The 72,089-nt window shown below is 35.4% G+C and overlaps 3 protein-coding genes across 3 annotated transcripts in view; 1 reads left to right on the forward strand and 2 right to left on the reverse strand.

The window, feature by feature from the left end:
- The window catches only part of IFIH1 (interferon induced with helicase C domain 1), a 52,011-nt gene extending 51,941 nt beyond the window's left edge, over positions 1–70 (reverse strand). The window contains exon 1 of the mRNA XM_008054080.2: positions 1–70. This exon is cut by the window's left edge and continues 785 nt beyond it. The gene's annotated coding sequence lies outside the window, so the exon portion shown is untranslated.
- Positions 71–12,767: 12,697 nt separating this feature from the next.
- GCA (grancalcin) lies at positions 12,768–35,158 on the forward strand. The gene is made up of 8 exons (XM_008054083.2): positions 12,768–12,870; positions 18,872–19,000; positions 26,681–26,750; positions 31,082–31,125; positions 31,413–31,560; positions 33,813–33,926; positions 34,267–34,325; positions 34,950–35,158. Exons 1-8 carry the CDS (start codon positions 12,844–12,846, stop codon positions 34,974–34,976), a joined length of 618 nt encoding a protein of 205 aa, XP_008052274.1. The 5' UTR covers positions 12,768–12,843; the 3' UTR covers positions 34,977–35,158.
- Positions 35,159–46,801: 11,643 nt separating this feature from the next.
- The window catches only part of KCNH7 (potassium voltage-gated channel subfamily H member 7), a 138,676-nt gene continuing 113,388 nt past the window's right edge, over positions 46,802–72,089 (reverse strand). The window contains exons 9-13 of the mRNA XM_008054082.1: positions 71,415–71,514; positions 61,298–61,549; positions 56,192–56,360; positions 49,207–49,396; positions 46,802–47,574 (exon numbers count right to left, since the gene is read on the reverse strand). Of these exons, the coding sequence (XP_008052273.1) occupies positions 47,308–47,574; positions 49,207–49,396; positions 56,192–56,360; positions 61,298–61,549; positions 71,415–71,514 (978 nt within the window). The 3' untranslated portion in view covers positions 46,802–47,307. The remainder of the gene's footprint in view (positions 47,575–49,206; positions 49,397–56,191; positions 56,361–61,297; positions 61,550–71,414; positions 71,515–72,089) is intronic.

Consider the following 72,089-nt stretch of genomic DNA (forward strand, 5'->3'; position numbering starts at 1 on the left):
GGTCGGAGCTCTGAGTCCAGCTTTCTGCCAGGCACTTCTTACTGTTTGCTTGACTGGTTTCTGTTTCGATTCTCTGCTCAGGACTTTCCAAACGTAATCTGTCGGGCGGAGCGTGTGTTTGGTCGGGGAGGAGCCATCCTTGGGTGAGTGCAGGCAAGGACAGGACTTTGGTCAGGGGCACCGTGGGAAACAGAAAAGGAGAGTGAATTCTCTGTGCAGGGAGTAAGACCAACGCTCTAGCAAAACTCCTACCGAGGATCGTCTTCCCAGCGGGATTCTGCCTTAACATTCAGATCCCTTGTCAGCTAAAATGCACAGGGCATAAAAGCATGTGATTTGGGACTTTCCATGGAGAAGTGAAGAAAAACTGCCACAGTCGCCCCCCACCCCAACCACCAGCGAAGTGAGCAGGAAGGAGTTGTGCTGGGCTGGTAAATGCAGACAGGTCTGACCCAGTCAGGATGGTGCGACTACAAGAGACGGGTGGAGAGGTAAAGCTAAGAAAACATCTTTCCCGAATTGTGGGGAACCCAATAGGGAGTCACCTCTGCGCTCTTCCTAATATAAATCTGGCCTCCTGTGGGTTCCCAAGAACTAATTTATTTTTCTGAGTATGAAAAAGTGAGAGTGATAAACAGTTAACTTCATTGCCGCATGCTTAGATTGTATTCATAAATCTTTGACCAGGACCTGGTAACAGAGGCAGAGGGACTTTAACCACCAACTCAGCTCAGGAGGAAGCCAAGACTGAACATTTCCTAGCTCCCCGCATGTAAGTTCCCTATATTCTTTAATATACTTTCCTTTAATAAAACAAAACAAAACAAAAAAGTCCCCAACAACTTATTTTTGATATAGCTGCCATTCTTTTCTTGGATTCAATACAGCAAGTTTTGGCTGAAGCATCTAGGAACTTAATTAGCAACTAATGTACCAACTTGTAGTAAACATCAACATTTGTCTATGTCATGAGAGGAAAAAAAACACATTCACACTGAAAAATGGCAGCTTAACTTCAGTACAGAAGCCACATAAATGTGAGTCCATAAGGTTGCTACTCACTAAGAAGGCAATCTGCAGTCATGGGTGACTGTGGGTGGTAGTATATATGAATTATAATCAGAACCACATGGTCTAGAGTTATAGAAAGGAAGGAGGGATCATATAGGCTATCAAAAAGACATGTAGCTAGGCCTTTTTCTACCCCAAAGGATTGTAAATAGGGACATATTTATATAGTAACCAGAACAATACAACAAGTAGACCCTTGATGATTTGTCTCTAGAGAGTTTTTAGTTGACTCTACTAGCTGGCCCAATGTCAAGTACCCAGTGAACTCTGTTGAAGTATGAAACCATGGTCTTGCAGATACAACTGACTCATACAGTTTTGTTGTTGTTGTTTTGGATAAATGTTTCTTTTTAGAATCTTACTTTTATTTATTTATTTAATTTTGTGAGTTGACTTTGTACTCAGAAGAGAATCAAATGAGATATTTCTATAAATGTATGAATTATTAGTTCTAGGTATCAGGTCTAAGAAGATATGTTTTAGGGCTATTGCAAAAACATCCCCACTTCTCAGCTGCCCATGGATTTTATTCAATATTTTAAAGAACAAACCAAAAAACATTGCATTTCCTGTCACCTATCCTTCTGTCCTTTTGTTCCATACACTGGAGAATGAGAAGGGATTCCTGATGAAATATTCCTCAGGAATGTGTGTTAGGTGATTCAAATGTTTCACTGTTCCCATGTTTGCAAATGACTATGAAAATGCCACATGTATTGATTATTTGGGGGTGGGGTTACACATAAATGTCAAGTATGTGAATTAGCAGATATAAAATCCATGAATAATGAATATTAACTGTCCTATCATTTGAATGGTTTGAATATGTCCTTTCAAAAATTTGTGTTGAAACTTCATTCCCAGTGCAGCTGTGTGAATAGGTGAGGCCTTTAGGAGACATTAGGCCATGAGGACTCTGTTCTTGTGGGTGGGAATAGGATCTTCTTAAAAGGGCTTGAAGGAGTGAGTTCAGTCCATTTTGCTCTCTGTCCTATCCACCATGTGAGGACACATTATCTTTTTTATGAGTTGAGGTCTGCACACTGGCGTGCAGTGGCCCGATCATGGCTCACCACAGCTTTGACCTCCTGTGCTCAGGTGATCTTTCCACCTCAGCCTCTGAGTAGCTGGGACTACAGGCATGCTCCACCGCACCTGGCTAATTTTTTGATTTTTTTGTAGTGATGAGGTCTTGCTATGTTGCCTAGGCTGGTTGTGAACTTCTGGGCTCAAGCAATCTTCCCAAAGTGCTGGGATTACAGGTGTGATCCATCGTGCCCAGCTTAGGGCATAGCATTTAAGGAGTCCTCTTGGAAGTAGAGACTGACACCCTCACCAGACACTGCCTTGATTTTAGATTTTCTATCCTTCAGAACTATGAGAAAATAAATTTCTGGTTTTTTAATAAGTTACCTACCTATCCTCAGGAATTTTGTGGTAGCACAACAGATTGAGATTAACTAAGTATGTATGGTTTCCTGGCCTAATCAGGAGAATTTGGAAACTGCTTTGTAGACGTCTTCCTGAATCATTCATCATAATTCAGTTTGGCCAAGGTTATGATATAAATGAACACATATTTCCAGCAATTTACTAAGGGACATGTTGCAGTTTGGAACATTCATCTGCCACATCCATTGAACTGGGTATTGTCACATATTTGCTTAGCACAAATAAAGCCTATTGCATATTATGTAAAATACATAACTTCATGGCAGTAGCACCCTGGACACTTCAAAACATAAATCCTCAGCTAATATTTGAGAAAAATTGGATCACATATTAATTCGACTGAAAAGGCCACCTAATGTCTGCAAACTGAAGAGAAAGTAGCAAGTGCTGGAAATCTGAAACAGTTACTTTTGAAGAATTTATGCTCACCTCATGCCTAACTATTACATAGGTCCTTGGAAGTTCCCCAACCTACTGGTTCAGCAAAGAGAATGAGGGACTGAGGGAATAACTCCTATATCATTAAAAAACCTGACTTACTTATAGTAAGAAGCTGGAGTTTCTTATACTTACTTTTATCAACCATGAAGAGGGAAGTTAGGGAGATTATCAAGCAATTAAACTTCCACACAAAAAATAATTCACAGCCACTTTTATTACAAGTTTATCAGGCCCTAGGTGGCTAACATTTAAACTAAGGAGACAACGTGACTTGATGTATCACTAGGAGGATGATGAAAAGAGTCTCTATGGGCTCCTTCTTACTCCAGAGAGGTTAGATTTATTTGGGTTTTATATTTTATATTTATGTATTTTTGGAAAGAAGTTTGAAAGTCTCTGTGCTAGGGGATCAAAACATGACGTATAAAGAATTCTAACAAAAATAGAAATACTGTGTCAGTGTTTTCTTAGACTGCCTCACATTTATATAGACTCAGCAAACAGCAATATGAGTTCAGACTAGGCAGTTGCCTTTACCACCGATTTCTCACAGAATCAAGTATTAGAAAAGTGGCCAGACTCTGGAAACTGTATACAATTTTGTTGAGGGAGGGAAAGGGACTTCAATCATATTATGCTGCTACTATTATAAATGAAAGAATGAATGAGTAAATTCAGTAAGTGAATGAAAAAATGACACACCTATCTATTGAGGTCACAAATTTTATCACATTTTATAATGTAAAATATACCACATTATGAAATATACATATTTTTGGTTATTTTTAATATATTTTTTCTTATCTAAATTCCTAATTAATAGTGTGCATGTTGTCTTTGACTGTCTAGTGAGTATTTGTGTGGAGGGCATAGAGATTTAGCAGTTCTGGGTAAGCTTGCATAGTTTTTCCAATTCTTAGAACTCATGCAAAATTTTGGAACTCATTTAGCACACATGATTTCATTTCATTCATTCTTTCTCCTTCAAACGCAGTAAAAACCCAAAGACAGACATATTTATACTATTTGAGAGAGTTTTCTCTTTTTAATTACAGAGTAGTCTAAATTATTTTATTGCTCCAAATGATCTATTTAAAACACTTCAAGATTAAAGATTTGTTACTTTAATATATAGGCAAAAGTAAATAAAACTGGAGGCATGGACTGTGAGTGATATCTGATAGATATTCCAGAAATGCTTTACTCATTTCAGGAACATACTGCTCATGTGCTCATAAATGTTATGCATGCTTCTACTTAGAGATTAAGAATAATATGAACATTTAATATGTGTGGAACACCTACAATGAACTATAGGGAAGACCTGAAACTCTTCTCAAAAAAAAGAAATTCTTGAGACTGACAAGTTCTTTGATGGGGCCAACTATTGCCTAAGGCTTATTTCACTCCCTGGAACCTGATCGACATGGTGTCTTCTCTGAGGAGCTGGCAGTCACACTACAGCCCAGGCCAAATCCTAGACATTACTGTATTTGTGCTATTTGCAGAAAGGTAGTGAGTGGGAAAGCCTTCCTTGCTTCTTTCCTGAGGCTTCTCTGTACTGTACTCACAGATGATGCTTTCTCTGCCGCCACCTTGTGGAGTTTTAACTATTAATTCTTAACTGCATTGGAATGGATTAAGCTGATAGCAATTAAACAAAATTGTAACTATGTACAATCATAGATTTTTTTTGAAAGTAATAGAAAAGGGAGGTAATCTGTATTTCCCAATGGGGAGATAAAGCCATGGCTATTATAATTAGTTTAAACTTAAAATATATATTTATAAAGGCACAAAAGGTAACATTCTACTTTGTTGCCTGTATGCTAATGCTCTGCCTAAACTTGGGAGGAAAAAAGTTGTTTTAAATTAAGTTGCTTTGTTCACATCTATAATCTCAGCACTTTGGGAGTTCGAGGCAGGAGGATTTCTTGAGGCCAGGAGTTTGAGATCAGCTGGGCAATACTGTAAAATGCTGTCTCTAAAAATGAATGAATAAATAAAACTGTTCAGGGTCTAAGACAATTCTGCTACAGAATCAAAGGATACGAGTATAAATACCTTTAGGTAAGGGACAGGGCGACATGTATTGAGGTTGTTGATAAGGATCATTTTCATGACTAAAACGAAAACCTTCCACTTCTATTTACCTTCCTTTTATGATCACGTGGCATCTTGAGCTTCCCTCTAGCCACAGCACTTAGCTCACTGTGATGTAATTGCATTTTGATTTATCTGCTATTCCTAGTAACCTGGGAGTTCTACAAGGACAGGCAATATGTCTTGATTCTTTTTTAATCCTTTTATGTCTCCAGTGGTAGTATAAAGCCTGGCACACAGTAAGTACTTAATGAATATTTAATAAACGAATGGATATTGAATGCCTACTGTGTGCTAGGAGCTGTAAGGAAAATAAAGATTAATATGTTTTTCTAGAGCTTTTTATAGGTAAACACATTTAATCCTCACAGTTCTATAAGTTTATGAGGTGGGCCTGTTGTTTTCTCTTATTCAGAATACATTTATTCTGTTTTTGGTAAAACTGCTCCCAGATTTTCTTCTGGGAAAATCACCCTGTACCCCATCCTTAAAAGATCTTTGAATGGGATTGACCTCTTTCCCAGGTAAAGGGCTAGATTCTAATTAGTTTGAACTAATAAACACACCCCAACCCCTAGCTATTGTGATTAAGTGAGGAATAGACATGTAACCCAGTTAGAGACATAAAAATGGGAAATATCCTGTCATTTGTAACAGTTGGCTATCACTTGGTCAAAGGTTGTGAGGAGTCCTCCCTCTATGTCCTAAAAATGGAGGCAGAAGAGACAGCTGGAGAGATATGAGTCCTTGGAGAAACTGTCATAGGCTAGATGAAACCTTGGAATTTCATTCATTTACTCACTCATTCATTCAGACACTGGTGACTATCATTTTCTGAACATGAAAAATAATCAAGCCATGTTTTATTTCAAAAATATTGTACAACTGTTTTGATCTGTGTCCACATTGACAATGCAACTTCCTCTTAAAATGTAACTGGTACTACTTATTCCACAAGATTGTTGTGTAAATCACATATGATACTGTGCAAAATAGCTGTGAAAACATCATGTGCTATATAAATAAATAGGTTGTCATTTTTTTCATTTTTATTACCAGGCCTTAGTCCCACCAAGAGTTTCACATAGATGAGGAGTGGGAGGCAGTCTTATTTCACACATACACAAAACACATTAATGTGTAAATGAGATGATCTGAGCTTTTAGCCAGTTAGTAATATATTTAAGAATTGGGCCACTTTTATGCTTTTGATGAAGCTATTTTTAATTTTATTATAATATGACTACTCTAAATTAATTCACGTTATACATAAGCACGTTTCTGACTTAGGAATAACCACCAGCATAAAAGTATTCAATTGACACATTTAATTTATATCTTTCTAGAAAGTCAATTTCATGATTACATCATCCCATATTATCTAAATAGAGTCTAAATAATATTCACAAGCATGAAACTTGGATTTACAATATAAGATGGGCGTTTTTCTAAGCTTGCCTGAATAACACATTACTTTATTGAGGCTATTAATCACAGTGTTGCTGCTCTTATTGAGCATTTTTGTAGACACATATTGTGATCAACATTATATAACATTTCTCAGGAAGTTTGCATTGAATTAAAATTGCTTAATGGACTTAATAAACAGAATTATATATTCAGAAAGTGTACTACCTTCACCCTTTTGAAGAGACTTGTTTACACTTTTCACATATGCACTAGTAGGTATTAGATTGCTTTGGTGTTTGTGCTTCTGCCAAATGAGTATTTAATATTATCAGAATTAGAAGCAGAAAACTGTGTTTTTGGAGCTTAGCTGAAGAAAAGTCAGTTTGCCAAGTGGCTGGTTGAGGTAATAAATTATAAATAATACTAATTTTTGTCTTATTTGGGAAGCTTATTGTTTTTCGTCTGTCCTCACTAGTGGGCAAAAATCCTTAGACAGTTGCTGAAAGAAACAGCTTTAGGTTTAAAGTAAAATTCTTACTGGATGGCTTCATTTTATACTGTCATATTTTTATGTCTTATACAAATAACACATATATAAGCCTTCATTATTCCACATTAAAAACACAACGGATAATTTCTGAAGAAAGTATGATTATTGTATATCACAGACATCCATGTGAATACGTTTTAGCATAAAATAGTAACTAAATAAATACTAAGATGATTCCAAGTAACTCTACAAAACGATGGACATTATGATAAAATGTCTCTTTCCTTCAACTTTTAGATTTTGTGTGCTATGTGCTGAATTGTGTCCCTCCCTAAATTTGTATGCTAAAGTCTCAATCCCCAATGGAATGGTATGTGGAGAGGAAGTCTTTAAAAGAGAAATCGATCTAGATAAGGTCATAAGGGTGGGGACCTCATGATGGGAATTGTGTCCTTACAAGAAGAGAGCTTGCTTCTTCTCATTCTACCCTCATGTCCTCATGTGAGGACACAGGGAGAAGGCAGTTCTCTCCAACCAAGGATACAGCCTTCACCAGGCACTGACCTTGCGGTATCTTGATCACGTGCTTCCAGTCTCTAGAACCATGAGAAATCAATTCTTGTTGTTTAAGCCACCTGACCTATGGAATTTTGTTATGGCAGCCTGACTGTCACTGTGCATGTACTTTCTCACATGCTACAGGGATTTAGAAGTTGCCAAAATTATTTTGCATATATGATGGGCTATATCTGTAACCCTCTAAGTCATAAAACTATTTCTATTATTTATTACTTTTTAGTCAGTGATGCCAAAGTGACATTAATGTCTTGGGCCCTTTCATTTTTATTACCAGCATTAGCAATTACTTATTATTTTAGGGCAATTTTGGTAAAATACTCTCCCCCCCATATCCCTCGCTAAAATAAGTTATTTGCCTCTTCTCAACAGTTACAGTATATGTATCAGGTGGAGAATAACAAGGTCTGTTAAGATGTGGATGCTGGGTGTTTGGTAGGTACCCTCACCGCTAAGCTGTTCGCTCTAAGCAACCTCTTAGATCAACAATTTACTTGACATAGTCACTTAATCTCACAGGTGTCTCAAAGTTAACATGTCTAATATTGATGCTGGACTTGGCACTATCCCAAACAACTCCTCCTCCAGTCGTTACCATGTCACTAAAGAGCAAATCCAAAACACTCATACTTCTCACTGGCTATACCTTAAAAACAGAACAATAATTCCACCGCTTCTCACCATCTCAACTGCTAAAATCTAGTAAAACAAAATCATTTCTAGATTACTAACAGATTGCTAACAGATATCTTTGCTTCTATATTAACCCCTTTCCATCTATTATCAACACAGATGAAAGAGTTCCCCTTTCAAGCCGGGCTCGGTGGCTCAGCCTATAATCCTGCACCTTTGGGAGGCTGTGGTGAGTGGATTGCCTGAGCCTGTGGGTTTGAGACCTGCCTGGGCAGCGAGACCTCATCTCTACAATAAATCAAAAAATCAGCCGGGCGTGGTAGCGCATGCCTGTAATTCCGGCCACTTAGAAGGCTGAGGTGGAAGGATCGCCGGAGCCCAGCAGGTTGAGGCTGCAGTGGCCGGGAGCGGCCACTGCACTCTAGTCTGGGTGACAGAGTGAGACTCCAACTCAAAAAAAAAAAAAAAAAGAAAGAGTTCCCCTTTCTAAGTCATCTCGTGTCCCACATAGGCTTCAACCTCTTCAGTGGCTCCCTGTATCTTCCAGGGTACAAAAGAAAGTCCTTACAATGGTCTGTAAGACCCTGCATGGTCTGCCCCAATTTGCCTGCTACCTTCCCTCTGGATCCCACTAGCCTTCTTGCTGTTATTCAAACAGGTCAGGAGGTCTTCTGACTTAGGAAATTATCTCTAGTTCTTAGAACCAGATATCTCCTGTCTAACTCATTCATGTCCTCTAAGTCTTTGCTGACACCTCACCTTCTCAATGAGGCTACCCTAAGCACCATGTTTAGAACTGCAACCTACACTGTTATTGCCCTATCCTTAACTTTGCTTTAGTGTTTGTTATTTTTCAATAGTACTTATCTCATATGTTATGTAATTTACTTATTCATAATCTTTATTTGCTATTGTCCGTCCTCCCTGCTAGAATGTGAGTGCCACAAGGGCAAGGACATTCTGCACCCCCATTGATGTATTTTTTCCCCAGCTAAAATAGGGTAACAAAATGTATGTTCAATAAATAATTATCAAACAGATGAATTATTCTATCTAAATGAAATTTCTGAGTGATATAAAGTAAACTCCATTTATGTTGGTTGGCATACTGACATAGCTTTATTATCGTATTGAGGATATAAATGAGTTATATGAGAGAGGCAGGCTCTAGCTCTGTCACTGAAGTTTGCTGAGGAACAGTAAGTTCTGTACTCTTGTCTCTCATGGAGTATCCCTACACCATTCACATAGTGGGAAAGAGAAAATGAGGTGGCAGCAGATAGGAAAGGGAACTAGAATTAATTTATTGTTTATGCTGTTCTATTAAATATGCTGTTTAATTGACATCTAAACTCACGACAGGACCAAAGGATACCAAGATTTGGAATAAATTTCATAGGTAGTATAAATCATGTGAGCTTTATGGTCATCAGAATGCTTGTATACTGTGTAAGATAATTCAATTGGCTAATCTTGCTCAAAGCAATGTATTTGCTTGGCTGTTTCTCTTGCTATTTTTTCCTACTGCCATTTAAAAACTTTTTAAATCCTTTCCCTTTATAGTATAAATAATTCTATTATATTTGGAAATGCACTGAGTCCACATTCTATAACTAAACTGCCTGAGTTCTAGTCTCAGTTTTGCAACTAACTATGCAAATGTGGATAAGTGAAATACAGTTCTCCACATTACTTTTTATAATTGTAAAATGAAAATAGTAATAACAATATCTACCCAATAGGACTGTTTTGAGAAATAAAACCTCACAACACACAGTGCCTGTTATTAATACATTGTATTCATTCTATATAAATTGCTATTCTTATAGAATAATGAAACATTTTATTAAAAGAAAAATGTGGGATTTAAATAGATTTTTATACATTACATTTTCATAAACTGCTATTGTTTATACAAAATGAACTGAATAATGGAGAATTATCATCATAATTATTATTTTAAAAAATCTGTGGACTCGTTTGAATTTTCATACTAGAAAATTTATAATTTGGAACTCTAGTTTTAGGGAGAGAGATGCTGCAGACTGTTGTTCAAAGTCTTCTCTCTATCTTCATGGTTGGAATTTTATTGGGTAGTCCTTTCTCTAAGAAAGAGATTCATTGTCAGGAACTGGGAAGGATCTGATATAAGCTAACAAGTAGGCCTGCAACAGTTTCATAGAAGTTGGTAGAAGGCTGAGATTCCTGAGTCAGAGACAATAATTTTATTACTCAAAGCACAAGTGTCAGCATGAGCTTTATACTCCCATCATTTCCCCTCTGAAGTCCCACACGATGGATTACCAAGTGGATGCTGCACATACAGTAGGGTTTATTATCAGATTGGAGGAACTCCAGGTTAGGAAAGGTCTATTTTTTTAAAAAAGGGCTGCTAGGAAACCTACCCAAACTTTTCTTTGGACAGAAATACTATCTTTGAAATTAGATGTGCAGAAAAACAAGGGCCCCATGGAGATTTGACTACCAACAACATAGGCAAATGCAATTGCATCAGTAAGGCTTTTGATGAAAAGAAGATGCACAAAAGTTTTTTTTTTTTTGAGTTGGAGTCTCACTCAGTTGCCCAGATTGGAGTGCAGTGGCCGCTCCTGGCCACCACAGCCTCGACCTGCTGGGCTCCGGCGATCCTTCTGCCTCAGCCTTCTAGTAGCTGGAACTACAGGCGCGCGCTACCATGCCCGGCTAATTTTTTGATTTATTGTAGAGATGAGGTCTCACCAAGCTGCCCAGGCAGGTCTCGAACCCGTGGACTCAGGCAATTCACTCACCTCGGCCTCCCAAAGCACAGGATTACAGGTTAGCCACTGAGCCCGGCTTCACAGAAGTTTTAATCACTGAGTTAAACTAACATTTCTTTAAACATGTAGTTAATACGTTGGAATTAAACTTTGCAATGATTTGTTCCACTTTCTGGTGCTTTATCACTTGATACCATCACAAGCCATATATACATTCTTTCCTATTATCAAGTAGGTTTTACCATTTGCCTCTATTTGTTTATTTATGCCAATAATTTAACCTTACTGGCTAAAGTAGTTCTTATTGTATTAAAGGAAATAACAGACACTTTCTTAAGAGTAGCTTCTACATTAGCAATCTTCCTTTCTCTCTGCCTCTTATCATAAAATTATGTTTCACAAGGTCTAACATGTTCCTCTTCCTCCTCCGTGGTGTAGCTGAGCAATAGTTACATAGCTCTGTCCTCTTCTGCTAATCGTTAACACCTTTTTGACAGTTTTTAAAAGAAACATGGTTGCTATTCCCTTGTTCTTCAGAGATAACTCAAAATAATATCATCCCAAACTTTTTGTTTCACTGTTTTTAAGCTAAAGCTACAGCTATCCCGTTCTTTTAAAGCCAGAGCTACGAAATTCATTTGAGTTCCAGAGGAAGGCAGATTTGTCAGTTGCTATTACTTAATAAGCCAAAGTAATTGAACATTTAAATTTTCATCAAATGAGAAAAACCAAGTTGTTACTCTTGGTTATATAATTAGGAAGTATGTCTTAAAGGTTGAACTGTCAGATAATGTACAACACACCGTCTGTATTATTTTTTGAGTTGGAGTCTCACTCTGTCATCCAGGCTGAAGTGCAGTGGGACACTCACGGCCCCAGCAGCCTTGACCTGTTGGGCTCAGGTAACCCTTCTGCCTCAGCCTTCCAAGTAGCTGGAACTATAGGCATGTGCCACCATACTCGGCTAATTTTTTTTTTATATTGTAGAGATGAGGGCTCGCCAAGTTGCCCAGGCTGGTCTCAAACCCCTGGTTTCAAGCAATCCTCTCACCTTGGCTCCCAAAGTGCTGGGATTATAGGCATAAACCACCGTGCCCAGCCAATAAGCACACTTCTAACAAATAACAGTATATTAGCTTATGAACAGCAAATAATTTTTTAGTATAAGTGCATGGTCCCGTGCAATATTTGGGACATACTTTTTTAAAAAAGTGATTATTTGAAAATCAAATTGCACCAGACATCCTGTATTTTTATTTGCTAAACCTGACAGTTCAGGTCACGATTTATCTCCCAAACAGCCCACCTTTTCATCAAATCTGGCGACCTGTGTGCTTCAGTGCAGAAGTGCTCTCCTTGGGGCACAGGTGTGACTGCAGATTCAAAACTCTGATGTGACATCAACAGTACACAGAAAAAGGTAAATGTGAGTAACTGTAAATTTTGAAATTCAGAGATGTGTATTTGAAATCTAGCTCAGAAGATACTACTGGCCGGTTTGGAGTTTCTAGGGGAGAAAAGAAACTTGAGTGGGCCTGGAAAACCTTTCCACGGGGGACGGCAAATTAAAGCTGTAAAGGTTTCTTGAGGGTTTGGGAGGAGGGCGCCCGAGAACTTGAGCCAGCGAATAAAGGCCGAGCAGGGACAGGCGGGGCGCCAGACCGGGCGTAACCAATCAGAGCAGAGGAGGGCGAGGCTAGCCTCTGGAAAGGGGCGGGCCGCAGCAGGGTTGGCTCCGAAGGATGGGACTCAGCCAATCGGAACCGGGAGCGGAGGGGCTGGTCTGTGGGAGGGGCGGGTTCGGAAGCGTGACGAGCGCCTTTAGTGCGGCTTTCAGGTTCATTTGCACCTGTGTTTTCTCCCAGCTGGGCGGACGCTGACTGTAAGGTGACGCTTGCTCCGCTCGTCATGGCCTACCCGGGATACGGAGGAGGGGTGAGTCTTGGCGCGTCACCGCGGCCTTCGTCCGAGCGGAGAGTGGCGGCCCGAGGGCGGTGCCAACGTGCCAGGTCCGCCTTTGGCTCTTGCTTACTCCGTCGGCGTCTGGTACTTGCGGCGCCGGCACTTCGCTGGGTGTCGCAGCCGCGACGGGGCGGGGCCGAGCGCACCCGGGCTGAACGTGAAGCCGCAGGTGTTCCGGAGCCTGCGGAGCGACCTTGTGGAACCGAGGAAGTGGGGTGTGTTGCAAAAAAAAAATTTTTTTTTCCCCCGGATTGCAGGAACAACCACTCTTTTCTTGTTCCGGTAATCTTTTGTGGTCCACCCCCCTCCTGACTCAGTTTTGCTAGATCCTTTTTCTGAATTTTCTGGCCACGTCTAGTTAGTTCTTTAAGTCGTTTATGAATACTCTAAATATTTCCCAATCTTTGCTGTTATTGTAGAACAATCTGTTCTAGACGTTTTATCCCCCTAGCTAGAGGGATACTCTTCTGTATCTGTTTGTCTTACGTCACCTTTGAGAGTCTTAAGTTGCGATTGTAGTAGTATCCTGGTGGCTAGCCCTTTCTTTTTAGAAAAAGACTCAAACTTTGAGTATTGATGTGGTCTCCGAAGTGGGGTGAGCACACTTTGTTTGAACGGAGTGGGCGTGCAGGATGATCCATTGGGGTGTGGGTAGATCATATATTGTTTGTTTTTATTTCTACTTCTTTTTACTTAAAAAGAGAGCTTGTGTTTTACTAATTTTAACGTAGAACTTGGCATTGTAATATAGTTGTGGTCTTCATAGGAGTTACCCCTACCCCTGGGAGTATATGGGAATTTTGTTATTGTTAAGGTAGTACATTTCCAGGCCTTCAGCATCTTCACATACTTGTTCCTAAAAATTGGTTTGCTTGAAAACTTGCCTGAATTCTTTTTGGCGTCTTCCACTTTATAATGTCTATTCCTCGTCAGTCCTAAAATTTACTAGAGAAGTTTACTATGCCTTAGGGAGTGAAAGCTTCCTTCAAAGACTAGTCAAGATGGAATAAACCTGTGAAGCCTTAAGAATTATCCTACGGTCTGCATATTTTCATTTGGTTGAAGCTTGCTGTTGGAAATGTGGTACAGAATTTTTACTCCTGTTGGCATCCTCTGAATTCATATATTGAGTGGGGTAGTGAAAATAAGAAATTTTCATTTGAAGAATTTTCTACTTCCTTACCCCCACTTTTGCCAAGGAGTGCTTATATTTGATGGAGCGTTCCATAAGAGAATAAAGAAAGCATCTGTATGTGTTTTGAACATTTGAATACTTTTTTCTATTTATTTAAACATAAGCAGCTTTTTCACCTGTTCTCATGCTTATCATTAGTAACTGGAAAGAAAAGTACGCTCAAACCAGTTGAAGCAATAGAAGCTAGAGGCACTGAATTTTAAAAGCCTAATGAAAATGTTTTAAGATACATTGGATAAAATTTAGGGATAACACTTAATATGATTTCTTTACTTGGAGTGTATTAATGAAATAGTTAAAGTTGTTTTGTAAATTATATTAATTATAGTCAACCTACACCTTATTAATGTTTCTTATATTCTTTTAACAAAACATAAAATGTGAGCTGCTAGACTAATTGTTTTGATAGGATACTTTTATCTAATTAAGTGCATGATTCATCTCTTTATGAGATTCATTAGTAAATTTTTACTTTCTTGTTTAATAATTATCAAAATTATGTTTTCTTTTTATACTGGTTATGTACAAATAAAAATTATAACTCAATGTAAAAAAGTTTTTTCATTTCTCATTTTGGTCACAAGAAATAAAACAATTACGTTTAATTTATGTGTATATTTTTATTGTACGTATTTATGATAGGGTCATCAGGATTTTTAAGCATAAAAATGCATTCTAAGCACTAAAAAACTTATACAGATGAGATTTGCGTGGAAGAAATAGAATAAAAAGTTCACAGAGTAAAAGAAAATGTAAAATTTGTAAACTTCATATAAGAGTTTTTAATATCTTTTTTTAAAATGGTGGGGAGTAGGTATCATTATTATAGTGTATAGATGACAAAGGATACTTTATGAAGAGTGATGTAATATTTTATTTGTAACTATCAGTGTTTACAATATGCTGGGCATTGTATTTTTTATAACTATTTAAACTTACAACAAAAGCTTTACATGTCAACATGAAATATGGAAAAAACTATAAGATTTTTCAAAATTTATTTAAGGGGAGGGCAGCAAAATACTTAACCAACACTGACATGTAGTTCTGTTGGTATACTGAGTGATGAGGTGGAGTTTTATCCTGGGTCTCTCACTTGTTTCTTTTCCGTCTACTCTGACTTATTACAGTTTGTATGTGTAGGGTTCTTTGAGTTTACAGATTATATGGTCTAGTGCAATCCTCACAACTAGTGTAATCCTCACAAAATAGACATGTAGTTTGAAAATTTCTGGGAAGAAAACTAAGGATTGAAGATGGTACTAAAAATTTGAAAACATGCAAAACAACACTTTCTCCAAGCCTTTTTTTAGTCCTGTTATCGGGTAATAACAATAATGATCTAGTGCTCAATTTTGGCTTACTTGAAATTATCAGGAAAACAACTTGAAATATGAATTCATATAAACTGTTCTTAGAGATTAACCTTGTTGTCCAGGGACTCCAGTTCTCCACATGGGCCCTTCCAGGTGGCTACTTCATAGCATGGTATCCAGGTTCTAAGGGAGAGAAATAGAAGCTGCCAGTACTCTTAGTCTGGAGTCCTGTTAGCCTGGAGCCAATATGGTGCCACTTCTACTGTTCTACCAGACAAAACTGAAACAGGCCCATCCCAGATTCAAGGGGATAGAGAAGGAACAGAGAAACTTTTGTATGGGAGGAGTGGCAAATAATTTGCAACCATTTTTAACCTGATCATCATCCTCTCAAAGTATTGAATTTGGGAAAGTTAACGCTGAAAATCAAGAAGGAAAGATAGATTGAAGGTTATTTCTAAGGACAGATTCTTCATGGAAGGCTGTCTGCATGATTTAGGTTAAAAAACAAGTTGTAAAATCAGCCGGGCGTGGTAGTGCATGCCTATAATTCCGGCTACTTTGAAGGCTGAGGCGGAAGGATCGCCGGAGCCCAGCAGGTCGAGTCTGCGGTGACCGGGAGCGGCCACTGCACTCCAGTCTGGGCGACAGAGTGAGACTCCAACTGAAAAAAAATAAAATAAGTTGTATTTGTCCTTAAAGGCACAAATGGGGACACTGTAGTAGAGGGCCCATCCATAGCCAGTCTTTTGGCACCATCTCTGCATCAGCTTTTCACTAATGTGCTCATGTTTAGTTTGTCCTCTCTTTTCATAAAAAGGTTTTTCAGTTTTTCTTCCATGTGTGAAGTTTAAGGTGAGAAGGGTCTCCAAAGCTTTACATTTAAATTCTTGGATATATCCTAGACCTTGATTATCCTCCATGTCCTTGCAGACTTTGGAAGCAAAGCCCAGGTGTTTGTTACTGCCGCAAACTCTCAGAGCAAAATCTGCTTTGGGTGTTTTACTAATCTTTTTATCTAGCCACAAATATTGACCAGGAAGTTTCCCCTTATCTGTACTCTTAAGGTGATTTAAAAATAACATTTAGTGGAACTTTGTATTTCCACTGTTAGGCGCCTCAAATTATCTTAGCATGCTATTAGTAAAAATAGAAAGGTTTTGTTTTTCGCCTTTAGTCAGCTTTTATAATTAATGTAATTTTATAAGTTCTACTTCATCTATATCAATTCTATTTCAAATATATTGATATAAAGGTATTCATAGCATTTGTGTATATTACATAAAATATATATTTTTGGAGATATATTAAATATAGTTATATATTTATTTCAAATCCTGCTTGTTATTTCTAAGGACAGATTTTTCATAGACTATACCCTTTTTCTTTTTTTATTTCTGAAATTGTCCTGTCTTTTCTTGCTGGTCAATCTCTTTTCTTTTTTTCTTTTTTTTTTTTTGAATCTGGGTCTCACTGTGTTGCCCAGGCATGTGGCCAGTGGCACAGTTACGGCTCACCACAGTCTTGACCTCCTGGGCTCAGGCAATCCTTCCATTTCAACCTCTCGAGTAGCTGGGAATACATGTGTGTGCTGTCATGCCCAGCTAATTTTTATTTTTATTTGTACAGAGACAAGGTCTTGCTTTGTTGCTCAGGCTGGTCTTGAACTCCTGGGGTCAAGCAGCCCTCCTGCCTTGGCCTCCCAAAGTGCTGGGATTATAGGCATGAGCCACTGCACCTGGTGTCTCCAAAGGATTGTTTTCTAATCATATCTGTTTGGATTTTTACTATGTCCTTTCTTGCACTTCATTACTTCATAATATAGTTTTTGACCAGTTGGGAACACCTTGCCTAGAGCTTCAATACTTTCTCCATATCTTTGTCCTTACACATGTCGTTCTGCATCTATTCAAACTACTTGTTGGTTCCTACATTATTTTCCCACCCCTCGTAGTTATAATTTTTTTCTCTTTCGACTTTCTGGCCATCTCTACTCATTTTTCAAGGAGGCAGGTCAAGATTTTTGTTCAAGAAGGAATAATGAACACTCTTGATATCTCTTCTTCCTACAAACTAATGAAAATGCTGAATAAAGTACCTTTTTAAGGTATTAAAAATGTATACCAAGTACCCAAATGAAAAGAGAAACTGTCGACTAGCAGTAAATAAGTATGTAGCTTCTGGGGTCAGACTATATGTACATATTTGAATATATGGTCTGCTTCTTACGAGCTGTTTGACTCTGGCCAGTTCAGGAAACTTCTTAAAGTTTCAGGCCCTCAACTGTAAATGGGCATAATACTTTAATACTTAGTTGCTGGAAAATCAAATAACATAAAAGATGGATAGTACTTAGAATAGCACTTAAGATATAAAAACCCTTAATAAATGTTACTTGTTGTTAGTTTAGTGGTTGGAATTATCACTTTATTGATCTTTTCATTGTCCTCTTGCTTTTTAAAAAATAAACTTTTTCAGAGCTGGATATGGTAGCTCATACTTGTAATCCCAGCAAGGTGGGAAGGATGTCTTGAAGTTAGGAACTCAAGATCACCTTGGGCAACATAGTGAAACTGTGTCTCTGCAGTGAGATATGGTTGCACCACTGTACTCCAGCCTGGGTGACAGAGCAAGACCCTGTCTCTAAATCAACCAATCAACCAATCAGTCAATCCCATCAATCAATACTGATGGAGAGGGTGCTTCAGCTCTATGCATTTTTTCCATGACTAGGTCACAGTTTCATTGTATTTACCATATTTTCTTCTAAGTATGTGTCTTAAGTTACACTTCTTAGTTTTATTTGTATTTTTTTACTTTTTGTTAATGTTGATGATGGTAAACACTTTTTAAAAATTGTGCCTCATATTCTTGTTATTTTTAATTTTTTCCCCTAGTTGGAGTCTCACTCCATCACCCAGGCTGGAGTGCAGTGGCATGCTCATGGCCACCCCAGTGTCAACCCTCTGGGCTCTGGCGATCCTTCTGCCTCAGCCTTCCAGGTAGCTGGAACTACAGGCACATGATACCACACCTGGTTAATTTTTAGTTTAGTGTAGAGACGAGGGCTCCCCAAGTTGGCCAGGCTGGTCTGGAACCCTTGGGTTCAGGCAGTTCACTCGCCTTGGCCTCCCAAAGTGCTGGGATTACAGGCCTAGCCACCAAGCACGGCCAAAAATTGTGCCTCATGTTCTTCTGTTAGATTAAGTTTTTAGAGGCTAGTGGCTTCTTTTTTCTTTTACACCTTCATTAATGCCGGATAACATGTAAATGAATTTAGTTATGTCTTAATGAAAGACATCTAGCATTTGGTAGCTGAAGCTTTTGTGATAGCTAAATTTGGAAGCTTTTAGTAACTGTTTTTACTTTTCAGTGGACTTCTACTAAATATTTTCTTTTAAACTAGCTTTCACAGATACAGGTAATGTTTGTATCATTAACTTTCTCTCCTTTTGTTCTACAGTTTGGAAATTTTAGCAGTCAGGTGCCAGGAATGCTCCCTGGTGGATACCCTGGATACCCAGCATACTTGGATAGTTATTCCTCAGGTAGTGACCCCATGTGGACTTATTTCACTGCTGTTGCTGGACAGGTGAGATGCTAAATTTATTGCAGACATATTAATTTAAAAAATAATTGCTATTTAAGAGAAATGTCAACTATTTTACTTGGTGTATTATTTTAAATCTGTGTGAAATTTCTATTTTAAATGTATTTAGACCAATTTTCCTCCTGAGATCAGAGATGAGAATAGTCATAATTTTTTTTTGAAAGTCTGTTAGTATGCCTGATACATTGTTCATTTGACTAAAAGAGGAAACATATTTTTTTTTATAGTGGAAAAATAAATCTGATTCTTTCTTACCTAGTATGTGTTCTTTACTGAAGTTGTTCTACAAGAGACTCCACTTACTAGTCATTAAGAACTCCACAAAAACTATATATTATAATGTCATCTTATTTTGAATTATCATTTTTCTAACACTTAAATCTTTTTATTTTCCTTACTCTGTTTGACATTTAGAAGCATCACACTCTCCTTGAGTGATTGATAGAACAAATCTAAGTACATTTAGCCTGCACACCCTTTTTAGCAGGCAAAGATGAATATTGGAGATTTGAGGAAACTGGGTGATATTTTTAAAAATTAGTATTTTAAGGAACAATATTTTTAACTTAGATATCAATCTCATTAAAAAAAAGTTGCAGTTAAAACCTAAATATTTAGAACAATATAATGATAGGAAATCTTCAAAATGTCTTAAATTGTGGTAGCACGCACCTGTAGTTCTGGCTACTTGGAAAGCTGAGGCGGAAGGATCGCTGGAGCCCAGCAGGTTGATGCTGGGGTGGCCGTGAGTGTGCCACTGCACTCCAGCCTGGGCAATGGAGTGAGACTCCACCTCATAAAACAAAAAACAAAAGTAAACACAAAAACCTCCAAAATATCATACATTTATTCAAGTTGGGAAATTTCATTTTTTAATAAGTGAGGTCATGTCATTTATAGTAATTTTGATTTTATATGGCTTGTCAGTTTTCCAAACAGGTTATCAAAGTAATAATTTTAAGATTTATGCATTTATTTATTTTAGAGTGGCTCACGGCCACTCCAGCATGGACTTGCTGGGCTTCGGCGATCCTTCTGCCTCACCCTTCCAAGTAGCTGGAACTACAGGCACGCGCTACCACACCCGGCTAATTTTTTGGTTTTTATTGTAGAGATGAGGCCTCACCATGCTGCCCAGGCAGTCTTCTTACCTCAGCATTCCAAAATGCTGGGATTACATGCTTGAGCCACCATGCGGCCGTGCCTGGCCTTATTTTTCTATTCTTAATTAAAAATTAAAGGAAATAGTATATTATATTAATGATGTCTTTGGTATTAGGATGTTATTAGTTTCTAACACAGTTGAACAAATATTTTAAAGGCTGACTTTATTATGACCAATAGGGAAGTGTGAGACTGCCAATTCAGGTACATGAATTCTGAGGGTGAGTTGTTAGTGATGATATGTGATTACTGTGGTCAGGTAGAGTTTTTTCTTTTACTCCTATGTAATTGTTACACTGTACTATGATTTATTCTTTGTAAAGTAATTTTATATACATTTTATCAGAAATTTTAAATGAAAGTAAATAAAGAAATGCCAATTTCTTCCAAATTAATAAATAAATAATATAATATTATTTAAGCCAGATCCCTATAGGTTTCTTTTTCTTTTTTTTCTTTTTGGCATTTACAGAAATGATTCTAAAATTTATCTGGTAGTCTGTGTTATTCAGAATAAATATTAAGTCATATTAAAATGTCGTAATAAGCCGGGCTTGGTGGCTCAGCCTGTAATCCCGCGCCTTTGGGAGGCTGAGGTGAGTGGATTGCCTGAGCCCGCGGGTTCGAGACCCGCCTGGGCAACTTGGCGAGACCTCATCTCTACAATAAATCAAAAAATTTGCCAGGCGTGGTAGCGTGCTCCTGTAGTTCCAGCTACTCGAAAGGCTGAGGCAGAAGGATTGCCGGAGCCCAGCAGGTCGAGGCTACAGTGGCCAGGAGTGGCCACTGCACTCCAGTCTGGGTGACAGAGTGAGACTCCAACTCAAAAAAAAAAAAAAAAAAGTCATAATATGAACAAATTATAAGCAAATATAATTGTGATTGTGTGATCCTAATGTAAAAAAAAGTGTGTAGAGAAGAGCAGGAAGCTTAGAAACATAACCCAGAATGTGGTGAATAGTGAATGTAGCATTCCATATCAGTGGGGAAAGAATGGAGTCCTAAATTAACTATCTTGAAATAATTAGCAATTTACCTAAAAGTAAATTTAGGTCTTTATCCCATACCATACATTAGCACTAATTCCAGATACAATAAAGAATTAAAAAGAAGGTATATTAGAGTTTGTCTCCTATTGTTGAAATAAATGAACTTGTCTTTTATTCTTGCTTTAGTATGTATTTCAGCACTTGCTATGTTTGTGTTTTTGTACAAAAAACTTCTAAGAATGATGAACTAAGATAGTTGTGGGTGTTAATGAAACATTTGGGAACACTTTTTTTTTAAGATATGTTATTTTTCTTCATATATGTTTAGCAATTTTGGGGGAAAAAATGAAAGTATTCCTTGAGTTCTGTGAGCTGCTCCAGCAAATTAATCTAAACCAAAGAGCTGGGTCATGAGAACCCCAACTTGAAATCAGTCAATTAGAAGTTCTGGAGGCCTGGTTTTGTGCCTTGTGTCTGGGCTGTCTTGTGGAACTGAGTCCTCATCCCATGGGATCTGACACTATCTCTAAGTAGATAGTGTCTGAATTGAATTAGAGGATGCCCAGCTGGTGTTCCCTGGTTGGTGTGCAGGGAAAACCCCCACATTTGGTCACTGAAGTCTCATTCTATGGTGATAATTGTTGTGGTGGTGTGAGAGCAGAGGAAAAAACATAGTTTAAGAGAATTTTCCCAAGACAGAAGGCGATGAATATCTTCCAGCAAAGCTGTTAGATTACCTTTCTAACTCCAAAAATTCTATAAAGCACATGTAAGACAGGGTTTCGTTAATTTTACAAATTTTTAAATATAATCCAAATTGAGTGAGAAATTCTAATATTTTTAACTTTTTGAAGTAGTAGATGAACATGGCCACAAACTTTCAGAATTTATTGCATTTTAGTGATGAACCAGCAGTAACTGCCTACATTCTACCAAAGACTGACCTTTTGTGTACTGGATATTGTGCTAGGACCTGGGAATGCAAAGTTAAATGAAACTCAGACACTGACGTAGAAGATGTCTTTTAATCAGGGAGATAACATGTAGGGAATGATAATGATGTAGGGAGAGAAGTGCCAAAGGTAAATAGGTAAAGATTTTAGCAATGCCAAGACTTTGTACTTGTTATCTTCGCCTAGAACAGTACTGTCCAAATAATTAAAATGCGAGCTACAAATGCAAACTGCATATATAATTTTAGTCTCACATAGTGTATTTTAAAAAGTAAACAGAAATCGGTGAAATTACTACTAACATTTCAACATGTAGTCAATATAAAAATTATCAATTATATTTTATGCTTTTTTGTTACCAAATATTTGAAATCCATTGTGTGTTTTATGCTTACAGAACATCTCAATTTGAACTAGCCACATTTCAAGTGCTCAATGAATATATGGCGATGGCCACTATATAAGACAGCAGAAACCTAGAACACTCCTCTGTCGGGTATCATCATAACTTGTTCCTTCACTTTCTTTAAGTCTTTCTCCAATTCACCTTACAGGGAGTGAAGCGTTCCTTAATCTTCTATATAAAATAGCATTTGCCTCCTCACCCTCCTACACCTTTGCTGGGTTTCCCCACTCAGTCTGTTAGAGAGCATACCCTTTTTGTCCAGTCACATTTCTACATTGTTGTCATTCATGCCTATGTAATGAAGCCTCCATAAAAACTCAAAAGGACAGGGTTCAGAGAGCTAAACATATGGAGATTTCTGGAGGTTAGCGCACACAGGCAGGGCATAGAAGTTCTGCATCCCTTCCCCTCATACCTTGCCTTATGCATCTCTTTGTATCTTTTGTAATATCCTTGATAATAAACCAGTAAACATGTTTACTGTACATTAATGCACACACCCCATCATCTTTACCCTGCTGTATTTTTTTCCTTAGCACTTATTACCTCTTTCTAATTTTTGCTTTTTTGTTTCTCCTCTACCACTAAAATGTAAACTCCATAAAAGTGAGGAATTTTTTGATACCTACTGCATCCAATGAATGGTGTTTACACATAGTAGATTATTCAATAAATATTAAATGAAATAACTTTATATTCTTCCTAAGTGGAAGTTATTTATTTCTCTCTCTACATATTAACATACTTGTTTTAATAATTGGTCTATAAAATTATATTATCTTGCATGGATTTATTTTAAAATTGTTGATTTGTGTTGGCTGTCTTTTTAAACATTAGACTTCACTATTTATTTTGGAATTTTGGTTTTCAAACTTATTTCAAGTGGAGTTTTTGTTTATTTTCTCCCTCCCTCTTTCTGTTCCTTTCCATGTCATCTCTCCATTTCTCCATGTCACCCTTCACTCTCTAGTGGTCTTGTGATTGTTTCCACTTGATTGTGTCCAGAATCAGATTTCAGGGCTTCTGTTTGTTGGTGATATTGCATATCCCATAAAGTAAGGAGCCATTTATGTAGATTAGCATTCTAGTTCTGCTTTGTAAGCCTTCAGCTTCTCAGAAGTGATGTCCTCAGGCAGTAGTTAGCAGTATATTTTGCTAGTTTGTTTGGTTTCATTTGGTTTAGTCTTGCTTCCTTTGATGAGTAGGGAGCCCGATCCCACTTCCTGGATTCAAGCAATGAGGCACTCACATCCCAATGCCATGTGAGGTCTTCAGAAGCAAATTCTTGCCCCTACTACAGATGTGCTCTCTCTTTACTTCCTAGCCTTTGCTCTTCCATAATGTTTCCAAAAACAGTCTTGGAATTTCATATATACAATTTAGCTTCATACAACTTTTTAAAAGTAGAAACTGTTCCAATAAAGCAAAATGGGCCTCAGATATCGTTAGAGAAATAAATATATCTTTTCCTTCACAGTTATTTTTCCTCTTAGTTGCCAAGAAGGTCCATTAACCTAAAGTCCTGGCAAAACTGTTAAGTACTGTTACATTTTTAAGTGGCTTAAAATCAGGCCAGGGAAAAGCAACTGAGAGACTTGCTTTGGATGCAAAATTTAAGGGGATTTAAAAAAAATCCTCGGTAATCACAATAAATCATGCTTTAATATGATATTGTGAAAAATCAAAGTTAATGCAAAACTAAGTGATCAACTAATATATCCAATTTTTAAATAAAGGCAAGATCTGACTGACCCTTTGTGCCACTCACCTCCTTTGCCTTACCTTGCTATCAGCCCTACTTCAGTCTATAAAACCTGTTCAGCATATATGATGATTTTACATTTAGAATATGGGCCAGTTTACTTATCATGCTTTAGTCTGCATGTTTTTAGAAGATAAACCCAAGTATTTAGTAGAACAACTTAACTTGAGGAAAAAGATTATATATCATTGACATATGCATCATAAAACCTTCATAAGTTGAAGGGTTTGCAAAAGATCAGTACTTAAACTGGTACTTTTTGAGGAATTATTAATAGAACGTTTTCAGAGTTTTACAGCATATAGTTTTCAACTCTGGGAAAATAATAAACTTACATTTTCATACAAAGAATACACATTTACTTCTGAAATACAAGACATATAGGCAGACCAGAAAAGTGCACGAAGGAAGCCTGGGCCATTGTATATAAATGGTCAGGTAGAAATTTGACACCCAGACTTTACACTTCTGTTTCTTTTTGTGGGATAGGAAATAGTAACATGTTTCTTAGCTTCCTTGTCATTCAAAAAGCGTTAGTGAAAATCCTAGAATAACTTTTATATTCTTTAACTCAAATTTATACTGACCTTTTCTGTGTTTTCTTTGTCAGCAATTTATTCAGCTTTGATTTCTCTGTAAACTTTATTCTTTCTCTAAAAAAGCAAAACCCGAAACAAAACAACAAAAATCCTTTGTTTCCCTCAAAGTTTCTTTGTCTCTTTGAAAGTATAGGATTTAGATAAATGTTCTCTATGGGCTAAGTGGACTTTTGTATGAAGTGCTACAGAAGAAGCTTATACTTCAGCAGAAAATATCATGCAGGACTAATATCTTTTATTTTATGGAATTGGTTTAGTTTTTTTAAAAAAATAAATTTAACTTTCTCCTTTTTAGAAAGCTTTTAGCTTTAGCCTATTGTCTGCACAATGCATCATTTTTTTAAATGAGAAAAAATAAGTGAGACTTAGCAATTCTCATTAATTTAATCCTCAGGAATAATACTGTTTTCCCACTTAAGAATTAAAGAAAAGAAATAATTTCAACCATATTACTTTTAGTGTACTAGAAGATTTTTTTAATTAGAAAAATCATTTACTACATTTGCTTTGTTTTGATTATTTGTAAAAGATTATCTTTTAAAGTTAGTCTGACACCAGTCTAGCATATGCGTTCATCATTTCACTGAGATGGATATTGACAGTGGCTGCCGTTGGACTTAATTGATAGGGTGTTTTGCTGTTGATTTCTGTTCAGGACCTTTTAGAAATGTGTTCATAGTCTTTAAAAGTCCTGATATATAATAATGGTCTGAAATGCTTGCTTTAGGACTGTAGCAAGGTAGGTAATTGTTGATTTAAAATGTGCCAAAAAGTCCTTCTGAAGTCTTTATATTTGAGGAAAAATGTTCTAACTTATCCCTCAACCTAAAAAGTATGACATTTTTAAAAATGCAATTTTCTAACTGTGGAATTTCAAATTTAGTAAGCAAGATTCAAAAATATATGTGAGAGAAAAAGGTATCTTAGATACTCTTGTGTAAGGAATACTGTACTGATGGTCCACTAAGAAAAATGCTTCCTGTTAGAACCACTGCTGTTTTTAAAAGGGATTCTTTTGCCAAAGACCCATTAGAATATGAATGTTGATAATATTTCTTAGAAGTAATTCTAAAAGTGTTTTTTGCTTCTTAGGTCTTTTATGAAGAGTATGTTTTAAATTTGCCTCCTTGATCCTTCTCATAGCTATCGTTTTGCATCAGTGCCAATGTATGTGATGTTTCCAAGTGAATTACTTTGTATTTTGGTAGAAAACAGGTACTGAAAAATAATGAGAATAGTCAACCTATTTTATTTACATTGTGATTTCTTGTTTGCGCTAAAAAAATTTATTTACCATTTAAATTCAAACAAGAATGTTTGGGCAATAATCAGAAGGATAGAAATAAAATACAGGAAAACTCAAAAATTTTGTTAGGCATAATGGTACAGGGGAAATATTTTTCTCCTCTAGTTAAAGCTTTAGTATTCTTTATAAATAATCTTCTCCTCAAATAGGCACAAGTGGGGCAGTTTTTGAGACTTCTATGAGTACATTTTAGACATTTTTCTAACAATTTAAAATAGAAATACAATGACTATCCTGTTGTTGTGAACTATTTTAGAACAGGGTGATTGTACTATTTTTCAGAGATAGAAGCAGTTACTCATGTTGTGTGATGTTCTGTAATATCCCTTTGCTGTCAATAATTTTCTCTAGAATTTTGTAGTTAATTATAGAGTAATGTTTTAAAGAATACATATTTTTAATTGGTGTAGAATGGTTAATTAACATTTTAATATGCTTCTATACAACTGCACATTAAGTCAGGCCATAAATATTTTTAAACAGGATGGTGAAGTGGATGCTGAAGAACTTCAGAAATGTTTGACACAGTCTGGAATTAATGGAACTTATTCTCGTGAGTTTTTTTTTTCCTTTCTTGTTGAAATTGGAATAGGAAATTTGTTTTCTAACTTTTTTGTTCCCATACTTAAAATATTAAAAATGTTACCACAGTTATATGGACAGTTTAAAGAGTCAAATAATTCTGTAAAATGTGTTATGACAATAACTGTTTATTATACATTCCTCTTCTTAGAGGAGACCTCTTTAAATTTTTTGTTTGCCAATTCTTTGGAAATTGGCTTTCAGATTTAAGATAGTATGTTTTCTAATCTCTTATTGCTTTTTAGTTTTAATTATTATCAATTGATGTCCTGCTGTGGGAGATGAGGATTTGACTTTTCTCAATCTTAAACTTACCTCTATTCTTGCACTTCCCACTCTTCCTTATTTCCAGTGTAATTAGATAGTAATTTTGGTTAGGTAAATCAATCTTTACCTTATTTTTACTACCTAAATGCTGTTTTGTTGGTGTACCTTGTGCTAACGTATGGTTACTTTTCCTCTTTATTTAATTTGTTTTTGCTTTTCTTGAAGCTAATAGTTGTCAGGTGGTCTATCTTTCTCTTCATTCTGGGACTTTCTTTTCTCTCTCTCTCTCCCTCCTCCCCACCTCTCTCCCCTCTCCAGCCCTCCCTCCCTTGTCTGTCTGTCTATCTATCTATCTATCTATCTATCTATCTATCTATCTATCTATCTATCTATCTATCTATCTATCTAAAGATGGGATCCCTTTCTATTATCCAGGCTGTAGTGCAGTGATGAAATCATAGCCTCCATCTCCTGGACTCAAGTGATCCTTCTGCCCGAGGCTTCTGAGTAACTAGGACTACAGGTGCAAGTCAATGCACCCCATCCAGGAACTTTCTCCTGTGCTCTCTTTTCTATGCATAACTGTCAAACTGGCATTCCTTCACCATCATTTGGAAGCTGTTTTTTCCTTTCCCTCTTGAGTTGAATCTCCTCTCTGTTCTGTTTCTTGTTATTTTCTTTTTAAAAATTCATCATCTTATATAATGAAGTAAATAAATAAGAAACTTCTTAATAAAGGTTCATGGAAGGTAAATATTTGAAACCTTATATATCTGGACATACTTTCATTCTGCCTTTATAATTGATTGATTGATCGGCCATGTATAGAATTCTGGGTTACACATGATTGTTTTTAGCTTCCATCATTGCTCTTTTTTCCTGCTTGTATGTGATTTGTTTTTTTCTTCTGGAAACTTGTGAGATTGTCTCTCTCCCTTTAGTATCCTGCAGTTTCACAGTGAAGTCCCCAGTTATTTTATGTGGGGAACTCAGTCTGGAAACTCCTTTGCTTTAGTTCTGAGAAATTTTCTTTGGTAACGTGTTCTCTGTTTGTTCATTCCAGGATGCCTTTTATTTGGACTGGATCTTCTATTTTTCTTAACTTTTCTCTTCAATCTCTTTTTTTCTGTACTTTTCTCTTGGGGGGGGTTTGCTCACCTGGAGAGTAACAAACGACTCTCCACAAGAATGCAGGTTTTGCTCAGTAGGGGTTTTATTACTTGGCAAAGTAAGGAGAACACTGGGAGTATTCTTCAAAGCAGTGTCTCTCAGAAGGAAAGTAACAGGAGGGTTTCCTGGGGTGATGGGGTGAGGAAAGGGCATGTCATCGAATGTAGAGAAGGGATCCAGTTCAGTTGTACAGAGTGAGTTATTATGCCAGCACTTAGGTCCCAGGTTATGGTAATGAAGCTTTAGCACAGAAATAAGGAAAGTTCACTGGGGTTATCTATAAGTTGCTGAACTCTGATAGGAGCTGGTTTTACCAGCTAGGTGACCTCCTTCTCCACAGACTGAAGGGCCAGAAGGCTGATTGCTCAAGTTAATTAAATTCCTATAGTCCCTAGAGACCCTCCCTGTCTGCATACAAACCTCTTATTGAGTCTTTCATTTCTGCTATCATGTTTTAAATATCCAAGCACTTCTGTTCTATTTTCATTAATAAGATGCCTTCTCTTGTCTCTCTGAGACTATTAAGATATTTTTAAAGTTTTTATTTTCTATATAAACTTTGTTTTCTCCAAATTATTTTCCCAGTTTTGTTTGTTTTGGTTGTCTTTCATGTTAAGTGCTTTTCTCGGTTGTCTGATGATACTTCCTTGCTCATATTTAACGACAGTACTGATTACAAGCTCTGAGACAATGGTTAGGTATTGACTGTAGGTTTCAGTGTATGGTGGTTTGGATGGGCAGTTTTGTTGTGGAAGTCTGGGTGCCAGTGTATTTAGGGATTTCCTTTTGGGCTGGGTTTTCAGTTGATCTGCCTAAGCAGGAGAGGTGGACTCCCTAGGGTTCTCAAATCTTTTGTAAGTTGCCATTTAATTGCTTTGTTTTTGGTAGATAGCCCTGTCTCAACTGTGCCTGGTCTCCTGCAGTTTAGGGACCTCTCCAGATAATAAAATCCAGACTTCTACTGGGGTGGAGGTGGATGTGGCAGCTGTCCAACTGAGCTGAAGCAGGAGGGGATTTAGGGCTTTAAATACTCCTTAAATAGACACTTTTGCCAATCCTGTTTTTATCTCCACTTTCACACCCATTTTCGGAAGTATTTCTTAGGCATTAGACCTTTCAAGAAAATCAACTATTTTAACTTATGGAATACTTTATGATTTTCCTTAGTGGGACTAAAATTTAACTGCAATAACTTCTCTTTCTTTTTTTAAAAAAAAGTTTAAATAATTTTTATTTCAAAATATGTTTTCAAGTAGCATAAAATGAAATAACTGAAATTTTTTATTCATATATCATATTGGGGACTAATATGATAATTTTTATTCATGAATTCATATTAGTAAGAACTTTGTTTTTGTTTTTTTGAGTTGGAGTTTCACTCTGTCGCCCAGACTGGAGTGCAGTGGCACGCTTCCGGCCACCGCAGCCTCGACCTGCTGGGCTCCGGTGATCCTTCTGCCTCAGCCTTCCAAGTAGCTGGAACTACAGGCACACGCTGCCACGCCTGGCTAATTTTTGATTTATTGTAGAGATGAGGTCTTGCCAAGTTGTAGACCCGTGGGCTCAGGCAATCCACTCACCTCGACCTCCCAAAGCGCTGGGATTACAGGCTGAGCCACCAAGCCTGGCCTAGTAAGAACTTTGTAAGCTTAACTAAACTGTATTAACATAATTTCTTCTTTATCAGGATTATGATGTACTTAGTCTTGAGGTAAATCAGCATACCAGTTGAATCCAATAGTGATAAGGATTAGAAAAATTAAATTTTATCTAGTGGTTCCTCAGTTGTATTTCTGTAAATATGGAAGTGATAACATTTATAACCACCCCTGATTTTAAGGTAATTTGCATTGATTTTTTTTTTCTTCTTTTCTTCTCCCCTCCCATAAGAAAAAATAATCAGTTCAGAGGCTCATCATTTCTTACTTGAGCTATTACAACAGACTACCAAATGACTTACCTAACCCTATCGCTAGTAATGTAGTGGCCAAAGTTTAATCCGAGAGACCACCAAGAGCCAATTCCGATGAAAGTTCAAGAGGGTTTTTATTTGCAAGCTCGAGCCTGGACCTCTGTTGACAACCGACGCAGCGGAATACACCCAGATACCCTGATTTCCTTAAGCAGATGCCTTTTATGCTTTTACACAAAGGGAGGAGGAGTTTGGGGGGACTTTCCAGTCTTGTTACCATTTAATTGGGTAGTAACCTTTGGTTGTCAGCTCAATCGTGGAGGATTGGCTAGCTTGACTCCGGCTGACCTTGGCCCACTAGCTGGTGAAGTTGCAGAGACATTTGGAAACTTTAGGTGATTTTCCCCTGGCACCTGATTGGTTGTTGCTAAGGGGAAAGTGGGTCAAGGGAAGGGGTTAAAGCTTAAACTGGAGCTTTGCAGTTTTTTCCCATAACTGAAACTTTAAACAGCTACAGGTTATGTTTTAAAGCAGAAAACTAAAATGGCTGTGCTATTGTCCACAAGCCGATTACATATTTATTGGGTTATAGCATGCTTTTAACCTAAGTTCATGGTATACTTTATTATGGTTCTCTCAGTATCATCCCACTTTTAATTTCTAAAATAGAAATTTTAGATTTCTTTTGTTCTTAAAATCCTTAGTGAGTTTCATTTGTCTAAACTCTTCAGGATACGAATTTCATGATCTGGCCCTCACTGGCCTTTCTGATGTCATCATATGCCACCTTCTTGTATGCTGTGGTGCTTAACATTCAATAAAAGTTTGTTGATTGTGGTGATTATGTATTTCTGGCAGTTTTTAAATTTTTTGTTTTGAAAATAGAGATTATCATAATTTCACATAGATAACATTGGGCAGACTCCGATTTAAATATTGAATATGTTTTACAGCCTTCAGCCTGGAAACCTGCAGAATTATGATTGCCATGTTGGATGTATCCTTGAATAAAAATAGGAAATGCTAGACTATAGAATAATAGGTTTATGAATATTAAGCCAGTTACTAGTTTTAAATGACCACAGTAAACTAGAGAATTTTAAAATACTGTGTAAGCTCCTGTTTGAATGCCAGACTTTTTAATTTTTACACTGAAATCTGTTCATATGCTGAGTTTGGCTAATTCTGCAAAAGCATACTTATTTTTTAGTCAGTGATTTGGAATTTTGAGTCACATGAATTTTCTTAGGTATCAAAATTAATTTTTGTTAATAAAGTCATCAGAGAGATTATACAGGAAAAATGGGATTTAATGAATTCAAAGAGCTTTGGGCAGCTCTTAATGCCTGGAAGCAAAACTTCATGACTATTGATCAAGACCAAAGTGGAACAGTAGAGCATCATGAATTGAGTCAAGCCATTGCTGTTATGGGTAAGTATATTAAAATTTTTTAGATTCTGTAAAGGTTATCTTTGTTCTTTGATATGATGAATCTTAATTGCTTCAGTTAATAAGTAAAGGGATATATTTTTCTGTCCATAGTAGTTCCCTAGTTTGTTTTCAGGGTTATAATTAAGTGTTCAAAGACCTTATCAAAACCATTTTAATTATGATTTTTTCAGAAGATGATCTTCCATACAGGCATACATTCTGAATTTCTTGTTAAGTATATTTAAATTCATTGCTAATTGTTAGTACTTACCACTTATATTCTTTTATAACTTTATAGGATCTTTAATTTTGTAGCAAGTTTATTTCAGTCAATCACAAGTCTCTATATAATAGTCTAACTTTTCAGCAGCCGTGTTTTTATTTTTCTTATATATTTCATAACACATAGTAGGTACCAAAATACCTCAAGAATAGAAAGTTTGCATTTGAGAACATTTAAAAAGAATGTGACTTTATTTTGATCATAGCTTTGATAATCTAAGGTTCTTAGTACATTTTATTTCAAAAAATGGAAAGATACAGTAGTGTATAATTTACCTAGTTAATGCAGTTTTAAGTAGATTTCTTGATTGCTTTTACTCTTGTGATTTATATGCAGTCCTTTCTAAACAAAATACATTTGTACTAAAATTAATTTTTTGAAAGTTAAGATCTGAACCTAATATAAGTGGACTTATCTCAAATTACAATTTAAAGAAGTCAAGCGTAATATTTTTTGTTTTGTTTTATAGACATTTTAATTTAGCAGAGACAGTCCTGACCATATAAACATATGTAGTTCAATTATAAAACCTTAATAAACTGATTGATTGAACTTGGTCTTATATTCATCTTAATGATGAAAATCTAATATAATCTTTTGCAATAAAAGAAAATCTCCAAGGAGAGTTCAAATAGGCAACTGAGTGACAAACAAACAAACAAACAAAAAAATCAAAAGGTAGGCATTCTGGGTTATTCAAATTTAGGATCTTCAGATATTTTTAAAATATTTAAGTTATTTATGCTGACAATTTTACTGGAAAATCTTGGGAATTTTATCAGTATCACATCCAGTTTATAACTGTCTAATAGAAAACTCAAAATACATTTGAATATAATTACATTAGCTTGCAAGTTTTATTACCTCTCAATTTGTACTTCTACTTTTATTTACTTTTTTTTCTTTTAAAGATGTGGGGCACAATTCAACTTTTATTTTCTTTTGGTAAGTTTCCTGGTTACATTCTATGGTAACTACATGCAGACTTTTTTTGCATTTTTATTGTCTTCACCCTTGAATGGATTAATGTCATTTTTCTAAATGTACAAATCTAGTAATATGTAGATAATAATTCTAGGTCAGCATTTTTCATAGTAAAATATACATATCTCATTAAATGCATAGGGCCATCAGTAAAAGTAAAATAGAATATATTAATTTATACTTCTATTTTTTATTTCATTCTTTAAAAATTTTTGTCTTTATACATATTTTAAAATGTAAGTAATTAACAGTAACACGTGTGGAATTTAAAACTAACTCAAAATACATGTACTGGGAGTAAATGATCAGAAACTTATTAGTGATAGGAGTGCTCAGTTAAAACATTTTGAGAACCACAACACTAGAACAAAAAGCCAAAGACATTACTGAAATAGTGAAAAGACTATAGTTATTATCACAGTGTGTAGAGAAACAGAATAAGTGTTATAGGACAAAAAGGAGTAACATTTTTCTCTTTCTTCCCTTTTAGAGTAACCCTATTGATCCTCAATGTTTTTTAATTGTAAAAGACACTTTCAAGTAATATATTCAGTTGCAAATGTAGGATTTGAGTGATAGCAAGGATCATTAATAATCTTTGGTTTGATTTCTTTCAGAACTATAAAAGTTACAGAATTGAAATATTGATGCATTAAAACTTACGAAATACTCTAGACATTATTTCAAAATCAAAATATATGGTAAATTCACAGGAAGATATTTATTTTCTTTTCCTTAGCTTTGACTTTATTGCAAAGGTAGATTTGTGATATTTATATAACACTTAATGAGTTAATAATGAAGCCTTTGGTCAGTTTCAATATATTTTTGTTTCTAATATATATTTTTTGTTTTTAATAAATATTTTTGTGGAATGAATGTTGAAAGCTAATTTATGACCTCATCAAAGAGAAAGCAATCTTGCGTGTTCTTATGGTGTTTGATTTTAGAAGTTTTAATTTATCAGGTTTTTTTTTTTTTTTAGGTTATAGGTTGAGTCCTCAGACATTAACTGCTATTGTTAAGCGTTATAGCAAGAATGGCAGAATTTTCTTTGATGATTATGTTGCTTGCTGTGTGAAGCTTCGAGCATTGACAGGTATTAAACATTTAAAACTGGGTGTAGTATTATGTAGCTATTTTTCTTGAATAGTGTCTCACATTTCTGTCAGCAAATTTATAATAATAGATGGTTTTCTCCCTTTTTACTAAGAAATCTAATTAGTTATAAGGTTTTAAAATTTAGGAATATAAGCAGTAAAAACTTTTTATCTTGGTTTTGGAAAGTTTTTTTCTTTTTGTATCTAAGTTGCCAGGGATATGGTATTAAAACAGTTAATAATTAATATGAAATTATTCATTTTTTTGTACCTGGGTACACCAAGTACTTGAAACTATGTATTTTCCATTATAATTAAAAATAATTTCTTTGTTTAAAGATTTCTTTAAGAGAAGAGACCACTTACAACAAGGGTTTGTGAATTTCATATATGATGATGTGAGTATCTTGCTTCACATTTGTTATATTTATATTGTATTCTAAGTTATCTAAAGTTTAAGTGATCCCCGTGTCACTACTGGAATAATGTATTCCTTAGATCATATTTTTTTCTATATTTTTTAGTTTAATGCAAATCTAAGATTCAATATTTGTACAGTTGCCAACCAGTTTGACTCTCTCTTAAATCTAAATATACTTCTAAATTTTATGAGAGGTTTTTAGCAGGTCATGTTTTGAAACATTCATGAGGGCTAAAAGTACCATTATTTTTGTAGAGTAATTTACTTGTGATATTTTTCTAAGAGAGAGAAAAGAATTTAATTTATGACAGATTATGAAGCAGTTCAGTTCTCATTTCAAATGGTTGCTATTAATCTGAATCCAATTTTGTTTTGTTTTTTAACAGAAATTATAAGAAAGTCATATTTTACATGTGTTTTAATGTTTCAGAGTTTGTTATTTGTTTTTGTTGTATTTATTGATGGAAGTTACAGAGTCAACATTACCTTAATAGTATATATAACATTTCCCCTCTTGTGAAAATGTTTTTATGACATATAATTAATCAAAAGCAATTTTAAAACATTTTATTCTTACCAGATAATTCTACTTATGTATTAGTTTTTGCAGGGTACTATGACAATTTGAATGTCTAGAATTTGAAAGCTGAAGAAGTACTGTGAATTATTTTGCTGGGAAGAAACGAACTGGACTATAAATTTAAACTTTTGACACTTTTCATCTCCTTTCTGCCTGGTCAGTCTCTCCCTTTTCTGTGTTTTTACTTTAACACACAATTCAAAGCAATAAATGAGATTTTTTTAAAAATTGGGGCTATTACTGATCTTGGAAAAGTTATCATTTTACAAATATGTACATATTGTCATAAAATATTGGTGTATGATTAATTGATGTAAAACAGTCTTAGCCTTAATTTTTGACAATATAAACTTAGAGGAGTGTACTTATAAATAGATAGTATAAGAAGCCAAATGATGATGAATGTCTAGATAAAACTAGTCTGTATTTATCTGAAGGTTACAAATTATACTTTTAGATTTTGTTTGTAATTGGTGTTTGAGGGTCAGCTAGTAGAGAAAACCTGTATTTTGTGCCGTGTTTGTAATACGGTTTGTTCCTTGATCTTGATCACTGTATTAGGAAACAGGAACTTAGGGGTCTTTGCCTGTGAAGAAAACAATTGTAGTTCCTAAACAGTTATCCTAAGTAGACTCTCTAGTGAATTAAGGTACAGAAGGTGTTATTTTTCTTTTGTGTGTGTGTGTGTATTTTTCTTCAGTATGTTTTGTCTTCTCTAAAAAGAGAAGTTTGTAGTTTAACATACCTTTTCTCGCTGCACTCTATTCTGTTAGTGAAGACATAGTTAACCTACAAAATGGCATCTTTCTTTAAGGCTAGATTTTTTGGAAATGACACATTTTTCATGAAATGTCAAAATTTAAGTTTGTTCTATTTAACTAAATTTTTGTTTAAATGTAATATCAATTGTTTACAAAGCTAAAAATACAAGTAATCAACTACTGTATCAAAATGTTCAGGAATAGCCGGGCTCGGTGGCTCAGCCTGTAATCCCACGCCTTTGGGAGGCTGAGGTGAGTGGATTGCCTGAGCCCCGGTTCGAGACCCGCCTGGGCAGCGAGACCTCATCTCTACAATAAATCAAAAAATCAGCCGGGCGTGGTAGCGCGCGCCTGTAATTCCGGCTACTCGGAAGGCTGAGGCAGAAGGATCGCCAGAGCCCAGCAGGTCGAGGCTGCGGTGGCCGGGAGCGGCCACTGCACTCCAGTCTGGGTGACCGAGTGAGACTCCAACTCAAAATACAACAACAACAACAAAAACAAAATGTTCAGGAATTATAAATTTGACTTATTTGACAATATTAGCTGGTGGGTTTGCCATTGTTAATCCAGTCAGTATTTTGAGTGCATCTTTGTGATGTGGGGTATTAAGCATGTTAGACATCATAGCACCATTTCTGAGTGGTGTTGCTACAGAAAATGCAAAGTAGAATCATGAGATTCTTAGCATTTAAGATCCCTGGTATACAGTGCTGTCATTAACTTAATTTCTTTCTTGGCAACCGCCCCAGGTCTTTCTTAATGAAGATTTAATAAGCCACATATTTTTCTAACGCTTTAACTAAATATCTTCCAGCTTAAAGGTGAATGTTATAATTTTAGCATGACTGGTGACTGTATTAATTTATAGCTTTTATGAAAACCCATGTTTCTTAATGAATGGAGGATAGCAATATTTTGAACAAAACCTTTTATAAAATTACAGAATTTTAAATCAGCTTTCACTTTTACAATTTCTGGAAAGGGAGTAATGTTTAGTCATTTTGACATGGGTAATTTTATATTATATGCTCTGAAATTTACCTGGTTAGTTTGGTGAGAATGTGTAAATGAATAATCCATATAATGTTATCCTCTGGCTGTTTTATTGTTGTTGTTAACCATGAACACATATTTGATGATGTGAGAGGACATTAACTGAGCCATCAAAAAAACCCAACACAAAACAAAATACCCAGAATTCTAATTAGAAGTATAGGAAAAAGCAAATGTAAATACACTATGTGTCATTTATGTTTAATAGTGGTGATCATGTGACTCAGCAAACTGGAATCTTAACATCCAGATTATAGATGATCAAGTTACTGAATATTCTAAGGTCAATTATGATAATCTCCTTTAATTGGAGACTCAGAGTTGACCTAAAACTTTAAAAATGGCAAGTGATATTATTCCTATAAGTTTCTGCCAAGTGACATGTTGTAATTAGAACTCTTAATGCAATTCTCTAACTCACTTTTTTTTTTTTTTTTTAAGAGATGTTCCTGTGACCTTTGGTCATAGGAGGTCTATGAATATGTTTCCATGGCCAAACGCATTTGGAAAGTCTCAGCTTCCTCAGGAAGCTTGATAATGTATGTTAGCATATAAAAGCCCAAGGTTCATAAATTGTTTAATTTTATTTGACCCAGTTTTTTCCAAAGTTCTTGATTACAGAGCCCCTTTTTCTAGGCAAACTATTATTCCACGCCAATCCAACTTAATTGCCAGGCAATGATTTTGCATTTTACACTAAATAGACAATCTTATTAAAAATTAGGCATAGACTGCCGGGCTCAGTGGCTCAGCCTGTAATCCCACGCCTTTGGGAGGCTGAGGTGAGTGGATTGCCTGAGCCCGCGGGTTCAAGACCCGCCTGGGCAGCGAGACCTCATCTCTACAGTAAATCAAAAAATCAGCCGGGTGTGGTAGCGCATGTCTGTAACTCCGGCTACTGGGAAGGCTGAGGCAGAAGGATTGCCGGAGCCCAGCAGGTCGAGGCTTTGGTGGCCGGGAGCGGCCACTGCACTCCAGTCTGAGCGACAGAGTGAGACTCCAACTCAAAACAAAAAAACAAACAAAAATTAGTCATAGAGAATGTTTTACTGGAGTTTTTATACTAAAATGTAGTTCACTTTTTTGTGCTTTTTCAACATAACTGATGTAAATAACATTTATTACTAAAGTAAAGATTAAATAGTTTTATGATGAACAGGGTTGCAGTATGAATATAGTGTCATTTGTGCTTGGTAACTCAGTTTTCTTATGATGTGAATTATTAAATAATGTACACTCTTAATGTATAAGTGCTTTTATTTATACAGTAAACATGTTTCCATGTCATTTTGAGATTTTTTAAAATAAACAATGAAAGAGCTTGCTGTAAAGTTTTGTATCATACAAAATCTGTTACATATATATTGAGATGCTTCAGTTCAAATAACAGTGCAGTAATTCTCCTATATCTAAAAGGCTGCCAAATGATTACATGTCAGGTATTGCACTTCTATTTTGAGTGGCAGTTTACACATTTTGAATTACATCAAGAAGAAATCAATACTATGGGAATCTTAATTTGGTCCACTTTAAATTTAACTTTAAGAACTGCTCATTTGATTGACTAAGCATGCATCCAGGAAAAAAGTAACAAAAAATATAGTCAAGTTATACATTTATTTCCAAAAAAGACATTTGCCCTAGAAGAAAGTAGAATTTATTTAGATAGTTAAAGTCTGTGCAGTTAAAAAAATAACAAAAAAATCAATTTGTGATTATTTCTTTAAGTAAAATATACAAGTCAAGTTCACTTGTAATCTTATGGCATTATTAAACTGGACAAACAAAATAAATACTATTTTTCAGAAATGTGCTTTTATTTGTCTTTTTATGTTTGACAAACATGTAAGTGATATGTCTTCTATAGCAGTTTTCTGGGAAATTAATAGGAATAAATTTGTAAATATGGTAAGTTAATTCTAGTGAGTAAAATTCAAGATTTCTTGCAGATTAATATATTCTTTCCCTTAAGCTTTAAAATACAACCATGGATATTTCATTACTCTTAAACTTGTATTAAAAGATCTCCATTTTTGTTGTCTTAATTCAGTCATTTACAACGTCAATTATTAATGCTAAGGTATCATCTAAGAGTATGTCTAGACTTTATACATATTATTAGATGATACAAATAAGAAATATTTAGAGCTTCTGTTATAGTGATAAGGGCAGACAGTATTTTAAACAAATACTGTCCGGGTTATTTGTACTCTAGATAAGGTCATATAATATCGCCCATGTCTATATATTTGTTTTTCTGTAACCTAGAATACTGAGCTTAAAACTAGCAAAACACTGGGAAACTTATGAAAAACTTCTGTCTGATTCATTATCAGCTTATTATTTGAGTCGGGGAAAATCTGTGCTTTTAATAATTTCCTGCCATGTCTCATTTGTACTTGTTTTTTAAAATATATTTTTCTGACATATCAAGTCATATGTACTTAACATTCCTTTTATCCAAGTAGCTTGATACTATGCAGCTTTGTATATTTTGTGAGCATTCAAGACTCGGATGTGCTTCTGTATGTCTAGATATATAGTTAAAGGTGTTGGTGGCAACGCTTCTACATCACTACGACGTGCCATACAATATAAAATGAGTAGGATCTTTGCTTATGTGTCAGTAATATTTTCAGGGGTGCCCCTTCTATAACATCAGAGATGGTGGCAATTTGGAAAGCTTATAGGGAATGAGAATAGGCCTAGATCATCATTTAATAACTATATTCAGAGATGTATATGCCAGGAATGATTAGTTTCAAATCCCAATACATTGTGAAGGGGGATCTCAACCTTTTCTCTTAGCCATCAAAGTGTAAATATGTACAGATACATGCATTCAGTTATTTGCATTTTAGCAGACTTTATTATTTAATCACATTTTATTTTGCTATGATTACTGAAATTTCAAAGGATAACCTAAACAGTGCTAATAAGAATATTCCAGAAATATATTAATTAAAGATTCATATTTTTCTTATAGTCCAATTTAAAATTTTAGGATTTGCTGATTTTTTGGATGCATTACTCAGTTTTCGATAGCTAGCTAAATGCAGGACCCTCAAATTTTTTTTATGGAAAGAGATAATTTATCTTATAACTAGTTTTAGGATATTTAGCCTTTTCATACTTAGATTATCATTTTATTGTAATAAAATGATCATAAACCTTGTTTATAGATATTGATACAATGTTTTCTGCAATCTGTATTTGGCCTGGTTTTTTATTTATCACAGGGAAATATTATCTTGGTGTTTTAAACTTAAAAATGAAGGGTAGGGTATCTAGGCCACTAAACAGACTCAGCAGACCTTAGTTTAGTAGACTCCACATTATGACCAACAAATTTGTATTAGAACTTTTCCTTGAAGGTAGTTTGATTTTTTTTTCCTTAAAAAAAGTTCCAGAAGCAACTGGAGGAGGAATTATGAAACTCTGAAACTTAGGCAAAAGAAAAATATCTGCATATTTTCGATTTTGATTAAAAAAATGAAAACAATTTTAAAAAAATGAATCAAACATACATTATTAAAAAATTATTTCACACATGAGTTAAAGCCTATTTAGCCATCAGAAATTTTAAGTAAACAATACATGTTTTAGTCAGTTACTATTGTGATCTTGGCAGGCAATAATAAGTGAAATGTTGTGTTTCTTTAATTTTAGATTTACTGCTTTTTAACCACTCTGTCCAGCTTGCTAGTACTGTAACTCAGTAAAACTGCAGCACTGTTACAATCATATCAGCACCACCATGCCTGGATCTAGTACTGTACTTAGTAAAATGTTGGAAAGTTTGCTTCTCTAGTAAAAGTATCCTAGCTAGCTAATGAGATTTACTTGCTTTTTCCCCAAAATAATTTCTTTTATAAATTCTTGAATTCTTCATGTATAAATAGGTCAGAAATTATATACTTCATTCTTAAATTATGTATATATACTATATTTTCAATACAACTTGTACACTTCTTTTAGCTACCAAAAATTTGCAACCATTTTTACATGTAATTTACATTTTTCTTATTTACAGTTATCTGTAGAAGGTTATTGCAAAACTAGTTGTGCAAGTAGATTACACTGTCAATACCACATACCAATCTTTGAAGAAAATATTTGCTAAAAAATAAATATTTCTGCACAGAATATTTCAAAAGCATCATGATTTCATGCTACATTATGTGCATAAAGACTAGGAAGTAGTATGTGTTTTGGTAGATTGTTTCATTTTGTTTAAAGCTTTCCAAGGTACTTGCTGCTTAGCCAGATGTAAATGAGCTGCTTTATATCAGGTGATTGACATTTTCAAGTGACTACATACATTCTATTTTGAAATGTATCATTCTTTAACTGGCAAACATTCTGCTATAATACATTTTCCTGTCAAAATGATAAAATGCAAATTTCAGCTAAAAAGAGGTAATGTGCCTTTAATTGAAATCAGTAGGTAGCTAGGAGTTTAAAAACTAGGAATTACTCAATATTTATTTCTTATTTCTTTAACATTTGGAAGAAGGGTGCCATATCATTTCAATGCTATTATAATCATAGGGGTATTTGAGAAGACTATGTGAAGGAGTTAATTATAAGATTACCAATCCTTGGATTTTATTCATAAAAAAGGATGAAAATGGTGTGGAATTTTCTTATATACTCAAACAGTATATGCCAGTAAGAAAAAAAAGTTTAAATGCTAACAGTTGTGATTATTTTCAATATAAAAACATTAAAATACTGAAGAGGAAGTACAAAGAACATAGGTTAAACACAGTGTTTTAAAACCACAGGTGTGCCAAATTATTTCACATCTTTCAAAATATAAGTAAACTCAGAGAAGTAAGAGATGTAGTGACTACAATTTAGGAATTCATCTGGCTAGCTTTTTAAGAATATGCTAATATTGCCACTTCTCATAATAACATTTTATTGGAAATATTTCTGTAATAATTATTGCAATTCCCATTTAAAAGTTTGATTATGATTGGTAGAGTAAATTGGTCAATTGATTTATGGTTCTGTATTCTTGATATTTCATTTCTATAGATGTTTTCTTCTATTCACAGTAATAACATGTTATTTTTAAATAACTTATTGTTATTCATTGCCCTCGTAGTTTATATAAATAAGATTTGTAATTTCTATACATGCTTTCAGTTATTAATCATACATGTCTTTCTGTGAATTTTCTGTATTTGATATTAAAGCAAGATGTATTTGTACACAAGAGCATGTGATAAGTTATCCTGACCTTGGGCACTGATCAATCACAATACCTAATACTTTGCATTTAAAACCCTATCCTTCAAGTTTGTAAAAGTTTAACATCACTTCATTATAAGTTAAGTAGAACCGCAAGAAATAGCTTTGTATGAGAACACTTGAGTGAGAACAAGGAAGAAGCTATTACACACCTAAAAAACAATTGCAATGCAAATGTATAACTTTATGAATGTTGAGCAAGGCAATATTTGACAAATATCAGGATACTGTAGCAGAGGAAGTTTCTCTAACACTGGTGTTCAACTGCTTTGAGCAACTAGATCTTTGGGAGATATATGAAAATCACTTTGCAGATTGTTGTTAAAGAGTGTAAGTGTGAGTGCTGGGTAGAGGAAAGAGCAATGGAAGTATTATAGAAGACCTTAAGTAGTGCAGTACCACTGTCTTTGTGATGGTGTACAAGTCACACAATGATCTCATAGTTTACTGTGCTTTATGGTTTACAAAGCATTTCTACATATGTATTTCAGAGGATCCTCAACACTCCCCTTCAAGATATATCAGATGTTACTTCCATGTTTATAGTTTTGGGTACTGGGACTCTATGAGGGTTTGTCCCAAGAGTAAATGGAGAAGGTAAGATTTAAACTTATCGAGTCCCTTGCCCTTTCCACCATTCCACATAAGAGCTTAGCCAGTTTAAGCCCCGTGTAATGTGTCTGCAAGAAGGGAGTGACCTGGGTCTGAAAAGAACCATTGCTGCTGTAAAATTTTATGTTTTATAAAAATAAAGGTGTATTTACTTTCAAAATTGTATTTTGTAAATGTGTTTTCAAATACCCTTCTGGGAACTATTATCATGGATCTAAAGAGGCACTTCCACAGTGAGCCAGCTTTTATGGAATACATTCTAGTAGCACTGAATTCAACAGATCATCTTTGCACACTTGACATTTAACATTGATTCAGAGTAGATATGTTTGTAACAAGGAGATTCATACTCTCATTATTGTAAATAATAAATATTACCTTAAAGCTATAAACCTAATAGTGCAAAATATAGTTAAGAGAGAAAACAATAGCTATACTTAAGTTTCTGAATCAAACTTTTTAGTCTTGGTAACAGTTAGTTGGAGACATAGCACATTGTGCAAAAGCTAACCTGTGGGAAATTTTTTTCCTGATTGTTTTTAATTCCATGTCCCTGGATGAGAAACAAAGAATGTAGCATTCATTTTTTGAGCACCTACTATGTGCCAGGCACTTTATTATATCTAGTTTCCTTCTCAAGCTTCTGTGAGGCAGATACCATCATCTCATCTTCAGGAAAAAGATTCAGGGAGGGTAATTAATTTGCTTAAAGTCACATAGATATTAAAGAACTTATATTGCGACCCAAGTTGTTCTGACTGCAGAACCTAAGCTTGCTCTTCTGCATTGGTGATTCTCAAATTTTTAGTATGTATATGCATCATGTGAGGGAGGGTTTGTTAAATGAAGATTATTGCATACCACTCCAAAGTTTCTGATTTAATATATCTGGGGTGAGGCCAAAGAATATGCCATTCTAACAAGTTCCCAGGTCAAGTGGAAACTGTTTGAGGACCACCGCCCCACATCCTGTCTTTCAAGTGCCTCTTTGAACTCACATGATGTAGACACATTTGTTTACTGTAAAAATATGATTAAAAATCTAGCAAGTTTTGACTTCTTTGATAATTCTTAAAAATTTTTATTTGTTATAAGAAATCTACTTAAATATATTGATCTGTTTGGGGGTTTAACCACAGATAAGCAATTTAAAGACTATCAAGTTATAAAGTAGTCAGTGTGGCAATTCGTTTCTAGTAACTGATCGATCTACTGAATTCCTTTAGTTTTTTAAGCCATGAAAACATGTGGAGGAAAGATACTGTTAAAAATAATTTGAGATATGCTGATGAGGTGATACATTTTATCTTTACACAATATAGGATGGGATTCTAAAATGACATTTGGATAAGGACATTTTTCCTAGGCATTTTGGAACTATTGCTAAACATCAACCTCCAAAAGGACCTTGTAAGCAACTCTTGGACACACATATTAAACCTGACTTGACCTACCTTCCATATCTCCTGACTAGAAGAGTAGAAAAGTTCAGCTCTGGTAGCAATATATTATAATGGACTTAAGAAATTATGCCGTTCCAAATCTGCCTCCTGCCTTCTTATGTTTGTTGAATGAATAATTATTAATTAAAAAACCCTGTGAGAACATTGCTTCAGCATTTTTTTTTTTATTCCTGGTTTTCTCAACTAATTAAAGAATGTGACTCCCCTATGGGGTAAAATGATGACTCTAAATTTCAGCTCTTTGGCCGGCAATTAATAACAGCAGGAGATCATCTAATCCAAACAAACTTTAGATTTTAGATGACATTTTATTTAGGTCAGGAGAGCAGGTAACATTATTTTTAAGAGGAATGCAAAAGGTTATGTTAGTGCTTCTAATTACCGAGAAGGAAAGCATTTGCTATGCTGCAATTGTGATTGGCTGCAGCAGTTAGACCTGGCCCTCAGCGGGGTCCCTGAATGAAGAAGGCCTACTGTTTTTGCTACAGCCCACAGGGAAGGTGATGGTGTATTTAAGCATCAGATGTTTGGCTGAGACAGGGGATACATTATGTGCATCAAGATAATTGCATTGGTCATCTGTAAGTCAATTTAACCTTTGAGTCTTTTGACATTTATGCACAACTAATCACATCTGTATATCGCTCAGGCTCCTTTTAAGCTAATATCCTGTAGGAGGGGAATCTTCTTAATACTATCCAACTCTCTGAGAGTTAAGATTTTAATATGAAGAAATTATTTTATGTCAGGAAATTAATAAAAGAAGTTTGTGTTGTGCTAGATCTTAAATAAACTGGATGCTTGCACATTATTCCCCCGTGTTTCTATTCTTTCATATTCAGTTTTTTTAATGAAGTATAAATAGAGCTTTTGTGGAAGGCTGAATTTTATTCATGTCATACCAAATGCTGCAGCTGAGGAATTCACTAATCCATCAATTCCTCACCTGTCAAATCCTCTCCCTACAAATGAACAGTCTCTGGGGAATTCATTCTGAATGTTGCTGAAACTTAGGCCGACAATCCTTATGAAATTTGTTGCAGCTGCAGACATGTGTCTCAATATGGAAATAAAATCCCTAAATAGTCCCCTGAATCAGCCATTTATGGGACTCTCCTCTGCTAAGCACCCATTAAATATTTGTTGAATGAGAAAAATGAAAGCATCAGATAGTCCATAAGTTTGTATATGCACAACACCAACTTATTTGGGAAAATGGTTATAATATATTTTTGTTGACTGGTCATTTTGCCACATGTACTTGAATACTTACATTTTGGTTTTTCAAATCTTAAAGGGAATAAGAACATGTCCACACTTACAGATTGCTTCCCACATAGATTAGAAATTTATGTGACTTTTTAAAAACATATGGGACAATCTAAGGTCAATTCAGTCACATTTTTTTTTTTTTTGAGTCGGAGTCTCTGTCGAGGCTGGAGTGCAGTGGCACACTCATGGCCACTGCAGCCTCGGCCTGCTGGGCTCAGGCGACCCTTCTGCCTCAACCTTCCAAGTAACTGGAACCACAGGTGCGCGCTACCATGCCCGGCTTATTTTTTTGATTTTTTGTAGAGACGAGGTTGCGCTAAGTTGCCCAGGCTGGTCTTGAACCCCTGAGCTCAGGCAATCCTCTCGCCTTGGCCTCTCAAAGTGCTGGAATTACAGGCTTGAGCCACCAGGCCTGGCCTTTAGTCACATTTTAAGCAGTGCAATAGTTTTTATAAATGTACATAAATTGCCTGCATTTGTAGCTGATTAATAGATAAGCATCAAAGGTAAAGCAATAGCTTGTATTTTTATCTTGAAGGGATAAAAACTAACCCATTTAATAATGTCACAGATAAAATGTTTCTTTAAAACTATATATGAGTGTAAGAATTAGTAAAGGACTAAGAAACTACAAATTTCAAAATTTTTTTGTTCAGAAGGAAAAGATATAATGGACCAGTCCATAATAATTTTAAAATTGTACTTGAATTTAAAAATAAAATTTCTTTACTAGCACTTGACAGATAATCTTAAATTAACTTGTAATTCTTTCTTTATCCTAATTATAAGAGACATACGCCACCCCCCAAAAAACAATCTAATAATTGAAGATATTTTAATTGGAAGAGATATTCCATTGTTTGTTCTGACATTCTGGGTTCAATTATATTCATCTTAATCCATCCACAATAAATTTTCACTTAATGTTCAATTAGCAAAGGTGCTTGAATAACTAAACACAACATAAATTTTACTGCTGGTATGTGCATTTTTTTTTTCTAGGCACATTGTTTTCCCACAGATGAGAGTAGAAAGCCATAAAACAATGTATACTTAATGGAAGCTAGTTTTGCCATGCAAATCTACTGAAATTGCACATTTTAAAAACAACAATGTGTGTCCACTAATTTGATTAAAGTTAATATTTCTCTAAAATGTGAATCAGAGGAAAGCTTGTCAGTTTGTCAGTCACATGTTAGAAGTTCTTTAGGAAACCACCCCTTTCCACCCAAAAAAAGCAAAAGTAAAGAAATTTGTGAACTTTTCAAGGTAATGCACCAGTGGAAAACATTTTAGATGTTTTTTAAATGCAATTAGTGACAGAATTTTAAATAGAAAGAACATTTTTTCTCATTAATGTTGATCTATATTCATGCATTTTGGACATAGCTTTCTACACTGTCTGATATTTATAACTAAAAAACTTTGAATTTTTTTCCATTGTAGATGAATGAATGTAATTTAACTATAAACATCTTGATACAGCATATCTGTTCTCACAAGTGACTAAGTTCCTTTTATCCCCCTTGAACTTCTATGAGTTGAGGATCATCTGAATCTGAGTTGCATCCATGAACAGTTTTATCCCTTGGTTTCTTATTTGCTTGGAAGGCATTTTCATAACAAAGTACTGGTTTAGTAAAAGCAGTAACTAGGAGTCTCCATGCAAGAGAAATTGGAGTTTCCTAACATGCACATGATTTAAAAAATAAAAATAAAAAATAAGGTGCCTTGAGATGCTGGCAGTTTTAACATTTGGAACCAAAAGTTCTTATGTATATTTACATCCTAACTGCTCAATTTTAACCTTACAAGCTTCAATTTAGGAAAATATACAGTACTTTTGCATATAATGGTAACTTGTGAGCCCCTGAGTCAAGTAGAGAGGATTTAAATACAAAAAGGAAAACAGCCATTAAAAGCACTTACATTGAATGTGGAGTAAATAGTACAAAATGATTATTTCCCCGGAAGACCGGGATCAGAAACATGCCTATGAAGACCCAAGATTCCTGCAGTGCTTAGAGATGATTCTGGCAAAGAAGGATGCCTAATTGGATGAAGGTAAGTTTTTCTTTGCCGCAGGTGAAGCTCTAAAGACAGATCACTGTCTTGTTTTAAAAGTGAAGTCAAGTTGTCTTCTGAAGCTGTGTTCAGATGCACCCCACTTGAGAGGGATTCTTTGGATTTAAGTTTAGTTTTTTCAAGGTCTAGAAATTCAGGACACTGACAGAAAGAAAAGAAAACATGTTTTTATAATTCACAGTGATAGTCATTGAAAAATTACACTCATGAAATTCTAAATGTGTTTTCTTTCACTATTAGTTTGTATTTGATTAGTGGTATTAACCAACATTTCCCTCCTAAAATGAGTCAAGAAATTGGAGATGGGTTCTCAGCATAGATAATCCTAAACACCTATTCAAGAACTCTTATTATACCCTGATACCAGGCTTTAACAAGCCAGATTTTAAAAAAATATTATTTCACATTGAGTTTTCTGGGTTTTCATCCAAAATTTAAAACACAACAGAAATGGGAAATGTGGTCACTTAATGAGTAAGGGGTCATAATGAGGAAAGAAAAATAAAGTCAAGTCACCCATCTCTAGTCAGATGATATCTAAATCCACTGAAAACAAACAAAAATACATAGTTTTACATGTTTTCCAGCCATTCAGATGCAGATAAATTAATTTCTACTTTCAAATTTGGAGAAGATTATGTTGTTTTCCTTCTGGCACATTGCCTTCTGTTATTAATGTAATTTCATTTCCAGAATGTTTTGCACAAAATTTCCAAACATCTAAAAAGGTTTTACAAGATTGTTCTCTAAATCCTTATTCAAATTATTCGTTCTAGGTCAAATTTCATCATAATATTTAAGTAATTAAGATTAATTCCCAAGATAGATTTCCAAGGGAGATAGACTACTCATAATTCATAAGGGCCCTCTTAGAAGGCTTCAGAGGTAGGATAAAGGACTCTACATTCCTACTATGTAGGAACCATCCAGGTGAAAAAAAAAAAATTAGAGGTCTCAGTGATGGGTGGGGCACAGAGAGAGTACTATTCTGATGGCAGTTGAACTTCAGATCTAATCTGGCTAGCTAGAATTTCTCCTCTCCTTTCCCCTCCTCTCCTTTCCTGAGACCCTGCTCAGCCTTTATTCCTGTAGCAAATTACAACTTTTTCTCTGAAGCACTTTTTGGAGCTAGAACTAGTCCTTAGATTTCAAAGCTATACTGCATTTTAATTCAAGCTGTTTGATTATGGGGAAAATACAAAACAAACCAAACAAAATAACTTTTTCTTAAAAAATCCTGGTGTTTAAAATAATTCTTCTAGGTTCATTGTTCTCAAACTTTTTTTTTTGAAGTTGGAGTCTCACTCTGTCGCCCAGTCTGGAGTGCAGTGGCCGCTCCCGGCCACCGCAGCCTCGCCTGCTGGGCTCCGGCGATCCTTCCGCCTCAGCCTTCCGAGTAGCTGGAATTACAGGCATGCGCTACCACGCCCGGATGATTTTTTGATTTATTGTAGAGATGAGGTCTCGCTGCCCAGGCGGGTCTCGAACAGGGGCTCAGACAATTCACTCACCTCAGCCTCCCAAAGGCGCAGGATTACAGGCTGAGCCACCGAGCCCGGCTTGTTCTCAAACTTTTAATGATCATGAGGAGCAGTGACACACTTGTTTAAAATGCAGATTACGGGGCCCATTTTCAGAAATTCTAATTGAGTAGAAACTGAGATAGGGATGGAAATCTATTTTCTTGCCACCGCACCCCAGGTAATTCTGATTCAAGTAGTCCCTGGAACCCTCTCTGATACACATTCTTGGTTGTACGGTATCTACACTCACTTGTGAGGAAAGGCTGAAACTTCGGTCTGTCTTGATGGATGCTATGGGATGACTGGTTCTCATCAGACGGATGATGGGTCTCTGGTACTCTCCTGCTGTTACCATGCTGTAGGCTGGGGGGACTACAGTGGTTTGTTTCTGCAGCAGCTGCAGGATGGTCTGGATGTCCGCAGTCATTTGGGATTCAAGTCTGCAGGACAGACAGAAGTAGGCAAAGATAGTCCTGAAATAGTCTAGGATTCCACGAGCATTAGAGAAAATTTCAGCACCACAGACAAACAGATTTATGGCCTTGCTTTAAACAAGAAGGACAGGAGAGGGAGCATGGAGATTCCTTCCTGACCGGCATTCGCTTTCTGTTTCTCACTAATGAGTCTGATAAGACTATTGCTTTCCTGCTCATATTAAGAATTAACAGAAAAGCAGATGAAGGGAATATACTACCTTTTTCTAACCTTTAGAGACTTCAAATTGTAAGACACTGATAATTTACTTTTAATTGGTAGTTTTGTCTTTGCTCTTTAATTAGATTTTACTCAGTTTCTTTTGAGTATTATATTTCCTCTTTAAAAAATAGGTTGGTAGCATATTTCTTTTATAGTTGCAGCATCCCATATAATTCTTATATGTTTTAAGTACATATTACCATTATTTAACCTTGCCTCTTTCCTATTCATGTTAAGTATTGTATATTATTCATTGTATTCTTTCTTTCAATTTAATGCTGCTAAATGCTAAATTCCATTCCCATCTACAGATCAGGGCCTTTGATATTTAAGATGCAGATCAAATTTAAAAGTTCATTTGCTTCTATGACCCATCTGGCCTGCAAAATACCAGTCTATTTTTTTCCTCAAAGTTCACAAGTAGCCAACTAGCCTGTTAATTTCATTCTCATTTTAAATTAAGACCTATGGGAAAATAGCAAAATATAATTGGTCAGATTCTTCTACTTTGCATGTGCTAACAACAGCATTAAATACAGAGGGAATTTTGTGGGCATGAGAACAGAAAATTTGGACCATATGCCTCTTTAGAATATTCTTCTAACTCTTCACTTATTTGTGCTTACTATTTTGCTTCTGAGTTTAAAAAAGCAAAGAAAAGGTAAACCTTATCAAAAATATTAAAATCACATAATTAATTTTGTCCAATTAAATACATGCTATATTTATGGAATTCTTTAAATTAGCCTGTGATTTGATAGAGAACAAAATAAGCCTGGAAAACATGAGAAAAGATTATTTTTCTTTTTAGTTTTTGATATTAACACTCCAGATCTTCCTTCCAAGAATCATAATAACACAATGCTCTTTCAGTTTTCTATAGTTAGTAAATATAGCCATATAACGTTGTGTCTTCTAAACCAATAACTATAAATTAGACATGACTTTGCAAATGTCATTTTTGCACATGTCACAACCATACCCTGAAACAGGAAAAACTGAGTTATCAAATGGTTTATTTATCTCCTTGTTACCTGAAGGTCTGATCTAATATTTATGGTACCAACTACAGGAGCAGGCCCATTATTTTATTGTTATGCATCATTATTTTTCCTTTCACTTTTCAAGGCCTGGCTTAAATTTTATCTCCACCCCAAAATCTTCCTTTACTTATTCCATTCAGAATTGCTTTCTTTCTCCTCTGAGTCCCCAAAGAAAATTTTACATTCATACTTCATCATAACTATTTCTGTACATATTTATTCCATCATTAACAGCATTTAGTTGGAGTGGCTTACCCAATGTTTGTTACACTGCATGTAAAAGGATTTAGGGGTAAAGACTGGAATAATATCTTCAACAACAATGGGGACTCAAGACCCCACAGAGTGTCAAAAATTATGGTGATGTTTTTGAGTCCTATAAGATCATCAAACAGCAGCAGTCTCTAGTAAATAGAATCTCTTTATCATGGGTTCTACTTATTTGAATAGTCTCTATGGGGGCAAAATCTATTGGAAAGTGAGCCTTCTGCATCACCATGTCCAGTAATTGCAACATGGTGCCATGAGTGGGACTCATGCACACAAGAGCATCATGTATACGTGAAGTGGCTGGTGCAGGGCGAGGACAGAGACTGTTCATGTCAGCATGCTTTAGATAACAGCCATAGTCCACTTCTGTCAACAGGACATAGTTTTTTGCTTTAGGAAAGCTTTGCCTGGGAAAAATAAGACTAAGCCAATAAATAGCTTTGCTATTTCAGCAAATTTCTATATATCAACTCATTGGAGACATCAGTCTGCTCATCTAAACAAAAACTTCTTAATCAGACAAACTTTATTTATCAAGACTTGTTTCAAAATCCTCAATTCCCTGGGCCCATCAATCCTGAAGTAGTCTATGATAAACTTTGCTCAATTCCAATAAATCAGTCCCCTACCTTGAGAGACCCAGATTTCAAAGTCCTATAAGTATTTACTTTTCACTTCTGCGACACCACTGAGACTCTGTCTAGATGGCAGTCTCCCATTCTGCAGTAATTTTGAAGATGTGATTTTGTTTCATTAACTGGACATTTGATATCTTGGGTAGTTCAACAAAGAGGAGCTTTAGTGAGAAGTTTCTTTACAATGCATTGGGTTGTATTTTTAAGTTTTATAATTAGGGTCTATTGGCTTAATTAGAATGGACTCTTCCATTGAGACTAAATAAGGAGGAACTTAAGAATAATAACAGATATATATTTTTTAAATCCAGCTTTGTCTTTAAAACAGAAAATAGCACAAGTTTTAGAACTTTTTCTCTGTCAGTACAGTTATAAATCTGTATAAAGTAAATATATTCATCCATTCATTCAAAGACTCACAACGAACCAGGCACAATGTTAGGTAGGAAACTGAAGGAAGAACATGGTGATGAATAAATGTGGAATCTAATCTTGCAGTGCTGATTGGAGCTGACCACTTAGGAAGAAAAAAATAAAGGTAATGCATAAATAGCTGTAACATTAGGTGAAGAAAGTGCTGAGGGCGACACTAGAGGCATACAGATAAATTGCTCTGGGTGTGCAATGGAAGGGGTCACTACTAGCTGTTTTTACATTTCCTAGGGCCTCCCTATTCAAAGCGTGATCCTTAGACCAGCAACGTTGGACATTGCTGGGAGCTTGTTAGAGTGTGGAATCTCTGCCAGCTCCAGATTTCCTGATTTATAATTTGCATTTTAACAAGATCCCCAAGTGATTCAAATGCACATTAAAGTTTGAGAAGCATGGCTAGAATCAAGTGTTAAAGATTTACCTAACTAGGTATATCTTCAAACATAATATATAAATATGCACAAACATTTATTATGTAAACCTTTAACCCTACATATAGTTTAATCAGCCATTACAACAGAAATGCAGCAGCAGCAAAGACTATTCATCTATATGTGTTTTTATTGCATTGTGTACTTAATATTTGTATTTAAACAAGACAAATAGTATAGGAACTCACAATTCTACATCTGAACAAATGCCAAAGCCAAACAAGGTAGACTCAACTCTAGAAAGTGTCCCAGGGTTCTCTCTCCGCAAAGTAGAAATCTAAATCAAGCTGCCTTCTTCAAACTTGTTTTTCATACTTTTACCTTCTAGAGCTAAGTGGAAGAAAGTGGTTCTTAGAGGTAACAGTGTGTTACAAATGTAATATTTTGAATCTTAAATCCAGTATAGACACTGCAGAATTAGGCAATAAATGTTTGCAAAAATATCAGATAATAGAAAAAAATTAGTCAAAGGAGAAGTAGTATATTGGTGGTAGTATCAACAGAAATAGCAGAGCGAGGCTTTCTAAAAGGAAATGATGTCTATCTGGGAATAAGCACTGCATGGTAGTATGTGTGCTGTTGTAAACTATGTGCACATCCATGGAAGTAAAAGAAGACAGAATTTTAAAGAAAAAATGAGGAGGATTACATAATTGTTTTGAAATTATTATCCGGGGCTTCAAAGATTTATAACAAGGGTAATGCAGTCCGAGATAAGGCAGGCAGTTGCTGGACAGATGCCCTTGCAGAAGTAATTTTTGTGTAAGATTGTGGTGGTCTTGCTGCGAGTTTGTAACTTGTGCATAGTCTTTGTGATGGTTTTTGTTGTCAGGCATAAAGTGTGAGAATCTTCTCCTCACAGTCTTCCCCAGCTCTATTTGTTAGGGTTTTTCTAACATTAATGACTTGATTTGACTTTGACAATTTTCACAGTAGTAATTCAAACCATCTCAGAAAGTACATTAAGATGTTGGGAATGCATAAGAAAAGATCTAATTACACTTTTACTAGGAAAAAAATTTTGTACAATAATAATATACTAATGCAATAAAATGACAATAACAATGATTATTATTGTGCGGTTGCAAATCAAATAGGACTTAAATGAATGTGCCCTTAGAACTTTACACTGTCATCCTTGGGACACACTGAAAACAAATGTTTTCAGCAGTCTTTGATTCTAGCAGCAATAATTGATACCATAACCAATCAACAAGGGGATGATAAAAATCTAAATTTTAATCCTAAAGAAATGTCCAAACCAGGAAATATGTGCCGAAAATATGTATACACATTTTAAGAGATGTTATCAATGTCTTACTCTTTGAAGTTGAGTTGAATTATGGTGGCAATGTGTAGTGTGATGTTTGCCCAACTGTGCTTCTGCCATTTTCTTTGACTGTCCTGTCTGCCACGTGTTGACACTAGCATTCATTTGATTAACACCATCTTTTGAGCAAACATCATACTTAAAATGTGTATACATTTTTTTGGCACCCCATATATGTAGAGTAGGAGAATATATTCAAATGAACACCAGTAATAGAAGTGAAGTTGATAATCAAATTTTACTTAGCAGCAAGTACAGCAATTTTCTTTAGTATAGCCCAGGTGGTCTTCATGTATAATATTTTCATTCTTACAATAGCGTTGCAGGTGAGTCAAAACAGAAAACAGGCTAGAGATGTTTAATGACTTGTCCCAGTAATCCTTAAGTCGTTAAGCAGTGAGGTTAAAACTTTTACCTAAGCTAACTAGTTGTAAGTACGGTGTTAGCATTGTGCTAAAGAAATCACTGTTGCCTCTGTCATTCATCCATTCATTCACTAACTTTTTCAACAACAACCTCAAACAGTATGGACAAAATGCATAAGAAATATTAAGCACAGGCAGTAAGTAAATCAGTAGTTTATATGATATAGGCAAAACTCATAGACGTGGTAATTAAAGACGAGTAAGCAAACTTGTTAGATATGGCAGAATTCAGAAGCTATATTAAACAGAGACAGCATGCTAGTCACCTGCAAGGCATACCAAAGATACAATAGAAATATGATATAGCAAACACGAATGTTGCTTATACATAGAAAAAGATGGAAAGAACAAATTACTCTCATGATACCTCTGGGTGAATATCTGTCATCCCCACATTAGGTTGCCCATTGGTGACACCCAGTATTGTCTCATTTGCTCCACATGTTCTACCTACAAAGGGCCAGTATGATGCATGGCTTTGAGCAGTTGTGTGTATTTGTGTATTTGTGTGTGTGTGTGCATGTGTGTGTGTGTGTGTGTGTGTGTGTGTGTGTGTATCTCTTTGTGCAAACTTCAACTCTGGTCCTTGTAACCACACCATGGGCAGGGAAAGCTGTTGTGACAGATGGCACGAGTACTTTGTAAGTCAAGATTCAGGCAGTGATGACCACTTGTATACCTAATCCTGAATTGTACCCCACATCTTTGAAAACAAAAAAGATGCAGGTAGTGAAGTCCTTTTATCGTGCTTGCACTTATTTGAAATGTGTTAATTACCCCATATATTTTCTCTCTTATCTTTTTGTGTGTTTTAGGTTGATTAAATAAATCTTGTGATTTGAATATTTTAATTTAGCTCATGTGGTTTTCTTTCTGTCACCACTGGGATACCTTGCCTGGGTGGCATACTTGAAAGCTAATATTGGATCAAGGCAAATTCCTTTTTTTTTGAGTTGAAGTCTCACTCTGTTGCCCCGGCTGGAGTGTAGTGGCATGCTCACCGCCACCACAGCCTCAACCTGCTGGGCTCAGATGATCCTTCCGCTTCAGCCTTCCAAGTAGCTGGAACTACAGGCATGTGCCACCACATCCTGCTAATTTTTTATTTATTGTAGAGATGAGGGCTCGTCAAGTTGTCCTGGTTGGTCTTGAACCTGTGGGCTCAGGCAATCCTCTCACCTCGGCCTCCCAAAGTACTGGGATTATAGACGTAAGCCACCATGCCCAGCCAAGGAAATTCCTAAATGCAACATAACTAAAGCAGGTATATCATACTTATTCATATTTTTTTTCTGAATCTTTTTGACCAATTCAATTTTAAATAAACCATACAGACTTGGGTGAAGGGATTACTTTTTCCCTAAAACCGAAATTTTTATTCCTTATGTTAAATGATGGCTTGCAGATTTGGGTGAAGGAAATACTACCTCCCTAAAACCAAAAGCTATTCCTCATGTTAAATGATATGATATTGGTGGTAGATCAAAGGTGAAGAAAAAATGAAGACGATCTGGGTTTTAACTCTGTGGGATTTTCAATTCAATTGCATTTTTGACAGATTGACAGAATAACTAAATATTTAAATCATTTTGCCAGTATTTTTAAGATGTCCTAACACATAACTAAATTACCAGGACCATCCAAAAAAGTGTAAAAGGAGATTAAATATGGAAGAATTTTAGTTAACAAACCAAATTATTTTGAGGGGAAAAGAGGGAGTTTTCTAAGGTAGCCAGTGCTTGTGATATATTAATTGTATAAGTAAAGAAAAAATAGAATTTATGCTGCCAGAAGTAAATAAATACTTCCTGCAACACAAATTAATAATTCTGTTAATTTCTAGTCTTATTTGAAGTAAATGCATAAGTAAAATATGGGGTTATAGCAAGAGGAATTTGCCATTACAAGGGGTAATGCTGGACCCACCTAAGGGCTTGGGCTATGTTCTCCTTTTGCCCTGCCACTCTGTATACCTGTTAAGTTGTTCTTGAAGCAAATCTAATCTTTGCTCCACTTCCCCATAGGTGAGATCACTTTCAGTTTCAGAGATACCCCAGGCAGCTCGCTGAAAGGCTGATGGACTAGATTCTTCAGGCTGGGTCTGGGCATTTTCTTGTTCCCAGTTCTGAGAGTCAGTGATATCTGTGGGAAATAGCAAGAGAGATGTCAGTGTACTTGGGTGCCCCTTTTCATCAATAACACACAGATATGCTGGAAGGGATCTTGGAGCATGACCTGAGAGACAGAACCAGAAGAGTTTAGGGATTGTGTCCAGAGGCCACGACCTGTTGGTGACAGAGTCTCATTCTCACACTGTAGGTCTTACTTTTTGTGTCCATTTCTATATGAATAAAAACATATAACAGGTCATGAGTCTTGATTAAGATTTTGTCTTTTTCTGTTTATGCTAAAAAGAGATAGGTATGGTTGAACCAAAACTGATTAGAGAGCAATTATTTTGTGCTTTTATATTTGAGAGGAGATAGTACCTTCTGTTCATATTGCTTTACCTAGGATTTAGGGCTTTTTCCCACTGGATAATTTGTATACTTTATGATTTAGAGGGGGCCCAAGGAGAGAGCCTTGAAGGAAGTGCTGACCTTCAGGGGTATTCCATGAGGCCACCCCAACTCAAATAAAACAAAAGAACCAGATATCATTACAAATGGGGAGAGTCCAAAGTCCTCTAGTTCCAAGCTACAGTTTCGTGTTTGCAACCTTCCTTTTGCTCTTGTCCTTTAATATAATCACATTGCTTTCTAATATTTTTTCTTGTAGTTCTTTTATTTTGAATATTTTTAACGATACTATACTTTAAAACAAACTATATCTTTGTTTAAGTCTACTTTTCCAATGATCTATTATGTGCCAGACACTCTGCTAAATATTAAAGATGAGGAAGAAATAGGTCCCAAACTTGAAGAATTCCATCTAGCAGGATTGTGATCATTTTTCATATTTATTTTCTGATCTTCTTTTAATTTATCATTTCTTCTATGATCTATATTTTCAAGCAATCAATCCTTACGGGCAAATATATACTACTTCCCCCCTTCTTTTTGTCATATAATTTTAATACTTTTGCTATGCTTTCTTAACCTCTACAAAATGATTAAAGAGTTAGAAAATAAAACATTAAAAAATACTAGTGGAATTGAAAGTTTATTTCAGAAACAAAGAAGGAGCAAAAATTCTCCACTGGGAGGGATGCAAGGAGGGTAAGGACTATGTAAAGCTGTTTCATTTTCACATGGAAGAGTTTTGAATTACAGAAAGTGATTTTCATTTAATAGACTTAAAAAAAATAACTCAACAAGCAGCTATGATTAAAGACTGAGAAAAGTTATTATGTAAAGTTAAGAAATTTACATTCTTGGCTTCTGAATTAGGCAGAATTAGCTATGATTTTGGAAATAGGAAACAGGAACACAGAACTTCTCAAAGTTCCTTTCTTTCCTACTGTTTCTCCAAAAGTACACTCAGGTAGCTCAAGTACACCCGCTTTCTTCATGTAGAAGACAAAAATTTAATCTTTCTTCATGCTTTTTTCTTTTATTATCTTTTATTATTGAATTCACAGAAATTTATCTAATGACTGCCTCTGATCTATAATTTCTGCCTCAGCAAAGTGAGACTGTAACAAAGGAATTAGCACAACAAGCAACAGCATTAGAATAATATAAGATCAGAGTTCCTTGTTCTGTGGAAATGGCTGACAGGCCTCAAAGAGCTCGCTGTGAATTCCAGAAACTCTTCCTGATTTGACTTTCTTACTATATGAGATCCTGGTGTTTTGTTTCATTTTTAAAAAGTGATAGTTTATCATTTCTTTTGATATTTCACCAAATATGACAAAATGTAATGAACAAAAAAATGATATTGCTGGAGCTTTAAGTAATTTATCAACAGATTTTTCACTGAGAAGTGTGATTTATTATACACTGACATTTGAACCTACTTAAAATGCAAAGCAGTAATATAATACCTTAGTGAACTAGTTTTTCAACACTGGGTCAACAATGCAAAAAAAACATTCAGAACACACATATAAATGGTTTGGTGAAGTTAATGCCTGTCCCTGTCTAGTCTCCTATTAGCCAGTTAATGTAGAAATGTTTCTTCTGAGAAGACAACAAGAAATGATGGAATTGAAGTTACATATTGTCCTCATGAGTTTTGTGCCAAGAAATTTTACAGAATTTCTGCTTATGTTTAAAGCTCTCTCATTTCCAAATCTAATAAATTGATTTTTCAATGACAATGGTGAATCTCATGCAATAAATTATGGAGGATTATACTTTTTTCTTCAGAGTTCAAGAAAAAAATTATTATCATAGCAGAAATGAATAAAATGAATATTGTTAGACAGAGGCTTCCATGATTATAATTTATTCTTTTATGAAAATCTGGAGCTATGTGATTAGCTTGTTTTAATGCAAAATAAAAAATGAAGAGTTCAAAGGGGTACTCCTGGTTAGTGGTCTTAATCAAATGAACATCCTTGTGGACACTTTCTAAATATAGCTCAAAAGAATCTGCACTTGGTTGCCTTGGAAAATGTTGCCATAGTTGCAAGACACATTTCTGGAAATGGATGAACAGAAAGTAAACATTCACTTTGCTCTGAGTATACAATTTTCCAAGAGTCAACTTTTGACCTCAATCTAAGTAGGAACAGAGTCTTTTTTTTTTTTGAGTTGGAGTCTCACTCTGTCACCCAGACTGGAGTGCAGTGGCCGTTCCCGGCCACTGCAGCCTCGACCTGCTGGGCTCCGGCGATCCTTCCGCCTCAGCCTTCCAAGTAACCGGAATTACAGGCATGTGCTATCATACCCAGTTGATTTTTGATTTATTGTAGAGATGAGGTCTCGCTGCCCAGGCGGGTCTCGAACCCGCGGGCTCAGGCAATCCACTCACCTCAGCCTCCCAAAGGCGCGGGATTACAGGCTGAGCCACCGAGCCCGGCTGGAACAGAGTCTTTTTTTTTCCCATTTTACTTTTGCCTAAATATGCTTCTCTGTTGGATTCAGTATGACAAATGCCAGGAATATGAGTGAGTAAAATTTTCTGTTGATGGTGAAAATGAAATTTGTGGGAATTTAGTGATTCTAGCAGTTACAATATACTTATTGAAGATCTTGAACATTACACAGTATTTCACCTTAAAAATCATTAAGGAGTGAAATTTGCAGTGAATGAAGTTTGAGAATTCTCCATTAGTTAATGATATTAGTAACTAGGTGTCATACTGGTTGAAACTATATGACACCAAGTATATTTATTCAATTGGCAAGCATATTTAGCTACACATTTTAAAGATAATTATTTATTACTCTAATAGAAATTTCCTTGTAAATTTTTTGAAGTTAAAAATTTATAAATATTAAAAATACTTTTAGAATACTATTTTTTAAAATTTTGCATGTGAATTAGTCAATTAAAAAGAATTGGTAGAAGTGGCAAAGAAAAATATATGAAGGGCATGAACATTTACTGTCAGTGAGAATCACAATACAGTCAAATGTATATCTTTAATAACTTGTCTCTTGGACTGTAAGACTCTTAAGAAAAACAAGCACTTTTTATCAGTCCAACATTATGCTGACTTCTGGAGATAGTAGAGACGGTTCATCAAACTTTTCAGAAATTCTGACTTCCATGATACAACCTGTTTCTATTTTTAGCACTTCCCAGAATCCATTTTCATAAATAACTAAAATGGTAGATTTGGTAATCACATTTAATATTCCATTCTTCCATTGTGATAAATGAGGTACTATTTTCATTCACTTCATCAAGATTTTAGATTGTCCCGAGAACACTTGCGTATATTCTTAGCTTTCTTCAGTGTGGGGGTCATGGAAAAAGCTGCTTTAACATGATTGAGAAAGTCACTCTGGAACAATGTAAAGCCTAAACATCTTAGACTCAGTAATCTTTTGTTGTTGGCTATAATTCTTTGGAATAATGGTGATGATGATAAGTAGTATTAACTTACTCTGTGCCATAATTTGCTATCCTGCCAGACCAAGAGTATCCTACTTTTTTCTTCATTTTTGTTAAGTTTGCTTTAATGTTGTATACCTTCTTAATATTTACATTTTTATATATGCAGGGATATAATCAGTGGCCAAATTATTGGACAATAAAACCTGTGAGAAAATATTAAACAGGGTTCAGAATTTTATTTCAGATAGTAATTTTAATTTACACATGATGTTTAATAATCATAACAACTAGTTGGTTAGATAATATTATTTCTATTTTAAATACGCACACACTGAGTCTAAGTGGATTTGGTCAAGTCACTTACCCAAAGAAATAAGGGGAGTAAGTGATAGAGCTGGGTTTGGAGCCTAAGCAGTCTGATCTATACCTGTTATTGGTACTTAATAGTTAGAGAGCCCTAGTTCAGCCTATGTTGTGCTAAAATAGTTGTCCTTCCATGTGATAGTTCTTAAAGTTTTCCTGCGTTTCCCATTCCTCAGCATCAAATCCGCATCATTACCCGTCTCATTCATATTGTCTGCAACACAACCCATACATTTGGATATTTCTTTTGGTGGGGTGCCAAACAAATGAGTCATATTAAGAGCACACTTTATTTCGGGACATTTCTTCATTCTTTCTCATATTCCCTGTAAAATTACATTCTTTTTGTCATGTATTGTAATGTGATTGCATTGGCTTTTCATGCTAAAATACTATAGGGCTGGGGATAAGAAATGGGTACAGAAGTTACATATAACAACCAATGGGTTAGCTCTCTTAAAACACTCATTGATGCTCTCTTCCCATTGGAATCTCTACAGTAGCCTTTCCTGCAGTTTCTAAATGGCATTATGTTAAATCTGGTTGGCCACAAAAACCTCCATGTTATCATTGTTTGGGAATAATTACCATTTGTTCTAGAATAATGCAGATGTTTCATAGTTGATCTGAAATCTGAACTCTTTGCAAACATTTTATGAAATGAAAAAGATTAGCTTAACATGTGTCAGTACGATTCTTAATTCATGAAGTAACCATTTTATGATTAGCACTGAAGAGAGAAAACCTGACTCCTGATTCTTGATTACCTTTGCAAGAGTGACTTCTTTTATCTATGTGAATTCTTCCTGAGATGGGCACTGTTTCTTCAAAACCAAGCCCAGATGCTTTCCCTATTCTTGGAGAAGAATCTACTACTCCTGAGAAGAGTGGCTTTTGTTCATCATCAATGGAGGAGATGAAAGATGATGATCTGCTTTTTTTTTCTTCAAAGTGTTTCTTCGAATTCTGATAATGTCTTATGGTATCCACAGAGTCTTCAGGATCATTTGTACTGTTTTCTTTGCCAAAATCTATCAAAAAAAGTCATTTAATTGCAGATAATCAAATGTGAGACTGTATGTATATTACATTATCTAGCTATTTGTAAACTACATTTTTTCTATTGATAATATAGCTACTTGGAGACTTTTTAAAAAAATCAAGGGTATTAGATTATCTTAATGAAATAAATTATTCATTCTAAAAGTAAAATCATATTTACAATAGTAATATGTTTATGTCCTAGCACAAAAAAACAAAACAAAACTGTAGGATGACTTACAAACTTTTTAATACATGCTCAGCAGTCATTTGTATTTTTAGAATCTAATACACTATTTCTTTAGGCAAATGAAAAAGATAAGGGAAAATATGTCCTAATTTTAAAATATCACCACTATGCAGCTTGTTATTTGTTTGTTATTAACCTCATACCCTATCCTCTGTTACAGAGTTTCACACTTTGCAAAGGACAAAATCAGAAGCCTCCTTGTAGTATAGGTTGGCAGGATAAATTTCAACCTTAGTTCAATGCATGTAATGGCCTTGGCATTTTAGGCAGTTTGGTTGTGTAGCATATTGCAAAGAATATAAAGCTTAAATACAGTAATTAAGGTATGTCTTACCTAATTACATTAAAGCCCATAGTGCATATCTGCTGCTTTATACTGAAATGTCAGGATAATTTCAGCCCTGAAGGTTGTGTTAGAACATATTTCAGCAGGAAACACTCAAAGAGACAAATTCCAGAACTTATTTCTATTAGTGTCCTGGGAGACAGTATAATTCTCCATCTGGTTCCTGCTAATAACTAACCAACAAAACTCCAGAAGCTATATCAATTTCTAGAGAAATGGTGAAGACAGTGTCCCCATCTACTCTATGCCTGGGTGTGCTTACTTGGTTATTTATAGAAGGCCAAATGAACCGATGGAAGGCCACTCCAGAGAAACTTCCAACTGTTTAAAAAAATTCCCATATGGCATAGAAATTCAACAAAGATTTTTTTCCTTTTTTTTTTTTTAAATCATAATTTAAAATTTGAGAAGCCAGAAAGCAGCCCAAGGTAAAAATGGATAAAGTTTAAAAATCAGCTTTATGTAAAATTGTTATTGAGGAGTTTATGTCTGTCAATTAAAGTTAAATCTAGCAAAAGCAGATTGCTTAATTTATTTTCTTTGAGATTTCACACTTGCTCAGTGATTTTATCATTGCTGAAAAAACCACAGACTTTGCCAATCCCAGTATTATAGACATCATTGATTACTCAGGGTTACTTTTGTGTCCCCACTCAATCACTAATCTAATTGGTTATAAATATTCAGATCGGATCGTCTTAAAACTCTTTTCTCTTCAGAGTCCTTGGGAGCTTAAACCTCTAAACTTCATTCATCTTTCTCCCTACTTTTTTTCAACTTCTTCCCTTCTCCAAAGACCTCAGAAGATTTGATCAGTGTTCTCCTTTTTGAGTACATAATTTTATTTCTCAAAAAATTACAGTTACAAATGTTAGGCTAGTAAATATGATTACAAAAAAAAAAACAAAAAACAAAAAGAAAAGCTTCATTCTTATAAATTATCCTCACACCTGATTAGTGAATTGTATCGGTTTGCTGCTCCTAAGTAAACCATTTTGTAGTCCCTGACTTGGGCACCAGTGGGATTCAAATCAGCTCTGGTTTCTCATTTTTTAAAAAATGATTTTATCTTAAACACTTTCATGAAGGTTTTTCCATGAGTCAATCATTTATTAATATACCTTCAATCAATGTGTGGATAGTGCTTACATGGATATTTGTAGTGGCTGTACATCAAACTTTAATAAACCAACATGTCTCTTTGGAGTGAGAGGTCTTAGGAGTTCTCTGCAAATTTTTAAATCCTTACTCATGAGAGATTTCAACTCAGTATTTGCAACATATGGTGAATGAGAAATTACTATTATTTAGTTCTATAGGAAAATGAAGCAAATTGTTTATGTACATAGGATCTTAAATCCTTCAGCAAAAATTCTAGATAAAAGTAGAATCAGGTAAAAGAAGAAGAAGTTTGATATCCTTGAAATTTTCCAATTTGTAAGGAGAAAAACCCCACCTGTATTTCTATGTTCATTGCTGCTGGACTATCATCCAGATTGCATGAACAATTTCTTTGATTCAGCCTTACTAAACTATATTTTTCCATTCCATACTAGATAAATTAAAGCTTCATTTTCTGCCATATGAAATGAAAGTTGAAATGACAATCTATTTGTGGATTAAAAATGGAAACTGTTCAGGCTTTGGCTGGAAAATTGGCGGATGTAATACGTACATGAATTTGGACAGCTGAAATGTATTATAATCAGCCTCCAGGTACTTCTAACTTTTGACGGACTGTTCCATTTTTGCCTTTTTCCAGTTAAACTGAATTATTTGATAGGCATTAAGTAGCATTAGGTACTATTTTTTCTTAATACTATTTATATTTTATGTAGAAATACTATTCAGAAGGCAATAATCTGAGGGAATTTTACATTTTTCCCTTTGCTAGAAGTGAGATTACATAATCACTCCTGTTACCATCATTTTGCAAAGAAAAAATCTGCCTGTTTAATTAAACCTCAATTATTTTTTCTTATTCAGGAGACTTACAACATTTATTTTCTTCCTTGTTTCTGCAGTCTTTTTTCTTCACAGGACACAATTCTAAAGCACTTGTGATTTGTCTTGTGGTTTCTCTCTCGGTTGAGAATGAATTCAAGAGCACAAAGTAGAAATGTCCTGATGAAGTAGCTGACCCTTTCATCTTAAGAATGATAATATAAAACCCTTCCTTCTCAAGAAAACTGAAGCAAACATTTGTGCTTCCTCCATCTTTTGTGGAGTCTTCCTTCCAGATGAATTGCCATTTTTTATTTGTCAGACTCAACAAGGAGATATAACCTTTGGTCAAAGAGCAAAATTTTCGTTTTACATTTTCCAGTGGTGACAACTTAAAGATAAGCTGAACAATTTCAAACCAAATGACTTGACAAAATAATTTCATTGGAAAATTGGAGTCTAAGGAAAAGTTTTTGAATGGAGATTAATTGCCTTCGGTCCTCTATGGCTTTAAAAGGTGTTGAAAGGTGATTGCATGATTATTTTCCTACACAAATGCATGATTATACGATATTGAAAATTAAAGTTGCATTTGGAGAAATAGTGCTCAAAGCATACAAAATTTCAGATATGTAGAATGATTGAATTTTGAAGATCTGTTATACAGCATGGTGACTATAGTTAGTGTATCGTATACCTGAAAATTGCTACGAGAGTAGATCTGAAATGTTCTCTATACATACACGCATGCACACACACACACACAAAGTTAAGTATGTGAGATTATGGGTCTTTTAATGAGAATGGTTGTGATAATCATTTCACAATGTATACATAAATCAAAATATGGAGTTGCACACTGTAATTACATACAACTTTTATTTGTCAGTCACACCTCAATCAAGCTCAACAAATTAAAAAGATACAATTATAGGTCACTAAAATGGATAACAAAATGTTAATAATTATTTGTTATTGGGGAAAATATTCCAAAGAGACATCAAAGTATAATATCAACATATTTAAATAGTTAACTTAGTAAATTTATAATCGAACAAGTCCTAGTTTATAAAAATAAGTAGATCAGTGTATATATTTGCCCCTTCAATAACTTTCATAGAAGTTATTTCATCTTGGAGAAACACTTTCAAAACTTACTGACTTTGGATGGCAATGTGAAATCACTAAAATAATATCCCCAAAGATAATGTGTATTGCAGTCCTTTGAAATGCAAATTGTAATGAGTTCAAGGCATTTCAGTTCTTTTCTGGAACACTGGATTTTTTTCTGTTAAATATATATATAGAAATGCTCATTTTAATAAAAATTATCTGAATTGAAAAATGAGTAAATTTCAGTTTTTCTTCCCTATTTTTACGAAGTATATATATCTTTTTTTTTTTTTTTTTTTGAGTAAGAGTCACACTCTGTCGCCCAGGCTGGAGTGCAGAGTCACACTCACAGCCACTGCAGCCTCGACCTGCTGGGCTCAGGTGATCCTTCCACCTCAGCCTTCCAAGTAGCTAGAACCACAGGTGCACACCACCAAGCCCGGCTAATTTTTTGATTTATTGTAGAGACAAGATCTCACCAAGTTGTCCAGGCTGGTTTCAAACCCCTGGACTCAGACAATCTCTTGCCTCCACCTCCCAAAGTGCTGTGATTACAGACGTGAGTAACTGTGCCTGGCTAGAATGTATATATTTCTTAGAAAGTTATCTTGTTTATCATCGTATGTGTAGAGCTATTTAAGTCCAGTCTTTCACCTTGATTTCTTCCCTTTGTAGTTACAGGCACATCTTTAACACTACTTTAATTTTCTTATGTGTATGTGTGCTTTCTTGAATGATTGGCAGTCTTCTTGATCTTTACATTAGAGTTTATTGTGATTATAAGCAGGTGTAAGAGGTCTTCTAAGCTTTGACAATTGTCTTCTAGGTTTTGGAAATCAAGAGAGTAAGACTATTTCTAGCTTAGGAATGATAAGCTCAGCATCTTTAACTTCTCAGGACAACATCCATTTTGCTAAGAACACCTATTTTCTTTCGAAACCAGTAAGTTTTACAAGTGCTAATTATTTTAGGCTACTTGCCTACTTTGTTCTTGAATATTACGTTTTTAGAGGAAGTGTGAAGAGGAACAGAGAAGGAATTGTTGGAAGGAGAACTGGATACTTCTGCAGAGGTCTGATGATAAATGGGAGGCAAAGGAATCAATGCCAAATCTGTTCTTTTGGGAGACTTTCTTCACTTTCTGTCCTATGATTCCTGTTTGATAATTAGGTGACCTCAGGTAATCTCCAGGATTCAGTTAAAAAATACCAGAGCCTTTCTCTTAAAACTTATAGCATCAGTAGGAACACTATAATTTTCTACAACGTTTGAAGAATTTTCAAGCAGTAAAGCCGGTATAATAAAAAAGCATTTGCTTTCAAATTCTTTTTTTCTACTCACTGCTTGGTACAAAAAAGTAAAGCTAATTTCTTCAGAATTTTGTAGAAATCTTTATTTTTCTTGCCAAATTATCTAGAAAATGAAATGAAAATTGAAGGGAATAGATATGTAGACATTAACTCAATTCACAAGAAATTTCAGATTGTCTTCTTGTTAAGTAGTGAATAATTTTCTCTATAATTTGAGTAAAAACATTAAGAATTAAAATAGAAATAAAGATAAAAAACTGGAAGAATGTAGCATACATACATTGAGTACTTAGTGACAATGAGCACCAAATAAATGTGTGATTGGTTTGGGCCTGTTACGTTGCTGTCCTCATTGGAATATTCTCTGCCAAAAGGTCACTGGCCCCAAAATCAGTCATTAGTAGCCACTTTAATATTGTATTTTCTGTCCACAGGAATAGTTGAGCAGAATACTCCAAATATTTGGTCATATGAACCTCAAATTAAAATATATGTGTGTTTATGTGTATAATGGCTTATATACATATATACACACATCTATTTATTTTATAATACACAGAACGTATACATGCATATATATATATATACACACACACATACATTTATATATCCTGTGTAGTTATACATGCTTTCTTTCTAGTATATTCTCTGTATTATATAAAATGCACACCATAGAATTGTAAAAGAATTATTAATCCTATGACCCAGTGGATTTTTTGGGCACACACTGAAGAAAGCACAATCTATCTTTGATGACCACTTAAATGGAGGTTATCTTTGAACATTTTCCTCATTTACTTATCTTCTGCCAGCTGTCTTAACAATGCTTATGGCCACTGAATAGGCCGTTGAAGTATCTTTTTTATTCTTCATTTTCTGTAACTATAAAATTATACTTCCGCAAAACCTGTAGCACCTCTTCCTACAATGACCCTAGTCATATTGGGGAGGTCCTGGGCACTTCCATGCCAGAATTTTAGGAAGAAAAGGGAACTATTTAAAGATATCTTCAAAAAATACAAGGCACCCTCAAATTGTTACCTGAACTGACAAACTCTCTTCCGTAGGAAAGTGGATTTTTTTTTTCTCAGAAAAAATGTGAAACTCATGAAATAAAATCACGTTCACCAACAACTCATTATGTATGCATTAAGTATCTGTTTTGTTAAAGTCAGTTTGTCAGAGGATCTGCATATTTCTTCTTTTTAAAATGTATCTTTTTGAATGTGAACTTTTTAGCTCCATGTTGTGGGCATGATTGGAAGATGGGGTGGGAGTGAGGTGCAGATATGAACTGAAGCTAGAAGAGCTCCAGTGTTGTTATAGATAGGGAGTTGTAATGCAGGACTCAACCTCTGCTGCCAATGCCCAACCACACGGTTTTCCTTTTGGTTCTTGATGCCTCTGTTTATTGAATCACAGTCATCAGTCTTCGAGGTTTCCTTTTACATGAGCAATAAACTAACACTAAAATAATTAGTACTTCATGGAAAGATTGCAGCTTATGCACCCACATATAATTTAGCATCAATGATCCTCTGAAAGTTCTGTGTTCTTTATACTTGTGTGCGTTTTTCTCCTAGATGTTGATTCTGCATCAAAAAGTATATGATGAGTGGTTACACCTTAAGAGCATTAGATCTGAGTGACAGGGACTAAATTGCCTTTAGGAAATTTTACACTTGCCTGTAGCATTCAGGAATCCAGAAGACTTTGGAACAGGTCCTTAGACTCTGGCTAATTGGAGCTAATTGTGTTTTCACATTGACGAACTTATAATTACTTACAGGCACACCAGGAAACTTCAAAGAGCTATAGGCAGGCAAATCTTTTACAAGCTACATTTTATATAAAATTGGTCTCATAGACTAAGCCTGTGATTAAAGGGAAAGTTTTCAAAATCAAGAGAAATGTCTAGTTGCATGAACACAGTATAAATTTCTCTCATGCTCTTAGGCCTTATCAAGGTTAAAAACATTATATTATTTAGTCTGAGAGTGAGGAAACTGAACAAGATTGAAAGGAGATTTAATACATCTTCAACTGTATGGAGGAAAATTATGCCTTTTCTTCGCAAAAATAAGAGATTCTCTTCAAAGTGATTTAGATTGACTCTGTGGGAGAATAGTTTAATAGTAGTGGTTATACTTTTAGAAAAAGTCACCAAGAGAATAATGAAGGAAATTGCAGGAAAAAAAATTGAAAACCATCTGTGAGTGGCTTATTGTTCTACAGCTGGCCAGAGGATTCAATGATTAGTCCAATTCAACAAATATTTATCAAACATTGTTTGCTAAAAGAATCTACAGTTTGGGAGAGAAAAAGGAAAAAAACATATCAATAACTACTGTACAGGGCATATTTTGACAATTGCACAAGAAGTAAGTGACTTGAGAATTCATGAGCGAAAGTGATCCTTTACATTTGAGGAGATCAAGATACAGTTCATGTTGGATATATCACTGGAGCTTGACCTTGATAAAAATATAATTTTAGTTGATGAAACAGTGTATGGTGTGGTTGTTGGTATGTGCATGTGTGTGTACGTGTGTGTGTTTGTACGTGTTTAAGGACAGTGAGACAAATTCTAATTAAGAAAATGATACAGAAAAGCAGAAAAAATTCACATGGAGCAGAGAGTATTTTGGTTTACTTGAAATGTAGAGCTAGCTAAAGATAATAGATGAGCCGGGCTCGGTGGCTCAGCCTGTAATCCCGCGCCTTTGGGAGGCTGAGGTGAGTGGATTGCCTGAGCCCGCAGGTTCGAGACCCGCCTGGGCAACTTGGCGAGACCTCATCTCTACAATAAATAAAAAACTCAGCCAGGCATCGTAGCGCATGCCTGTAGTTCCGGCTACTCGAAAGGCTGAGGCGAAAGGATCGCCGGAGCCCAGCAGGCCCAGGTTGCGGTGGCCAGGAGCGGCCACTGCACTCCAGTCTGGGTGACAGAGTGAGACTCCAACTAAAAAAATAATAATAATAACAGATGATCTGCCCCAGAAGGGAGATTCAAAGAGGAGAGAGAAGAGAGTTAAAGAGAGAACTTGAATTAAGAAGGCAAAAAGGGGAGATAATCAAAAGGAAGGTGCTCAAATTCTATTTCATTTATTCTTTCAACAGGTATTTGTTGAGCACCTGCTATGTGGCAAACACCAAAGCTACCAGGGAACAACTATTTCCCACCTCCATGGAGCTTATGATCTAGAGATAGACAAAACTGATTAAAGGTGATGCAATAAACTTAGAAGCACAATTGAAGAAAAGGCTTCAGGGAAGGTGAACTGACGGGGGAAGAAGAAGGGTATTGGAGGCAGTTAAGGGAAGGGGAGTATAAGACTGAAGAGGTAGGCAGAGACACAGAATTAGGCTTTGGTGAATAGGCAGTCTTCAGAGGGCTTTGAATATGTGGGTGACACAAACAGAATTGCATTTAGGAAAAAAATCACCAGTGGTCCCGTTTGGAATGAGAAATAAGAGAGGAGTAAGTTGCATGTGGGAAGGTGAGTTGAAAGGCTGTTTCAGTATTTTAGGCGCAGATTACTGTGGCTTGGTCCAGAGTTGTGGCTAAGGAGATGTGCATCAAAGGAAGATCCAGTTTGAAGACTAATAGGAGATCTATTGGAGCTGGCAATAATAACATATGTTGCCAGTTGCTGGAGAGGTTGTGAGATTAGCAACTAGATATATGGCTTTGCAATTGATTGAGTGGTGACCGGGTTTACAGAGATATGGAAATGAAAGGGGGCACAGATTTCCCAGGAGCATCATGTGTTCAGTTAGGAAATGCTGAGTTTGAGCTGCCATTAAGATTTCAAGTAGATTATTGAATAGGTGGTTGGAAGTGTGAGATTGAAGCTCAGGTGGTCTGGGATTGAGATGGAAATATGCATATCTCCTATAATTAAATGATGAACATAAATGAGATCACCCAGGAAAAGAATATGATATAGCATGAAAAGAAAAGAAGACCTAGGATGATGCTTTGGAAAATGCTAATAAACTAAAACAGGTATAGAAGATAATGATCCCGAAATTATCTTCAGGGTATTAGGGAGGGTAGGAGGAAAATAGGAAGAGTGAAGTGTCACAAATAACAAAGAAATAATATTCAAGAAAAAGAGGGGAATTGGTTCACAGTGAAAGACACTGCTATGAGGCTAAATAAGGTGAAGACTAGAATGTTTGTTGGATCAGCATTGGTCAGGAGTGGAGGCTTCTTCGGGAAAGCCTTCTCTCATCTGATGGGCATAATTAAATGTACCCTCATATGGGTTTTCACTGAGGTGTAGTTATTCTTGTTATAGTATCTACTGTTTCCTAGTTTCCCTCACTAAGGGAGACAAGAGCTGTTTTGCACAATTTATTTCTCAGAACATGAGTCGCTTTTTGAAAATGTGAAATATTAAATAAATATTTGCTGAATATATAAGCAAACCATAAAGAATTGGCAGACAGGCAGAAAAACCTAGAGAAAACAAGTAGTGGCAAGTTCCATGAGTTTGAGAATGAGGAAGACTAATAAATGCCACCTTCATCCATGTCACACATGCATGTGGGTCATGAGGAAAGATTGAGTTCTTGGTCTGAAGTGAGAACCCTCCTTCTAGAACACTATTTTCAGAATTATAGTTAGTCAACTGTTATTATTTGACCTTTTAAAAAAATCAATTTAACTCTATTTTTTTAACCTGTGATGTTCTTGTAGATATCAGATAGCTTTGTTGAATGACATCATTGAGAACTATCAATCAGAAGCCAGAAGCCAGGTCATTAGCTAGAAAAAGCAAAGGAATTGCCCTCCTAAAGCCTGAATAAAATTTGCTCTTGAATTCAGAAGTATAATGAGCACTTAAATGAAGAGAGCTAATAGAAAGAATTACCTTTCTCACCTTCACTTTCAAATGACAGTTTTCTTCTTCGTGATTTACAGTTGTCTCCTTCAGAATCATTCATAGATTTCGATCGTAGTAAGAGATCAGCCTTTGTTAATGGAGCATGAAGATAAAATGAGTGATTACTCAATTTGAACATAAGTTGCTATCAGTAAACTATCTACTATCTCATATCATTTCAACCACCTTGAGATTTAATTATTAGATTGCAGGCAAATAGCAATCTAACAGACAGAATAATTCTTTGACCATGTAATTGGGGAAATTATGGTTGCAGAAATTATTTAGTAGAAGCATTAGGGGATGTTAGCATTTAGAGACCAAATATGCCTTTATGTTGAATATGTTTATGTAATTTGGGAGAGTTAAAAATAATATGGGGGGACCCCAAACGCCCCAGAATTATAGAAAGGTGGCCCCTAGTATAGGCTTCCCCTGATAGGTAAGTGTTTGGAAAAACCATTGGCATCAGTGTACCATCTAGCTTTGTTGTGAAAGGCTAAGTTCAGCTTCAGTAAAAAATTTTTTTGGACACTCTTTCTATGTGTTTGCCCATTTCATGATGGGTGATTTGTGAGTGTACCTGCATACACCATGCTGAGTGTTCAGAAGTTTTTGACTAAAAATGGTGTGCCCCCAAGCCCCACCTTCCCTATTCACCTG

Source organism: Carlito syrichta, unplaced genomic scaffold, assembly GCF_000164805.1.
Source record: "Carlito syrichta isolate Samal-C Ts95f unplaced genomic scaffold, Tarsius_syrichta-2.0.1 Scaffold289015, whole genome shotgun sequence".
Taxonomy (NCBI): Eukaryota; Metazoa; Chordata; class Mammalia; order Primates; family Tarsiidae; genus Carlito; species Carlito syrichta.

Excerpts from the sequence above, each read along its gene's own strand:
- GCA (XM_008054083.2), top strand. The coding sequence starts at position 12,844 with ATGGCCTACCCGGGATACGGAGGAGGG. Across the intron at positions 12,871-18,871 it reads ACCCGGGATACGGAGGAGGG|TTTGGAAATTTTAGCAGTCA; the intron begins GTGAGTCTTGGC and ends TTTGTTCTACAG. Across the intron at positions 19,001-26,680 it reads TCACTGCTGTTGCTGGACAG|GATGGTGAAGTGGATGCTGA; the intron begins GTGAGATGCTAA and ends ATTTTTAAACAG.